Source organism: Ammospiza nelsoni, chromosome 31 (assembly GCF_027579445.1).
Source record: "Ammospiza nelsoni isolate bAmmNel1 chromosome 31, bAmmNel1.pri, whole genome shotgun sequence".
NCBI lineage: Eukaryota > Metazoa > Chordata > Aves > Passeriformes > Passerellidae > Ammospiza > Ammospiza nelsoni.
This window is the reverse complement of record NC_080663.1, coordinates 377,864-446,793: the sequence shown is the minus strand read 5'-3', so window position 1 is coordinate 446,793 and position 68,930 is coordinate 377,864. Positions and strand designations below refer to the sequence as shown.

Below are 68,930 nucleotides of genomic sequence, written 5' to 3'. Positions count from 1 at the left end.
TTTTGCAGTTTAGAAAGCAGTGGTTTTACCGCATTCTGTACTGCAGCAGCTACATGGGCTGCTTTCTGTCTCTCTGTAGTTTTATGCTGTGGTATTTGAATACCACAAATAAACAGGAGACATCCAAGTGCTGTCATGTCCCGGATTTCCTGACTTTTCCCCCCAAAGAACAAACAATAATTTCCTGGCACTGATCCCAAAATATCCAATTCCTGTGGTTCCTGACTTGTAGTATTTAAACCCTGAGCGATTGTAAATGCCTGAGCTCCTAAAGGATTTCTAGGGATTTTTTATTTTTCATACCAATTTCTGTGATCACCTCATCTTAATCAGTACACCAATTTGACCAGGCCTTGCTTAAGTTGCCATAAATTTCAGCTCTGGTCCGATTTCCAAATTCTTCCATTGTGTCTGAGGGAATTCCAATCAAACAAGTGTGAAATGCATCCGAAGGGGTAGATGGTGATAAGCAGAAAGGTTCTTGCCCTGTTCTGTTAGCCCATGTAACCCACGTGTTAGCTCGCTGCTCTATATTGTATACTCCCTGCATTTCCCTAATCCCTGCACTGAGCAACCTTGTCAATGTTTGCCAGACTGCTGCCATTGCTGCCCTTGTTGTCCATCACGCCTGCGCTTTGCCCAAATTGCTTTAGCCCGTTCCCACTCAGAATCTCTAAAGTGATGTATTTGTGGCATTACTATTCCTACTCCACATTCAGTAGCTGTTATCTTGCTCTCTAGTACAATTTGGTTTACCAGAGCAATTAAAGCAAGGTTAAACTGCACCCACAGTAGCAATGTTTGCTCATCTACTTCTATCTAAGATACATCCTGGTGCGAACTCTGATATCCTCCTGAGTCACGCCCTAAAAATTTAGCTAATGGTACTCTCGGGGTAATAGTGTTTAGTATGTGAAAGCAGTTATTGCATAACGTATCATCCATGTAGTGATAGACGATATGCTCAGGGAATTGCTGCCAAAGAGGTTCTAATGCCCAAGTGACATAAATTTGGCTCATTATAGGGGAGTTTTCAATTTTTTGGGTTAAACAAACTCATTCTTACTTTTTTTAGGGTTCTGCCTTATTGACAGATGGAACAGAAAAGGCAAAATGACTCGTGTCATGTGGATGCAAGGGAACGGTGCAAAAGCAATCTTTGAGATCAATGATCAATAGATTCCATGACTCAGGTATCATAGCAGGAGATGGAAATCCAGGTTGCAAGGCACCCACACTTAGCATCACTGCATTAACAGCACCTAAACCATGTAGCAACCTCCATTCCCACTCTTTATGGAGATGGCAAAAACTGGGGTGTTCCAATGGCTTGTGGATGGCTTTGTGTGCCCTTCCTCAAGCTGTTCCTGCACTAATTGTTGGGTTATGGGCAGCTTTTCCTCTGACAGCGGCCCCTGATCAACCCACCCAGGTTTATCCGTGGCCCAGCTGATTTTGAGGATTGGCTGCCCTCCTTTGGCCGCTGCTAAAAAGGCTGTGGAACGATGGGAGCTTTTAACTGGCTTAGCCGATCTTTACTAAACAAACCTAGTGAAGTACCAGGAGTTTGCATTACATAAGGCCTTGTAGATACACTCACTCCATCTGGGAAAGTAAAAGTAATTATTTCCCTGCTCATCTGAGTTTCCCGAGTCCCTCCAATCCCTGCAATGCCTAAAGCAGGATCAACCAATGCCCAATTTTTTGGCCATATTGTGTTTGAAACGATGGTTACATCTGCTCCAGTGTCAGTTTTGACTTTCTTATTTAGGATGTGCCAGCGTTACCTGTTTGCCTGGTTTACCTCTTGTGATGTCCATGGCCCAATATAGTTCTGGTTTACCTGTGGAACCAAAGCTTCCTGTTCCCCGTTCCTTGTGGCCTGTACAGGGGACACAAGACTTAAAAGGAACAAGCTGAGCAATTCATGAACCTTGTGGAATAGATACAGGGGGGAAAAACATTCTAATCATAATTTTAACAACCCCTTGATAGTCTGCATCAATAACCCCAGGAATTAGATCCAATCTCTTTTTACTGGCAGATGATCTCCCTAACAGACAAGCACCCAGCCCATTCCCCAAGAGTCCTTTTACATTGGTATCTATCAGGTGCACAGCAGAGTCCATGATGGTCACGTCTACTGCGGTTTCAACGTCCACCCCGGCGCTTCCAGAGTTGATGATGTGAGTGAGCAAAGCCCTCCTCCTCCATGGGAGGCTGAGCTATCCAGGCAGCTCTCCGTACTTGTTTTGTGATGCCTGGAGAGAAGGCGCTCCCAGACCCGTTTCCCTGGAACCGACATTCTTTAGTATTGTGGTTATCATTTTTGCAGCTAGAACAATTTTTTTTCATAGTTGCAGAGTTACGCTGACTCCCAACATGTCTGATTTTACCACATTCAAAGCACTTAATGTTCTTTCCTTCGGCTCTTTTGCAGTTTAGAAAGCAATGGTTTTACCACATCCTGTACTGCAGCAGCTGCCTGGGCTGCTTTTTGTGTCTCTGTAGTTCTAGCCATAAGTTCCAGCTTTTCTGTAACATCAGCTCCCTTCCTTAATGTTCCCAAAATCCGCTGAGTTTTATCATTAGCATTGTCAAAAACAAACAGATTGAACAATTTTACCTTTCTGTCTGAATCCAAATCAGGATGAGCATAGGTAGCTTCATGCAATCTGTCTAGAAATTTATCAAAGCTCTCATTCATTCCTGGGTGAATCTGTGTAAAAGATTTAGTGCGTAACCCATCTGGAAGTGCAAGGATGGCACTATGTGCTGGCTGTTGGCTCATCTGCAAGACTTGATCAATGCTCCCGGCCTGGGCAGTGGCAGCAGCCCAGGGCCCTTGGCCAAGGAACTGTTGTGCTGTTAAACCACACAGAGGATCACCCTGCACTCTAGGTCTTGCTGCTTCCTGAGCACACTTTTCCTCCCGGCTTTTATGGAACATCACCCGCTGATGGGGTGGCATTAGAAGTATTTCTAGGGTATACACATCAGCTGGAATTAATGTGTTTTAGATGTAAAAATATACTGCAGAAGTGACTGTGCAAGCTGGGATTTTAAACCAAATTGTGAAATTGCAGCTCTTAACCTTTCTAAAATCTTCCAGTCAAAAAGTTCCCAAATTCTACCAGCAGCATTAGTCACTACAGGAAAAGCCTCTGCATCATTTGAGAGAAAAGTCCCTTCTACAACAGCTTCTGTAATAACTCCCTTGCACTTTCGTTTCTGAGCTGCTTCTCTATCAGGGTCACATTCCAACTCTAATTAAACTTTTTTTACACCATGAGAGGGAGGATTTCCTTTAACCAGCTCGAATGCTGGCTCAGAAACAAACTGAGAGAGTGGTGACCGTTTTCTTGGTTGTCTGTCTCTCTATCATTGGCAAGTCAATTTTCTCAAAAGAATAGTGTCTTTTGGGGACAACTGAATCCTTTTGTTGAATTACCAATATTTGCAAATTGTCCACTGAAGATTTTAAATCCTCTTCTATAGAAGCATTATTTATAATAAAATCTCCTTTTCACTTCCAGTTTCTAAGTTACTGTTATCTACAATTTTTCCACTCTGAGTACAACTGACCTTTGTCTGACAGCCCAACCCCCCCGAAGAGGCAGCAGCTTCCTCTTTCTCGTTCTGAGCTGGAGGAGCAGTCGGGGCAATGCTCGATTCTGAGCTGAGGGGCTGTGGGCTGCGTGAGAGAATATCTAAGGTGGTAGAAAACAGCTGCTGGACTGAAGTTGCTGGAAATGCCTGAGGCTGTTCTGACTCAGAGGCGAGGGCTGAAGCAGCTTTCCTCTCTGCCTTTGTGGCTTGCAATGATGATTTTCCACAAAGTAGAATATTTAGACGCCTGTTTTGCCTCACTCCCGCCAGATGCAATGCTGTCCCACAACATCCACCCCACAGCTTCCCATGTCAAAATCTCAAAAGCAACCTGTGCTCCTGCTATGAGATTATGGTCCCAAGCCCAGTGCAATAGTCCCTTCAAATTGGAGGCATCGTACTTTTGTTCTCTCTTAGAGAGGATGTGTTGGAGGAGTTTCTGAACACCTTCCCTTTCATGCTCAGACCCCATCTCCTCCCCGGCCGCTCACCTTGATCAGGGTGAGATTCAAGTCATCTACGATTGGAGCTCCAGTAACCTTTCCCTCTCACCGGTGCAGTGAGGATTCTTTCCACCGGCTGCTCCGCTCCTCGAGGGTTGGCTCCGATCCCTGCACAGCAGCCAAATTGCCAACCTCGAGTCCCTTTAGTGCTGCGACATTGGGCCTGCCCGCGTTCTGCACCAGAAATGGGGGGTGTGGAGGTTCATGGACATCACACCATGACCAACATGATCCAGTGAAGCCAAATTTATTATCCCTAAAAAGACTATATTTATAATAAATTTCTACTGTCCATGTTTCTTTATCTAATACACGATTGGTTAATCCTAGCTGTTCACACGTCTAAATTAGAATGCTGATGGGATCACCTAAGTTTTCACACATCTTGCTGTGATCGTCTGGCCCACCCATGGCTCACTTTTTTCTGACTTTCCCAAGCTCGCTGACAAAACTGCTGAGTCCTGGTGACTCTTCTTCTTGTATCTCTTTCAAGGATATACCAGCCCCATTTCTGAACGTGTCCATTATTCATTGTTTGTGATCGTGTCCATTGCCCATCAGTACAAGCAGGCTGGATTGTGCATGGGCTGCATGTGGCCATTGTCCTGCAAGAACTCCTCAACCTGCAAAAAACTCTGGACATGTATCAATGAAAACTCCCAGAAAATTCCCCAGATTTGTCTCAAATCCCATGTGGGGAGGGGAGAGGGCACTGGTGACAGCAGCGATGTATCCAATGATGTCATTGCCCTCAATGACGTCACAGCGGTGACATCACTGTCCCCACAGCAGCCTCGGGATGTCCTCGATGGCTTTTTGGCACCGCTCGGCCACCATGCGTCCATCGGAGCCTTTAGAGCCACCAGAGCCACCTGGGCCACCAGGGCCACCAGAGCCACAAGAGTTCCCAGGGCGCTTTGTGAGGAGCCTGCAGATGTCCCCAAGTGTCCTCAGCAGGTGACACGCGTGGCCAGGTGGGCCCTGTGGCCACCAAGGCCCTGGGGGCATCGGGGGACGCCTCATTTGTCCCCTTCAGGATGGCCTCGATGGCCTCGAGCCAGCGGTGCATCTCAAAGACGAAATGCCTGGCTCTTTCAGAAACAACCACCAAGTGCTCCAGCAGCCCCTGGGTCACCTCCGAGCGCTGTTCCCTCCTGGTGGCCGCCTCCTCCTCCTCACTGGCTGCCTCCTCCTCCTCCTCCTCACTGGCCACTGTCACCCGGGCCTTGGGCACGGCCCCTGCCGCTGTACGCATCCACAGTCACTGCGAGCCAAACTCGGGGTTTTAGCAGCTGACATAATATAAAGTCTGTTTGCCAGATTTCTCCATATCTCTGTGGCTTTGAGGCCTCTGGGGTTGACTCCCCTGGACCACAATGGTGATTTTTGGCAGTGAGGATGAAGCAAAGTGAAAATCTTCCAGGATAGAAATCCATTTTAATTTAGGTGAAATGTACATTTTTGAGTTGAGCCTGTGCTTAGAAACCATAGTTATTTAGCCAGGCTGCAAGGCCTAAGCTCAGTGAAGTTACTTCCGGGAAGGACGGAGATAAAGGGGGGGAGACAGAAGATGATAGAGAGAGACAGGGACTGCTGTAAGGGCAAGTCAGCCTGACCTCGGAATTCTTTCTGATAAAAAAGTACTGGTGGTAAAAGTCACACAAAACCCATAAAAATGAATATGTATGAACCTATCGTGAAACTGTGTGCGTGTGTATTTGGGAGGGGGATAAAAGGAGACCTGAAGTTCTCAGAGGTGCGCGTGCCTTTTGAGGAGAGTTTTCTCCTCACGTGTCCGGCGCCGTAATAAAACACACCGAGCTTTACAACTTTGATAAAGTTGTGAGGTTTCTTCTTTTCTCTGCAAAACAAGGACACGAGGCGACGACGTGCTTTGCATCAGCGGCTGAAATCCCGCATTTCTCGGCGAGTGCTTTAGCTCCGATATGAAGGGATTCATGTAGCTGACGGGCTTCTCTCAGCGTCTTGTGGCGGCGTCTGCCTCGTCGTTGCCGATTTGAAAGAATCCTTTAATCAGATTGTGGCTGTTGACGTGGATGACAGGTACGGCGCCTTTTCGGGAACAAAGTGCCTCTTCAAGCATCATCGCCACCGCGGACACTGACACGCCGGGTCCAGACATGGCTGGGCAGAGCTTGGCCACAAACACAGAGTTGGTTACGATGTTGAGGTGCTCTTCTGGGAACAGCCCACATGCTAGGACCACGGCTGTCACAGACGTTTTTTCATAGAAATCGTTTCTTTGGGATTTGTTCATCTTCTGGGAAGCTGAGGCCCCAGAAAGAGAATGTAAACAATGATTATCAGCTGCTGTGGAATGCAATAGGGTGCACCTGTCTTTGGCTCATGTTCCACGTGTACAATTAAGGGCCAATCACAGGGCAAGCTCTCTGGAACACAGTGACAGAGAACTCTTGGTTTTAGATTCTATTCTATTCTTAGCTTAGCAAGCCTCTGCAGCTTCTCTCTTTATTCCTATTAGTAGAGTAATAATGTATTATATACCATATATCAATAAATCCAGCCTTCTGATCATGAACCAAGGTTCCGTCTCTCACCCTGAAGGCCTCATCAGGACGCTGTACTACGCGGCGGCTGCTTCGAGTTGCTGCACCGAAAGCGTTGGGTCGGTTGTTTTGATGCAACGCCGCCGCTCTCCTGACTGCCACGCCACCGCTGCGGTGGAGGTTAACGAAGCTGTGTTGCGGCGTGTTGCAATTTCCTGTTTCCAACTTCCCAGTCCCTTCCCCAGGTGTGGCAATGCCCCTCTCCCTTCCCCCTCGCCCCCTTGCTGAGTGAGTTCTGTCCATCAGGGTGAACGTTCCGGCAAGGCCATCGTGTGGTTGGTCATGTTCAAAGGGTGCCCTTCAGGCCTGGGGGTCATTGGCCTGTCTGGGTGTCCCTCGTCCCCAGGGACCCTCCTCCTCCCACCTGGTTGGTGCTCACCTGTCCCCTCTCCCTGTCCCGGAGCTTAAAAGGTCCCTCAGGCCACGTGCTCGGGATTCTGTTGGAGCTGTTACCTGACATTCACACCTCTGTGACCATGCCATAAACTCTGGATATCAACCCTCCGGCAGAATCCGCTCTCTTTTCCTCTCCACCATCGCCTGAAGCCTTCCCACCTGAGGTAAACTGGGTTTCTACAAGCCTGGCTTTGTTTCCGTGCCCAGCTGCAGCATCCAGCCACCCAAAGGTGTCTCTGGGGTGAAACACCTCAGCTGCCGCCTTTGGCCCAGCAGCAGGGGTCAGACCAGCCCAGGCACAATCTGCTGGGTGATATTGGGATTCTTGTTCCAATAAAGATGCGTCCGTGAAGACCGTGGGTCCTGCTTGTGATCAGTGGATTATCTTTGGTGGGAGGTCGATGTCGACGATCGCCAGCAGCTGAGTCCAAGGGGGTTTTGCCGCACAGCGAATCTCTCCTCCAAATCCAGCAAGGCCTATGGCGAGCTGCTCTGATATTGTTGATAACTGCACGGAAAGCTGCTTGCCGAAGGGCATTGTAATCTTGTTGTTGTATTTCTAAAGTCCCATACTGTTGTATTCGTATTTCTAACGTCTCGTGCCTTCTCGGGGATACTTCTTGGGGGTGGTTCTTCACAGCTCTGACTTCTGCTGGTTATCAGCTCAACTCGGCTGGCCAGGCCCAGCCCCTTCCATCCCAGTTATCTTCACGAGCTACAGCTGCAGCCCAGTTAAGGACAAAAAACAACCAGGGCTTATCAGGGCAAGGCCTATACACAGATATTTAATATGCAATATAGATATTTTCCTCAGACTCCTACTATAGAAGGGCAGAAATATCCTGGCGGGTTCAACGCCCAAACGCCTCAGGGCGAGTTTCCTGCCTTTCATGGCAAGGCTGCTCAGGCACTCAACTCCCGGGGAAAAAGCGCGTGATGGTTTTCCCAAGGCCACCCACTGGCTGGGCTTTGTCGGGGGGTCCCTGGGCTGCTTCTCCTACTCCCCCTTTCTTTGTAAAGTGGACACACAAATCAACCAGCGGGCCTGAGTCCCATCTGGTGAACGTGCTCACCGACACCCGATGTTTGATAAAACGGAGCGAGCTTATCGCTTCTGGTGTCAGAGTCTTTCGCTCCCGTGAGTTTTTCCCTCCCAGGAGGTCGTTTAGGGGGTCCATGACCTCGGGAGGGATCAGGACGATGTTGCAGAGCCATTGCAGGGATCCTACCAGCTGCTGGGTGTCATGGAGCGTCTTGATGTCTCGGTGGAATTTTATCTGGGGAGGGGCTATACAGGAGTTCGAAATTCCCGCTCCCAAAAGGGTGATGCACGGTGCCCTTTTAATTTTGCACTTGCAATTTCAAACCCATTTGTTCTCAAGGTCTGTGCCCATTAACCGTGGTACACTGGAACCGTGTAGTGGGTGGTCTGCCCCAGTCACCAAGGCCAGCTGCTTTGCACAGTTATCCTCCCATTTCGTTTAAAAACAATCATCCCTGCCCCATCAAAAATTAATGTGCATGTTTGATAAAGTCAAATGGGAGCATGTCATCCCCCCCAAAAATGCTATCGATAAGGGTGGAAACCAGAGCGGAATTAATTGCTCTGTCTGCAATTGCTTTAACAATTGCTTGCACATCCTTGGGGTTCACCGTCGAGTAGGTTCTCTGATTTTCACCTTGCCCTCCCACTCGGACTGGGAACGCCAGCGTGGCTGATGGGGCCCCATCGGCGCATGTTATTGTTATTTTCCTCCAGTCTATAAACAGGGTTTGTTTGTTCCTTTTTAACTTCCCCCTAACGCCAGCAGGAGCCTTGTGATTGCTAATCTCGCCCACTCTCACTTCCTCTTTGTCAGAGTCATCAAACCACTCATCCCAGCTGGAGTTTGACTCAGGTTCAGAAGTTCCTGACTGGATATCTCCTGACTCTGGAACCTTTTTGTTGGGCTCCTACCCCGTCCCTTTCTCCTAGGATTGGGCCGCTCCTTCCCTCTAGACTTGCCCCGGCTCCTGCTGGGGGAGGCTCCTGTCTTATGAGGATATGTTTTCAGACAAAACTATTATAACTAGAACTATTTAGCATTATAACTAAGCTCTGATTGGCCCTGGTTCCCCCTCTAGGTCTGCGTGGTCTCTCCAACCCCCGGCCTGTTGTTTTCTGATGCAAGGCAAGGCGACCTGGTTCTGAGGAAATGGCACGGCGACTCAAACTCTCCAGGGTCACTCGGGCCAAAGACGCACGCAGGCACCACTATGGTGGACGGTCCAAAGGCCTTTATTGTCTCGTCTCGTTTTATACTGAGAAAGTTTTTTCTCTACGTCAGAAAGTCTTACTTTACTGTAATTAGTTAGTAAAGAGTAGAAAGTTACTAATGTTAAGAGAAACTACATTCCTAAGTGATCCCTTATTACTAAGCGTTAAGAAAAGAAAAATCTTGCTGCTTTCTGTGACATCGCGAAATTTTCCAAACGCCTAACCCTATCTACTACAGCCAGGGCACGGCCAGCAAACATTCTCACACGGCTTTCCAGGCCTCTTGCTCTTGCTGAGCCTTTTACAGAGCCTGCACGACTTTTCCCCATGATTTAAGACACCTCCCAGAACCTGAGGACATTGTTTCCTCAGCCAGAACCGTGGTACACTTATCCCATATTTCTGGGTGGATATGTCCAACAGCCGGTCAATGACCCCAGTTGCAATAGCCTCGACACCGCGATGGAAAAATCCTTTGGTTTACAGTCAGCACCACATTGGTTTACAGTCAACGGCCCATTGCTTACGGATCTGAAATATGACCTTCACGAGGGCTTCCATCCTCCTCGCTAGTCCTGGAGCATCCTCCCTACCAAAGCTGGTCCAGCCTCTTTGGCCACCGTTCACCTGTCCAGGCAATTCCCGTTTTCCGGATGGTTTCCTGGATTTCGGCACCCTCCGCTGAGGTGTGGTGACCTGGATTGGGAACGGCACGGCGGCCAAACCCCGGCCGCTCGGGCCATGAGCTCACAGACACCAGCATGGTGCACGGTACTGTTGGGAATTTAGCTGACTAGAGACTGGAAAAGTACAAAACCATGGCTAATTCCAAATCCTACACCTGCTAGATAGCGTGTCCTTGGGCCTAGCTGCAGTATGATAACTAATAGTGAAAGAGACATGAGAAGAGATATAACCCCTAAGGAATGAGGAAGAGTCGATGGTATAGTTTAACCAATAGATCGCTTGGCTTACAGAATATTCATAAGCTTATTATTCGCTGTATAAGTGTCTGATGCTTTCTTCAATAAACTGGACCTGTGATGAACCATCCTAGTCCTAGTCTCTTTTTCTCTACACTTTATTAAGATTTTACTGGGGTTACACAAACTCAGCTCTACCCATGACACAGACAGAGCGTTGCTGGAGGCCAACCAGCTTTAACAGCTGAGTGATTCTGTCTGCCCGTACAACGCGAAACCTTCCAATCGCCTGTCCCTAACTTACCACAAGGGAGGGGACACCAGGGTGGCCCAGGGATGTGACATTACCAGGGTGGGCCAGGGATGTGACATCACCAGGTTCAGGGTCGCATGGAGGCTCCGGGTGAATCTCCTCAGGTCCTCGTGCGAGTTTGGGGACTTGTCCCAGTGCAGCGCCATCACGGCGGCCGCCACCATGCCCAGGGTGGCCACCACGGCCACCAGTGCCTGCAGCTGCTGAGGGGACACCTGGGGAGAGGACAGGGGAGGTGTCAGGGACCTGGTGGCACTTAGAGCCTGCTGCAATGGCCCCTGTGCCCCCAAGGGGTCCCCTTTGTCCCTCCATCCCTTTGTCAGCCTCTTGTCCCTGCTGCCCCCGCCCCATTGGCCCCTGTGTCCCCCCAATGTAGACTCTGTCCTCCCCCACCCCCCCCGTTGCACCTCTCGGGGCTCCACACTCACTGGGGAGATCTTGGGGACGCTCCGGGGACACTCCGGGGGTTGAAGGAGCCTTGGGATGTCCTCGATGGCTCTTTGGCACCGCTCGGCCACCCCGCAGGCACTGGGGCCCGTGGGACCACCCGTGCTATAGTAGTCGATGATGTCGTCAATGGCTCCCAGCACGTGATCCTTGGCCAGGCGGGCATTGGCCACCCACAGCTGCTCTGCTGCGGCCACCTTGGCCACCAAGCTCTCAGGGACATCGGCAGACACCCAATTTGTCACCTCCAGGGCCGCCTCGATGTCCCTGAGCCGCCACTGAAGCTCCCGGGGGAACGCGGTGGCTTCGTCACACGCGGCCACCAAGCGCTCCAGCAGCCCCAGGGCCGCCTCCAGCTGCTGTCTCTCCATGGTGGCCCTTCTTCTCTGGCTGACAACCACCACAGCCACTCTCCTCACCTGGTCTTCATGCCCGGCCACCACCTCGGCCCCCTCCTCCCTGCCCAGGGCCTGACCCAGCCCCACCATGTTTTCCTGAGCTGTCCCATCACGGGCAGCCTCGTCCTGCAGCTCCCTGGCCCAGGTGACCACCCCCCTGCAGGTGCTGTGCAGCTCGGTGGCCTTCCTGGCCAGCTCGGCCCAGCTCTCCACAAGCACAGACACCGACCTCTGCCACTTCCCGGCTGCCATTTTCACATCGTCCCAGGTGGTCCATGGGGTGCTCCTGTAGGCGGCCAGGGCCCGGCTCACGGAGGCGGCAGGGCCATCATCATCGGAGGTGACATTGTGGCGCCACGAGGTGTCATCAATGCGGTGCAGGGTGACCCGGAGCTCCTTGGTGAATTCCTCCAGGCCCCAGTGCAGGCACACTGGGGACATGAGCATCGTGTCCTCGTCCCGCCTGGGCAGGGTGTCCCACAGCTCATCCAGGGTGGACACCACCCTGACCTGTGGCTGCAGCAGGGCCGGGGACAGCTGGGGAGGGGACAGGGGAGGTGTCAGGGACCTGGTGGCACTTTTGGTGTCCTGAGGTGGCCTCCTGCACCTGAGAGTTCCCCTTTGTGCCCCTCCCTGGAGGGCTCTGCTGCTCATCTGTCCCTCCTTTGTTCCTGCTGCCACCCCTGCCACTTCCTCGTAGCATCTGCCACCCCCTGCCCCCTCTGCTGTCCCCTCTGCCACCCCCCTGTCCCCTCTGCTGTCCCCTCTGCTCTCGAGGGTCCAGGTCGCTCTGACCCCGAGATTGTTAATAGGGTCTTTCCAGCCTGCGTGCTTGAAGAATGAGTCAGAGCTCTTCATTTCCTGGTCTGAAGGTTGTTTATTGCGTCTTATCTATAAACATTTTCTTCCTGCCTTGCCACAGTCCATGCAGCAGGACGTTTCCAGGAACACTGCCTGGCCCTGGGGTGGTATTAACTCTTTATAGTAAAAACTATGCAGACAATGTTTAAAATTTCTTTCTAATACCAATCACCTATGTTAGACAGTGAGCTCCTACTCTAAACCAATCTAAAAGTGCCCACATCACAGCAGAAGATGGAGGCAGAGAAGAAGGAGAAAGGCTGGACACCCTCAAATCCCTCCACCTTATCCCCGAAACCCCCATTCTAGAAACCCCAAAAATCTATTTTTTTTTCCCCTGTGATAATTTCACTATTATGCTACTTAAACTGCTGTGGCTTGCTGGTCTTCGTACAAGGCTGGTAATTTTCTCCACGGGTAATAATCAACCCCACAGGTGTTCTGGGCTCTGTGCCAGGGTTTCTGAACCCCCTGGCTGGGCTCTTGGCCGTTCTGGGCAGCCAGAGAGATGTCCTGAGTTGCGACACTCTGCCACCCCCCTGCTGTCCCCTCTGTCACCCTCTCATAGCTCCTGTCACTCCCTGGTCCCCTCCGCTGTCCCCTGTGCCACCCTCCTGTCCCCTGTGCCAACCTCCTGTCCCCTCTGCTGTCCCCTCTGCCACCCCGCGCCAGTCCCCGGGCCCCCTCCCCCGCCGTCTCCCCCCATATTCCCCTCCAGTCGCACCTCTTTGGGCTCCATGGTCACTGGGGACACCTCAGGGACACCCTGGGGACACTTTGGGGACGCTCTGGTGGCGAAGGAGCCCCGGGACCAGCGGCGGTTCCAGCACAGAAACAGGTCCGGGAAGGGCGCCGAGAAAAGGCGGAGCCGCCTCAGAAACGGCCGGGAAGGGGCCGGGCGCCCGCTCTTTCCGCTACCGCCCTTATACATAAAAGCTGCGGGATTTGGGCGCTTTGACTCCATCCCAGGGGATTTAGGGTCCATCCCCAGGGGGTTTAGGCTCAGTTCCAACATTTCCTGGCGGATTTTGCCGTTCCCGGCCCAGAACCGGTCCCCGTGGCGGTGCCAAGCAAATTGCGGAGCCGCCTCAGGAAGGGCCGGAAAGGGGCTGGGCGTCCGCTCTTTCCAGTACCGCCCTTATGCATAAAAGCTCCAGAATCGGGGCGCTTTGGCTCAATCGCAGAGGAATTAGGATCCATCCCCAGTGGATTTAGGCTCAGTCCCGGCATTTCCAGGCGGATTCCGCCGTTCCCCGCTGGATTTATGAGGAAATGCGGAGCGCTCTGAGGAGCGGACAGAGCTGCCCTCACGCAAGATGGCGGCGCAGCCTCACGCCAGAGACGGGCAGTTTGCGCTGGTTGAGCTTGGGGAGCGCTCCTGGGAGACCTTACTGGATGGATTCGGGCGCTTTGGTTGCATGCCAGGGAATTAAGGCTCAGCCCCAGGGGATTTAGGCTCCATCCCGCCATTTCCAGGCGGATTCCGCCGTTCCCGCTGGATTTATGAGGGAACGCGGAGCGCTCTGAGGACCGAGCGGAGCTGCCCTCACGCAAGACGGCGGCGCAGCCTCACGCCAGAGACGGACAGCTTGCGCTGGTTGAGGCTAAGGAGCACTCCTGGGGGACGCTGCTGGGTAGATTGGGGGACTTTGGTTGAATCCCAGAGGATTTAGGCTCCATCCCGCAATTTCCAGGCGGATTTCGCCGTTTCTGGCCGGATTTATGAGGGAACGCGGAGCGCTCCGAGGGGCGGGCGGAACTGCCCTCCCCCAAGAGGGCGGCGCTGCTTCCGGGAAAGAGCGGGAGCTGTCCTGGCTCTCTTTAGAGGGCCCAGGTGTCCTGCAGGGTTTTAGGCCGAGTTTGGGGCGGCTTAAGCGGAATTATGGGGGGATTTAGACTGAGATTCGGGGATTTAAGTGGAGTTTGGAATCCCCGTTGCTCTGCCCAGCTGTGGGACCACATCCAGGACCGAGCGGAACTGCCCTCACCCAAGATGGCGGCGCGGCTTCACCCCAGAGACGGGCAGTTTGCGCTGGATGAGCCTGAGGAGCGCTCCTGGGGGACTTTACTGGATGGATTTGGCCACTTTGCTTGAATGCCAGGGAATTTAGGCTCAGCCCCAGGGGATTTAGGCTCCATTCCTCCATTTCCAGGCGGATTCCGCCCTTCCCCGCTGGATTTTGGAGGGAAGGCGGAGCGCTCTGAGGAGTGGAACTACAAAGATGGGGGCGCTGCTGCTCTCGCGAGACTTGTGTCGAGAAGCCCCAAACGTGGCGAGGGCCAATCAGAAGCCGCGCTTGGCAGAAGTACTGGCGGAAGTTGTCCTGCAGCGGCGTCAGCAGCCGCTTCCGGCGGAATTTTGACTCTGTCAGCGCTCTTTCGTACTATTGCATTTATTTTGATTTTTTTCTTTTTTCCTAATTAATTTCCGTATTTCTGACTTGGAGTCTCTCACTGGTTTGGCTTTCAAACCAGAACAATAACTATTATGAATATTTGGTATTATAGCTGTAATATAATTAAAACATAATTATTATAAATTGAACTATTTAGTGTTATAGCTGTAATACAACTATTTTAACTATATGTAGTATTATAGCTTCGGGAGGGGCCGGGAAGGCACGAACGGCTTCGGGAAGCGCCGGAAAGACCCGAGCGGGATCGGGAAGCTCCATCCCAAGCTCCAGCCCCACTCAGGACACATCACTATGGGGGAGATGTCACCCCCCGTTTATTCTGGAGACATTTGGGGACATACGGGGACATTGGGGAGGTTTGGGGACATTGGGGACATACGGGGACATTTGGGGACATTGGAGAGGTTTGGGGATTTGGGACATTTGGGGGACATTTAGGCCATTGGGAATATTTGGGGACATTGGGGGACACTTGGGGACGTTGGGGATTTTGGTGACATTGGGGACATTTAGGATATTTGGGGGATGGCGGACATTTTGGGGACACTGGGAACATTTGAGGACATTTGGGAATTGGGGATATTTGGGGACATTTTAGACTTTGGTGGCATTGGGGACATTTGGGGGATTTGGGACATTGGAGAAGTTTGGGGACATTTTGGACTTTGGTGACATTGGGGGAGGTTTGGGGACATTTGGGGACATTTTGGACATTGGGGACATTTAAGACATTGGGGACACAGGGACACGGAGATGAAGGGGACATTTGGGTACATTTGATGACATTTGGGGACACTTGGTGACATCGGTGCCATGGGTGTCACCTCCCCGCCGAGGGCCACAGGCGCTGGCAGAGCCCCCCGATGACAAAGGCCACCAGGGCCATCCCCGCCATGTCCTCCACGCTGGGCCCGCTGTCACCTGCGGGGGGACAGTGGGGACACGTCAGCGACACCCCCGGGTGGCACCGGGCCCGTCCTGGTGGCACCAACCCTGTCCTGGTGTCACCAACCTGTCCTGGTGTCACCAACCCCGTTCCTGATGTCCCCAACCCTGTCCTTGATGTCCCCAACCCCGTCCCTGATGTCCCTAGCCTTGTCCCCAATGTCCCCAATTCCATCCCACATGTCCCCAACCCCATTCCTGATGTCCCCAACCCCACTCCAGATGTCCCCAACCCTGTCCTTGATGTCCCCAACTCCAATCCTGGTGTCCCAAGACCCTCCAAACCCTGCTCCTGGTGTCCCCAATGTCCCCAGCTTTGCTCCTGATGTCCCCAGCTCCATCCCAGGTGTCCCCAGCTCCATCCTCAATGTCCCCAGGTGTCCCAAACCCTGTCCATGATGTCCCCAGTCCCATCCCAGCTGTCCCCAATCCCATCCCAGGTGTCCCCAACCCCGTCCCTGACGTCCCCAGCTGTCCCCAGCCCTGCTCCGGATGTCCCCAATGTCCCCAACTCCAATCCTGGTGTCCCAAGGCCCTCCAAACCCTGTCCCTGGTGTCCTTAACTTTGTCCCTGATGTCCCCAGGTGTCCCCTCACCTGCCACCCGCACGGTGACCCTCAGTGGTGTGTCCCAGGCCACGTGTGTCACCAGGCAGCTGGAGCTGTCCCCAGTGTCCCAAACCCCATCCCAGGTGTGTCCCCAGTGACTCAAATCCCATCCTTGATGTCCCCAGGTGTCCCCAAACTCTGTCCCCAATGTCCCCAACTCCAATCCTGGTATCTCAAGATCCTCCAAACGCTGTCCCTGATGTGCCCAGGTGTCCCCAGTGACCCAAACACTGTCCCTGATGTCCCCAGGTGTCCCCAGTGACCCAAACACTGTCCCTGATGTCCCCAAACCCTGTCCCTGATGTCCCCAGCCTTGCTCCTGATGTCCCCAAGCCCATCCCAGGTGTCCCCAAACCCCATCCCCAATGACCCAAACCCTGTCCCCAGGTGTCCCCTCACCTGCCACCTCCACAGTGACTCTGTCCCTGATGTCCCCAATGCCCCCAACTCCAATCCTGGTGTCCCAAGATCCTCCAAACCCTGTCCCTGGTGTCCCCAATGTCCCCAGACCCCATCCCCAATGTCCCCAATGTCCCCAATGTCCCCAATGTCCCCAGCCTTGCTCCTGATGTCCTCAAGCCCACCCTCAGTGTCCCCAGGTGTCCTCAACCCTGTTCCTGGTGTCCCCAACCTTGCTCCTGTGTCCCCAACAACATCCCAAGTGTCCCCAACGCTCTGCCCAGTGTCCCCAGGTGTCCCCAGATCCCATTCCCAATGTCCCCAGATGTCCTCAAACCCTGTCCTTGGTGTCCCCAGGTGTGTCCCCAGGTGTCCCCTCACCTGCCACCTGCACGGTGACCCTGAGTGGCACGTCCTATGCCATGTGTGTGTCACCAGGCAGCTGGAGCCGTCCCTGAGTGTCCCCAAGTCCTGTCCCCAGTGACCCAAACCCCATCCCAGGTGTGTCCCCAGGTGTCCCCATCTCCAGTCCTGGTGTCCCTGGTGTCCCCAAACCCTGTCCCTGATGTCCCCAACTCCATCGCAAATGACCCAAACCCCGTCCCCAATGTCCCTAAGTGTCCCCAGCCTTGCTCCTGATGTCCCAAAGCCCATCCCAGGTGTCCCCAAGCCCATCCTCAATGTCCCCAGGTGTCCCCAGCTCCAATCCTGGTGTCCTCAGGTGCCCCCAAACCCTGTCCCTGATGTCCCCAGGTGTGTCCCCAGGTGTCCCCTCACCTGCCACGTGCACGGTGACCCTCAGTGGCGTGTCCCACGCCACGTGTGTCACCAGGCAGCTGTAACTGTCCCCAGTGTCCCCAAACCCCATTCCAGGTGTGTCCCAAACCCTGTCCCCTCACCTGCCACCCGCACGGTGACCCTGAGTGGCACATCCCACGCCGCGTGTGTCACCAGGCAGCTGTAGCTGTCCCCTGCTGTCCCCGCGGCCACGCTCAGCCCCGCGCTCCGGCTGAAGGTGCCGTCGGCCGCGCGCCGGTGCCCCGAGCTCCAGCTCAGCCCCGCGCCGCTGTCCCCAGGGCTGCTGGCACCGTCCCCAAGGGTGGCGGCGGTGGTGGCACCCTCGGGTGTCACCGGGCGTGGCCGCGGGTCCCCCCGGGCCTGGCGCTCCCAGCGGATCCCAACGTCCAGCGGGAAAAACCCGACGGCGTCGCAGCGGAGCCGGGCTGGGACACCCGGGGACAGCACGGAGGGGACCAGGGACACCTGGGGAGGGGCTGGGGACAGACGGACGGACAGTTAGGGACACTGGGAGGGGCTGGGGACACGGGGACAGACAGTTAGCGACACTGGGAGGGGCTGGGAGGGACTGGGATGGACTGGGAGCTACTGGGAGGGACTGAGAGCTGGGCTGGGACACCCGGGGACAGCATGGAGGGGACCAGGGACACCTGGGGAGGGGCTGGGGACATGGGGACAGACAGTCAGGGACACTGGGAGGGACTGGGGACACCCAGTTAGGGATACTGGGAGGGGATTAGGAGGGACTGGGACAGACTGGGAATGGACTGGGACACCCGGGGACAGCACGGAGGGGACCAGGGACACCTGGGGAGGGGCTGGGGACAGACGGACGGACAGTTAGGGACACTGGGAGGGGCTGGGGACACCCAGTTAGGGACACTGGGAGGGACAGGGAATGGACTGGGAGGGAACTGGGAGGGACTGGGAAGGGATGGGGACATGGAAACACCCAGTTAGGGACACTGGGAGGGACTGGGATGGACTGGGAGGGAACTGGGAGCACTGGGAGCTGACTCTACTTCAAGCTCAAGGCCCAGTTCAACCAGCAGCTTGAGGTACTGGGAGCACTGGGATATACTGGGAGGGACTGGGAGGAACTGGACACAGAGAGGGGCACTGGGACATACTGGGACATACTGGGAGCCCCGCCCAAGCCCCGCCCACCCCTCCCAGCACTGACCAATCACGTTCACGCGCAGCACCTGCTGCAGCTGCCCGAGGGGCGTGGCCACGGAGCAGACAAAGGAGCCGTCATCGGACACCGAGAGCGGCGGCAGCTGCAGAGAGACCTGCACAGCGCCCCCTGGCGGCTGGGAGGAACAGAGAGGGACTGGGATGGACTGGGATGGAACTGGGAGGGACTGGGATGGACTGGGAATGGACTGGGAGGGGACTGGGATGGACTGGGAGGGGACTGGGATGGACTGGGAATGGACTGGGATGGACTGGCATGGACTGGGAATGGACTGGGATGGACTGGGATGGACTGGCATGGACTGGGAATGGACTGGGAGGGACTGGCATGGACTGGGAATGGACTGGGAATGGACTGGGAGGGGACTGGGATGGACTGGGAATGGACTGGGATGGACTGGCATGGACTGGGAATGGACTGGGATGGACTGGGATGGACTGGCATGGACTGGGAATGGACTGGGAGGGACTGGCATGGACTGGGAATGGACTGGGAGGGCCTGGGAACCGGCTGTTCCATACCCACAGCACCCCCTGGAGGCCGGAAGGACCCAACCCCCCTCCTTCAGCGGCGCCTCCCGGTGTCCCCACGTGGAACCGCAGCCGGGTTCCGGGGACTGGGAATGGACTGGGAGGGACTGGGAAGGACTGGGAATGAACTGGAATGGACTGGGAGGGACTGGGAACCAGGGGTTCCATACCCACAGAGCCCCCTAGCGGCCAGGAGGACTAACGGCGCCTCCCGGTGTCCCCACACAGAACTGCAGCCGGGTTCTGTGGACTGGAATGGACTGGGAAGGGATTGGGAATGGACTGGAATGGACTGGGAGGGCCTGGGAACCGGCTGTTCCATACCCACAGCGCCCCCTAGCGGCCAGGAGGACCCAACCCCCCTTCCCTCAGTGGCGCCTCCCGGTGTCCCCACGTGGAACCGCAGCCGGGTTCTGTGGACTGGAATGGATGGAGAGGGACTGGGAGGGACTGGGAATGGACTGGAATAGACTGGGAGGGACTGGAAATGGACTGGAATGGACTGGGAGGGACCGGGAATGAACTGGAATGGACTGGAAGGGACTGGAAATGGACTGGAATGGACTGGGAGGGGAATGGGAGGGACCGGGAATGGACTGGGAGCCGGCTGTTCCATGCCCACAGCGCCCCCTAGCGGCCGGGAGGACCAACGGCACCTCCGCGTGTCCCCACTTGGAACCGCCGTCCCTCCCCTCACCTGTGTCCCCTCACCTGTGTCCCCGGGGGTGTCCCGGCGGCGTCCCCGTGTCCCCCCAGCAGCAGCAGCACCCCCGGCGCGGCCTCGGTGACGCGGTTGGCGGCCGAGTCGAAGGCCAGCAGGCGCCGGGTGGCGCCGTCGCGGTGCCGCAGCCACTCGAGGGTGAAGGGCACGCCCGGGGCGGGGGGCGTGAAGGAGCAGTGCAGGGTCTGGGGGGTCCCCAGGAGCCCCCGCAGCGTCGGCGTCAGCGTGGAGATGGCCAGGGAGGCTGCGGGGACAGGGACACGCGGGTGACACCGGTGACAGTGGCACGCTGGTGACAATGACACAGGTGACACACAGGTGACAATGGCACAGGTGACAATGGCACAGGTAACAGCGACACACACAGGTGACAGTGACACACAGGCTACAATGACACAGGTGACAAGGACACTCAAGTGACAATGACACACACCGGTGACAGTGACGCACACAGGTGACAATGACACACAGAAGTGACACACAAGTGACAATAACACACAGGTGACAGTGACACACAAGTGACGAAGACACAGGTACAGGTGACACACAGGTGACAATGACAATGACACACCGGCGACAATGACACACACAAGTGACAATGACACAGGTGACATCGACACAGGTGACAATGACACAGGTGTCCCCCTCTCACCGTTGACCCTGGCCGTGTCCCCCTCCGCTGTCACCTCCTGCAGCAGCACCGTCCCCTCCCTGCCCCGTGTCCCCAGGTGACAATGACACACACAGGTGACAATGACACACAGGTGACATACACAGGTGACAATGACACACACAGGTGACAATGACACAATGACGACACACACAGGTGACAATGACACGCATGTGACACACGCAGGTGACAATGACACAGGTGTCCCCCTCTCACCATTGACCCTGGCCGTGTCCCCCTCCGCTGTCACCTGGTGCAGCAGCACCGTCCCCTCGCTGCCCGGTGTCCCCAGGTGACAATGACACACACAGGTGACAATGACACACAGGTGACATACACAGGTGACAATGACACACACAGGTGACAATGACACAATGACGACACACACAGGTGACAATGACACGCATGTGACACACACAGGTGACAATGACACACACAGGTGACAATGACACAATGACACACACAGGTGACAATGACACACAGGTGACACACGCAGGTGACAATGACATGCACAGGTGACCATGACACAATGACACAATGACACACACAGGTGACAATGACACACAGGTGACATACACAGGTGACAATGACACACACAGGTGACAATGACACAATGACGACACACACAGGTGACAATGACACGCATGTGACACACGCAGGTGACAATGACACAGGTGTCCCCCTCTCACCGTTGACCCTGGCCGTGTCCCCCTCCGCTGTCACCTGGTGCAGCAGCACCGTCCCCTCCCTGCCCCGTGTCCCCAGGTGACAATGACACACACAGGTGACAATGACACACAGGTGACACACACAGGTGACAATGACATGCACAGGTGACCATGACACAATGACACAATGACACACACAGGTGACAATGACACACAGGTGACATACACAGGTGACAATGACACACACAGGTGACAATGACACAATGACACACACAGGTGACAATGACACACAGGTGACACACGCAGGTGACAATGACACAGGTGTCCCCCTCTCACCGTTGACCCTGGCCGTGTCCCCCTCCGCTGTCACCTGGTGCAGCAGCACCGTCCCCTCGCTGCGCGGTGTCCCCAGGTGACAATGACACACACAGGCGACAATGACACACAGGTGACACACACAGGTGACAATGACACGCACAGGTGACCATGACACAATGACACAATGACACACACAGGTGACAATGACACACAGGTGACACACGCAGGTGACAATGACACAGGTGTCCCCTCCCCTCTCACCGTTGACCCTGGCCGTGTCCCCCGCCGCTGTCACCTGGTGCAGCAGCACCGTCCCCTCGCTGCGCGGTGTCCCCAGGGCCAGCAGCCACCAGCGCGTCCCCAGCCCCGGGTGGCAGCGCGGGGACGGCCCCGGGGGCGGCGGCAGCAGCGGCTCCGTGGGGCTCAGCTCGCACCGGGGCGGCGCCAAAGAGGGACCCCAGAAACCCTGCAGCACCCCCAGGGCGTCTAGGGGGGAAAAAGAGGGGGTGAGATACAGGGACTGCCCCAAAAATACCCCAAAATTCCCCCAAAAATACCCAAAAACTGCCCCAAAATCCCCCCAAAACTGCCCCAAACACCCCCCCAAAAATCCCCCCAAAATCGCCCAAAACCGCCCCAAATACCCCCCAGAAATCCGGCAGCACCCCCAGAGCATCTGGGGGGGAAAAAGAGGGGGTGAGATACAGGAACTCCCCCAAAAATACCCCAAAATCCCCCCAAAACTGCCCCAAACACCCCCCAGAAACCCTGCAGCACCCCCAGAGCGTCTGGGGGGGGAAAGGGAGAGGGTGAGATACAGGAAATTCCCAAAAATCCCCCAAAACCTCCCCAAATACCCCCCAGAAATCCGGCAGCACCCCCAGAGCATCTGGGGGAGGGAAACAGAGGGGGTGAGATATAGGGATGCCCCCAAAAATACCCCAAAATCCCCCCCCAAAATCCCCCCAAAAATACCCTAAAACTGCCCCAAAATCCCCCCCAAAATACCCCAAAACTGCCCCAAACAGCTGCCAAAAATCCCCCAAAACTGCCCCAAACACCCCCCAAAAATACCCCAAAATCCCCCCAAAAAATATCCCAGAAATACCCCAAAACTGCCCCCAACATCCCCCGGGAAATCCCCCAAAACCGCCCCAAACACCCCCCAAAATTCCCCCAAAACTGCCCCAAACACCCCCCAGGAATTCCCCCAAAAATCCCCCAAAACTCCTCCAAACATACCCCAATAATCCCCCAAAACTGCCCCAAATATCCCCCAAACCCTCCCCCAAAAAGCCCCAAAACTGCCCCAAACACCCCCCAAAAATACCCCAAAGCCGCCCCAAAACTGCCCCCAACACCCCCCGAAAAATGCCCCCAAAAATCCCCCAAAACTGCTCCAAACACCCCCCAGGAACTCCCCCAAAACAGCCCAATAATACCCCAAACACCCCCCCAAAATACCCCAAAATGCCCCCTGAAAACATCCCAAAAATACCTCAAACTGCCCCAAATACCCACCAGGAAATCCCCCAAAAATACCCCAAAACCACCCCAGAACACCCCCAAAAATCGCCCCCAAGAACCCCCCAAAAATTGCCCTCAAAACCGCCCCAAAATCCCCCCAGAACGCCCCAAAAAACCCGAAAAATTGCCCCCCAAAAATCACCTCCAAACCCCCTCAAAAACCGCACCCAACCGCCCCCAAAATCCCCCCAAATTCCCCCCAAAAACCCCCCACAAATCACCCCCCAAAATCCCCAACAACTGCCCCCAAAACCCCTCAAAAGTCACGCTGAAACTCCCCCAAAAGCCCCAAAAATCGTCCCCAAACCCCCAAAAATCGCCCCCAAAACCCACCCAGATCCCCCCAAAAAATTGCCCCAAAATCGCCCCCAAACTCCCAAGAAATAACCCCCAAAACCCTCCCAAAAATCGCCCCTAACACCCCTCAGAAGGCCCCAAAACCCCCCAAAATCGCCCCCCAAAAATCGCCCCCCAAACCCTCCCAGAAACCCCCCAAAATCCCCAAAAACCACCCCCAAAACCCCCTCAGACCCTCCAAAAAACCCCCAAAATTTCCCCCAAAATCCCAAAGAAATCACCCCAAAATCCCCCCCAAAACCGCCCACAACCCCCCCAGAAACGCCCAAAAATTCCCAAAAACCACCCCAAACCCCCTCAGATCCCTCCAAAAAACCCCCAAAATTTCCCCCCAAACCCCCAAGAAATCACCCCAAAACCCCCAAAAATCGCCCCCAATCCCCCCAAAATGCCCCAAAACCCCCAAAATCGCCCCCTAGAAACCCCCAAAGAATCCCCAAAAACCACCCCCAAAACCCCCTCAGACCCTTCCAAAGAAACCCCAAAATTTCCCCCAAAACGCCCCCAAATCCCCCCCAGAACCCCCCCCAAAAATCGCCCCAAAATCCCCCCCAGCACCCCCCCCAAAAATCGCCCCAAAATCCCCCCAAAACCCCCCCCAAATTGGGTCGGGGGTCTCTCACTGATGACGTCGAAGGTGTTCTGGGGGTCCCGGGGGGTCTCGGGGTGCGGGGGGACCCCAGGACCCCCAAAATTGCCCCCAAAAATGCCCCCAAATCCCTCCCAGGTCTCCCCAAAAATCGCCCCCAAAACCTCCAAAAATCGCTCCCCAAAACCCTCCCAGGACCCCCCCAAAAAACTCCCCAAAACCCCCCAAAATCGTCCCCAAAACCCCCCCAAAATCCCCCCCAATTGGGTCGGGGGTCTCTCACCGATGACGTCGAAGGTGTTCTGGGGGTCCCGGGGGGTCTCGGGGTTCGGGAGGGCCCCAGGACCCCCCAAAACCCCCAAAAAACTCCCCAAAATTCCCCTCAAATCCCCCCAAAAATCGCCGCCAAAACTCCCCCAGAAACCCCCAGAAATGGCCCCAAAACCCCCCCAAAACCCCCCAAATTGGGTCGGGGGTCTCTCACCGATGACATTGAAGGTGTTCTGGGGGTCCCGGGGGGTCTCGGGGCTCGGGAGGGCCCCGGGACCCCCCAAAATTGCCCCCAAAAATGCCCCAAATCCCCCCCAAGACTCCCCCAGAAACCCCCAGAAATCGCCCCAAAATCCCGCCCGAATTGGGTCGGGGGTCTCTCACCGATGACGTCGAAGGTGTTCTGGGGGTCCCGGGGGGTCTCGGGGTGCGGGGGGGCCCCGGGACCCCCCAAAAGGCGGAGCAGGGCCCCGCGGGGGGAGGGGGCGCCGCGCCGGTCCAGCAGGGGGCAGCGCAGGGCGGGGGGCGGCTCCCCAAAAACCGCGACCCCTCCCCAAATATGGAACACACCTGGGGGGGGGGGGGGGCAGAAAAAAGGGGATTTGGGGAGATTTAGGGGGGATTTGGGGGGTCCTGGAGGAATTTTGGGGGGATTTAGGGGGGATTTGGGGGGTCCTGGAGGAATTTTGGGGGGTCTTGGGGGGGGTTTTGGGGAGATTTAGGGGGGATTTGGGGGGTCCTGGAGGGATGTGGGGGGGTCTTGGGCGAGACTTGGGCAGATTTTGGGGGTCCCGGGGGGATTTTGGGGAGATCAAGAGAGGATCTGGGGATTTTTGGGGGAAGTTTGGGGGGTCCTGGGGGGTTTGGGGGGATTTAGGGGGGATTTCGAGGGTCCTGGAGGAATTTTGGGGGGGTCTTGGGGGGAAATTTGGGGAGATTTAGGGGGGATTTGGGGGGTCCTGAAGGGATTTTGGGGGGGTCCTGGAGGGGTTTGGGGGAGACTTGGGGAGATTTTGGGGGTCCCGGAGGGATTTTGGGGGAAAGTTCGGGGGGTCCTGAGGGGTTTGGGAAGATTTTGGGGGGATTTGGGGGATCCTGGGGGGGGTTTGGGGGGATTTGGGGTGATTTTGGGGGGCCCTGGGGGGTTTAGGAACATTTTAAGGGGGGGATTTAGGGGATCCTGACGGGATTTTGGGAGATTTGGGGTGATTTTGGGGGGATTTGGGGGGGTCCTGGGTGGTTTTGGGGAGGTTTTGGGGGGATTTGAGGGGTCCTGGGGGGGTTTTGGGGGGATTTGAGGGGTCCTGGGGGGTTTTGGGGGGATTTGGGGATGTTTTGGGGGGGTGGGTGGTCTAGGGAGGATTTGGGGGGTGTTTGGGGAGATTTGGGGGTTATCTGGGGGGGATTTTGGGGGGCCCTGAGGAGTTTAGGGACATTTTAAGGGGGGGATTTGGGGGGTCCTGGGGGTTTTGGGGAGATTTCGGGGGGTTTGGGTGGTCCTGGGGAGGTTTTGGGTGGATTTGGGGTGATTTTGGGTGGTCCTGGGGAGGTTTGGGGGGTCCTGAGGGGATTTTGGGGGATTTTGGGAGATTTGGGGGGGGATTTGGGGGAATTTGGGGGATTTGGGGTTATTTGGGATGATCTTGGGGGGCCCTGGGGGGTGTAGGGACATTTTTAAGGGGGGCATTTGGGGGGTCCTGGGGGTTTTGGGGAGATTTTGGGGGGATTTCGGGAGGATTTTGGGGAGTGTTTGGGGGCATTTGGGGGGGTTTGGGTGCTCCTGGGGAGGTTTTGGGGGGATTTGGGGTGTCCTGAGGGGATTTTGGGAGATTTGGGGTGATGTGGGGGGGATCTGGGGAGTCCTGGGGGGGTTTGGGGGATTTTGGGGAGGTTTGGGGGGTCCTGGGGAGGTTTGGGGGGGTTTTGGGGGGTCGCAGAGGGGTCCTGGACAGGGTTAGGGTTAGGGTTGAAAAGATTTGGGGGTGCCGGAGGGGGAATTTGGGGCTCCCGGGGGAATTTGGGGCGGTTTTAGGGAGGAAACCGAAATTTGGGGTAATTTTGGGTCGGGAATCTGGGGTCATGTCCCAGTTTTTGGGGTTTCCGCGATTTGGGGTGTCCCGATTTTTGGGGTTTCCGCGTTTTAGGGCGTCCCCATTTTTGGGGTTTCTGGGATTTTTTGGGGGCATTTCCCAGGATTTGGGGGTCAGGGAGTGTTCCGGGGTTGGGATCCGCCGGGATTTGGGGTTTGGGGGGAAATTTTGGGGTCCCGATTTTGGGGTTTTTGGGCCCCTCCTCACCCGCCAGCAGCAGCCACGCTCCCGCCATCGCTTTCGCTTTCGCTTCGGGCCACGCCCACTGCCCCAAAAACCCGCCCCAAAACCCCAAAATCCCCCAAAACCGCCCCAAAATGCCCCTCAGCGGCTTCGGCCACGCTCCAGACCCCAAAATTCCCCTCAAGAACCCCAAAAATTCGGGCTCAAACCTTCAAAAATCCCCCCCAAATTTCCCCCTCAGGGACGCTGACCACGCCCACAGGGTTCTGGTTACGCCCCCACCTCAAATCGACCCAAAATGACCCAAAACCGCCCCAAAATTCCTCTCAGGGGCTTCGGCCGCGCCCCAAACCCCAAAATTCCCCTCAGACACCCCAAAACTTCGGGGTCAAACCCTCAAAAATCCCCCCCAAATTTCCCCCTCAGGTGCACTGACCACGCCCACAGAGCTCTGGCCACGCCCCCACCCCAAATCGACCCAAAATTCCCCCAAATCGCCCCAGAATTCCCCTCAGCTGCTCTGGCCGCGCCCCAAACCCCAAAATTCCCCTCAGACACCCCAAAATTTTGGGGTCAAACCCTCAAATTTCCCCCCAAATTTCCCCCTCAGGGGCGCTGACCACGCCCACAGAGCTCTGGCCACGCCCCTACCCCAAATCGACCCAAAATGCCCCAAAACCGCCCCAAATCCCCCGCAGGGGCTTCGGCCGCGCCCCAAACCCCAAAACTCCCCTCAGACACCCCAAAAATTTGGGTTCAAACCTTCAAAAATCCCCCCAAATTTCCCCCTCAGGGGCGCTGACCACGCCCACGAAATTCTGGGCACGCCCCCATCCCAAACCCACTCCAAAACCCCCAAAATCGCCCCAAAATTCTCCTCAAGAACCCCAAAAATTTTGGGCCAATCCCTCAAAGAAACCTCAAATTTCCCCCTCGGAGGCTCTGGCCACGCCCATAGGGTTCTGACCACGCCCCCACACTACAAATTTCCATGCAGGTGATTTGGCCACGCCCCAAAATTCCATTTAAGGCGCTTGGCCCCGCCCCCATGACCTTGGCCACGCCCCCAGCCCGCGAAATTCCCCATTTTGGGGGTTTCGGACCCAAATCCAGGGGGGTTTTTGGGGTCTGGGGGTGCCAGGAGGGGTCCCAGAATCCCGGGGGGGGGTCCCCAAAATTTTTGTGGTGCTCAGGACCCCTCAAAATTCCCCCAAAAAATTGAGAGTTGAACCTCAATATAAAACAAAAACCTGAATTTTGGGGTTTTTTTTTTGGAATTTAATGGGATTTTTAGGACTGGGGGGGTTCAGGATTTTTGGGGTGGTCCCAAAATATTTTTGGGGGGGGTCCCCAAAATTTTGGGGGTGTCAGGGCTTGGCCTGGAGCTCCTGCTGGAGGCGGCCCAGGAGCTCGCGCTGCTGCTCCGAGCGCCGCTCCAGCTCCTGCATCTGCTGCTCGTAGCGCTTCCTAAATGGGGCGAAAAACGGGGTGAAAAACGGGGATTTTGGGCAAAAAATGGGAATTTGGGGGGGAGAAATGGGGATTTTGGGGGGAGAAATGGGGATTTTGTGAAGGAAATATGGATTTTGGGGAGGAATAACGGTGATTTTAGGAAAGAAAATAGGGATTTTTGGGGAAAAATTGGAATTTTCCCCATTTTCCGTTTTTTTTTTTCCCCATTTCACCCCCCTATTTTTCTCAATTTTCCCCACATTTTTACCCAAAATCCCCGTTTTTCACCCCAAACCAGGCTCACATCCCTCCACTGATTTACTCCAGCCTTTTTTCCCATTTTTCCCTCATTTTCCCCATTTTTCCCTCATTTTCCCCCATTTTTCCTCCCATTTTTCTCCATTTTCCCCCATTTTTCTCAATTTCCTCCCATTTCCCAATTTTTCCCCATTTTTGCCCCAAATCCCCATTTTTCACCCCAAACCAGATCCACATCTCCCCACTGATTTACTCTAGCCTTTTTCCCCATTTTCCCCCCATTTTTTCCCATCTTCTCCATTTTTCCCAATTTTTTCCCATTTTTCCCATTTTTTCCCTTTTTCCCCCTTTTTGCCCAAAATCCCCATTTTTCACCCCAAACCAAACTCACATTTCCCCACTGATGTGCTCCAGCCATTTTCCCCATTTTTCTCTTGATTTTTCCTCCCATTTTTCTGCATTTTTCTCCATTTCCTCCCAAATTTTTCCCATTTTTTCCCATTTTTTCCCCATTTTTGCCCCAAATCTCCATTTTTCACCCCAAACCAAACTCACATCTCCCCACTAATGCACTCCAGCCATTTTCCTCATTTTTCCCTTGATTTTTCCTCCCATTTATCTCAATTTTCTCCCACTTTTTCCCATTTTTTTTCCCATTTTCTCCCCATTTTTTCCCATTTTTCCCTTTTTTCCCCATTTTTGCCCAAAATCCCCGTTTTTCCCCCCAAACCAGACCCACATTTCCCCACTGATGTGCTCCAGCCATTTTCCCCATTTTTCCCTTGACTTTTCCTCCCATTTTTCTCAATTTTCTCCCACTTTTTCCCATTTTTTTTCCCATTTTTTTCCTATTTTTCCCATTTTTGCCCAAAATCCCCGTTTTTCCCCCCAAACCGAACCCACATTTCCCCGCTGATGTACTCCAGCCTTTTTTCCCATTTTTCCCTTGATTTTTTCTCCTATTTTTCTCAATTTTCTCCCACTTTTTCCCTTCTTTTTTTCATTTTTCCCATTTTTCCCAATTTTTTTCCCATTTTTCCCCCTTTTTGCCCAAAATCCCCGTTTTTCCCCCCAAACCGCACCCACATTTCCCCGCTGATGTACTCCAGCCGTTTCCCCACGGTGTTTTTGGCCTCCTCCAGGTCCTGCTTGACCAAAACGGGGCCCAAAAGTTTAAAAATGGTGGTGGAGTCGTCCAGCAAATTCAGCTCCTGGAAATTGGGGAGAAAAATCCAAAGTTTGGGAAAAAGGGAGAAAAAAATTGGGGGTTTTGGGTGGGAAAAAATGGGAAATTCAGGCAAAAAAATTGGGATTTTTGGGGGGGAAAATGGGATTTTTTTTGGAGAAAAATCCAAATTTTGGGAAAAGGGGAGAAAAAAATTGGGGGTTTTTGGGCGGGAAAAAAAATGGGGAATTCGGGCAAAAAAATGGGATTTTTTTTCAGGGGAAAAATGGGATTTTTGGGCAGGTAAAAGTGAGAATTTTGGGGAAAAAATGGGGATTTTGGGGGGGCAAAATGAGGTGGAAATGGGGATTTTTTGGGAGAAAAAAATGGGGATTTTGGGGTTATTTTCAGGGCAGATTTTGGGTTATTTTCAAGGCAGTTTTGGGTTATTTTTGGGGCATTTTGGGGGTAGTTTTGGGTTATTTTTAGGTTATTTTTGGGGCAGTTTTTGGGTTATTTTTGGGGCAGTTTTGGGGTATTTTAGGGCAGTTTTTGGCACAGTCCTGGGGAATTTTTGGGGAAGTTTTGCCTCAATTTTGGGTTATTTTCAGGGCAGTTTGGGATCGTTTTCAAGGAAGTTGTGGGCTTATTTTTGGGGCATTTTTGGGGCATTTTCTGGGGCAGTCTTAGATTATTTTTAGGTAATTTTTGAGGCATTTTCAGGGCAGTTTTGAGTTATTTTTGGCTTATTTTTGGGGAATTATCTGGGGCAGTTTTAGGTTAATATTGGGGCATTTTCTGGGGCAGTTTTGGGGTTATTTTGGGGGCAGTTTTGGATTATTTACAGGGCAGTTTGGGCTTATTTTCAGGTTATTTCTGGGAGATTTCTGACTCAATTTTTTGGGGCAGTTTTGGGTTATTTTTGGGGCAGTTTTTGGTTATTTTTAGGGCAGTTTTGGGCTTATTTGTGGGGCAGTTTCTGGGGCAGTTTTAGAACATTTTTAGGTTATTTTTGGGGCATTTTTGCATTATTTTCAGGGCAGTTTTGGGTTTATTTTTGGGGCATTTTTGGGGCATTTTCTGGGGCAGTTTTTGGTTATTTTAGGTTATTTTTGAGGTTATTTTTGGGGCAGTTTTAGAGCATTTTCAGGGCAGTATTGGGGCATTTTCTGGGGCATTTTTGGGTTATTTTTGGGGCAGTTTTGGATTATTTTCAGGGCAGTTTTGGGTTTATTTTTGGGACATTTTCTGGGGCAGTTTTAGATTATTTTTGGGTTATTTTTGGGGCATTTTCAGGGGCATTTTTGGGGCATTTTCTGCGGCAGTTTTAGGTCATTTTCAGGTGATTTTTGGGGTTATTTTTGGGTTATTTTGGGGGCAGTTTTAGATCATTTTCAGGTTATTTTTGGGGTTATTTTTGGGTTATTTCTGGGGCAGTTATAGGTCATTTTAGGGTGATTTTTGGGGCATTTTCTGGGTCAGTTTTGGGTCATTTTCAGGTGATTTTTGGGGCATTTTCTGGGTCAGTTTTGGGTCATTTTCAGGTGATTTTTGGGGTTATTTTTGGGTTATTTCTGGGTCAGTTTTGGGTCATTTCCAGGTGATTTTTGGGGTGATTGGCGCCCCCCACGCACCTCCTGCACGATGTTGTTCTCCGTCAGCTGCGTCTCCAGTTTCTGCCGCGCCGCCACCGCCCGGCCCAGCTCTGGGGACGGGGGGGGACCCCAAAACCGCGTCTCAGGGGGACCCCAAAACCCCAACACAGCCCTGGGACCCCCCCCAAAAAATAACGGGGGGACCCAGAGGGGTTTGGAGGGTCTGGAGGGGTTTCTGGGGAGGGTCTGGGGGTCCCTGGTTTGGAGGATTTTTGGGGGTTCCTGGAGATTTCTGGGGGTCCCTGGAGATTTTGAGGGGGGATTTTGGGGGACTTGGAGGATTTTTGGGGGGTCTTGCAGGGATTTTGGGGGTCCAAAGGGGATTTGAGGGGAGATTTTGGGGGTTTTGGAGGATTTTTGGGGGTCACAGAAGATTTTGGGGGATCTGGAGGATTTTGGGGGGTCTGGAGGATTTTTGGGGGGCCCAGGAGATTTTGAGGGGGGATTTTGGGGGGGTTTGGAGGATTTTTGGGGGTTCCTGGAGATTTTTGGGGGTCCCAGGAGATTTCTGGGGGTCCCTGGACATTTTGAGGGGGGATTTTGGGGGCATTTGGAGGATTTTTGGGGGGTCTTGCGGGGATTTTGGGGGTCCCAGGAGGTTTTTGTGGAGGTTTTGGGGGTTCCAGGGATTTTTGAGAAGATTCTGGGGAGATTTGGGGGTCCCAGGAAGATTTTGAGGGGGAATTTTGGGAGGTCTCGAGGATTGTTGGGGGTCCCAGGAGATTTTTGGGGAGGGTTTGGGGGTCCCAGGGGGTTTTGGGGGTTCCAAAGGGTTTTTGGGGGATCCCAGGAGATTTTGGGGGGAACTTTGGGGGGTCTGGAGGATTTTTGGGGGTCCCAGGAGATTTTTGGGGAGGCTTTGGGGGTCCCAGGAGATTTTGGGGGGGATCTTAGGGGGTTTGGAGGATTTTTGGGGGTCCTAGGAGAGGTTTAGGGGAGATTTTGGGGGTCCCAGGGGGATTTGGGGCATCTGAAGGATTTTTGGGGGGTCCCAGGAGATTTTTGGGGGAATTTTGGGGGGTCTGGAGGATTTTTGGGGGATCTTGAGGGGATTTTGGGGGTCCAAAGGGGATTTGAGGGGGGATTTAGGGGGGTCTGGAGGATTTTTGAGGGTCCCAGGAGGTTTTTGGGGAGAGTTTGGGGGTCCCAGGAGATTTTTGGGGGGATTTTAGGGGGTTTGGAGGATTTTTGGGGGTCCTAGGAGAGGTTTTGGGGGTCCCAGGGGGATTTGGGGGGATTTGAAGGATTTTTGGGGGGTCCCAGGTGGTTTTTGGGGAGGTTCAGGGGGTCCCAGGGGGTTTTGGGGTGAGCTTGAGAATTTTTGGGGCTCCCAGGAGGTTTTTTAGGAGATTTTGGGGGTCCCACAGAGATTTTGGGGACATTTGAGAAGCTCCAGAAGAGTTTTGGGGAGTTCTGAGAGGATTTGGGGGGTCCCAGGGACTGTTTTGAGGAATTTTGGGGAGATTTTGGGGGTCCCAGGGGTTTTTGGGGGTCCCAGAGGGGATTTTGGGGGGTTCCAGGGGGGATTTTTGGGGAGATTTTTGGGATTTTTTGGGGTCTCACCTTTCTGTAACTGCTGATATTTCTCCAGCTCCCCCTGGAGCTTCTTCTGCAGCGGCTCCGCCATGGGGGGGGGGGGGGGGGGGGCGCTTTTTTTTGGGGAGAATTTTGGGAATTTTGGGGTCACTCCCCCCGAAACCCCCAAATTCCCCCCTGAGCCCTCAGGGATCGCCCCAAAAACATCCAAAAATCCTCCCCCCCAAAACCCAACCCACGTCCCTCCAAACCCCCCCAGAACCCCCCAAAATCCTCTTGGGACCCCAAAAATGCCCTCGGGACCCCCAAATTCCCCCCAGGACCCCCAAATTACCCTCAGGACTCTCAAATTCCCTCCAGAACCCCCAAATCTCCTCCTGCCCGCTCCAAACCTTTCCAGGACCCTCCCGAATTTCCCTGCCAGACCCCGAACCTTCGAATCGCCCCAAAATGCCTCAAAATGTCCCCAAATCCCCCAAATTTCCCCTCCCCCCCGCCCCCAATTTTCACCCTCCGCTCCGCGCGGCTCCAACGCTTCAGGCCACGCCTACCTCCGCTCTGCGCATGCGCCACACACCCGGAAACCACGCCCCTGCCGCTAAGCCACGCCCATTTCCCCGTATATGGACATCACCCCTCAGCGCTGGCCACGCCCCCTCGCGGGGCCCCGGCCGCGGCCCGCGCTGCTCCCCTCTTCCCCCGGGGGGGATTTTGGGGTTTTTGGGGCCGCCGGAGGTGAGAGAGAGGCGGGGAGGGCTCCGGGATGGGCCCGAGGCGGCGGCGATGGCGGCGGAGGGCGGCGAAGGCGGCGCTGGCGGCGCTGGGGGTGGCGGTGCTGGCGCTGCTGGGCAGCGGCCGGGCCGAGGAGCTGCTGGCGGCGGCCATGGCGGCCTGGGGGGAGGGGCGGGGGGGCTGGGGGGAGGGGGGGGACGGGGACGAGTGGGGGATGGGCGTGGGGGGCGAGGGGGATGGGAATTGGGGCGGTGGGTTCGTGAATGGGGGGCGTGGGAAATGGGCGGGGTTTGTGAATGGGGAGCGTGGGAACTGGGCGGGGTTTGTGATTGGGGGGCGTGGGAACGGGGCGGGGCTTGCGAACGGGGGCGCGGGGTTTGTGAATGGGGAGGGCGCGGGCGTCCCCAATGAGGGCGCGGGCGGCGGGAAATGGGGCTCGGGGCTCCTCAATGGGAGCTCGAAGATCGCGAGTGGGGGTCCCTGGGGGGGAACTGGGGGTCCCGGTGGTGCCAGTGGGGGTCCTGGGGGTGTCATTGGGGATCCCGGGGTTGGAATTGGGGGTCCCGGTGGTGCCATTGGGGGTCCCGGTGCCGTAACCGGGGTTCCCCCGCCGCCGCCCGCCTGCCTGGCGCTGCTCTCGGGGGGCTCCGCCGATCTCCCCCCTCCCCTTTTGGGGTCCCCGCGCCCCCCCCAGGTGCTGCTGTCGCCGCCCCCGTGCGCGCCCCCGGCCCCGTTCCTGCTGATCCTCGTGCCCAGCGCGCCCCCGCACCTGCAGCGCCGCCTCGCCGTGCGCGACACCTGGGGCGGGCCCTGGGCGGGCTCGGCGGCGCCGCCCGCCCGCACCGTGTTCGTGCTGGGGACCCCCCGAGACCCCCGCGAGCAGCGGGAGCTGCTGGCCGAGTCGCGACAGCACGGCGACATCCTGCAGGGCGACTTCGCCGACAGCTACGCCAACCTGACCCGCAAGACGCTGCTGCTGCTGCGCTGGGCCCGCGCCTGCTGCGCGGCCGCGCCCTTCCTGCTCAAAGCCGACGACGACGTCTTCGTCAACGTGCCCGCTGTCGCGACATTCCTGGCGTCGTGGCGCGACGCGCCCGCGCGGCTCTACCTGGGCCGCGTGCACTGGCGGGTGGCGCCGAACCGCGACCCGCGCAGCCGGCACTATGTCGCGGAGGCGCTGTACCCGCTGTCGCGATACCCGCCCTACTGCAGCGGCACGGCCTACGTGCTGTCGCGGCGGGCGGCGGGCGCGGTGCTGCGGGCGGGTTTCGGGGCGGTGCCGGTGGGGTTGCCGGAGGATGTGTGGGTGGGGGTGGCGGCGCGGCGGGCGGGGGTGTGGGCGCGGCACTCGGCGCGGTTCGGGGGCTCGCTGCGGTTCCCGCCCGAGCGCTGCTGCCTGGCCCGGGCGCTGCTGAGCGCGCACCGCGTGCGGCCCCGGGAGCTGCGCGGGGTCTGGGGGCGCCTCCCCGGGGAGTGCGGGGGGCTCTGGGCCCTGCTGGGGGTGCTGCGGTGCCGCCTGATGGCCCTGGGGGAGGCGCTGTGGGGAGGGGGCGGCGGGGATCCCGAGTGACGTCGCGGGACGGGGGAATCCCGCTCCTTCTGCCTTCGCGGGAAGGCGTGTTGGAGGTGACGTCATGGGAAGGGGGAATCCCCCCATTCAGCGTTGGAGGTGGTGGTGGCGTCATAGTAAGTGACGTCATAACGGGGGAAAACCCTCCCCTTCTCCCCTGTGGGGGCGTTGTAGTTGGGCGGTGACGTCATGGGGAGTGACGTCATGATAGGGGAAACCCCACACACACACCTGTGGAGGCAGAATGGTTGGGAGTGACGTCATGGGAGGACGGGAATCCCCGTCCCTCTCCTTTCCCTGGAGGGTGTGTTGGGGGTGACGTCATGGGGAGTGACGTCATGGGACGGGGGAATCCCTGTCCTCCTCCCCTCTCCCCCCATGGAGACTGGGGTTGGGGGTGACGTCATGGGAAGTGATGTCATGAGAGGGGAACACACCCCTCCCCCCTCCTGCGGGGGGGCAGAGCTGTTGAGGGTGACGTCATGGGGGTGTGACGTCAGAGGTTTTGGGGACCTCCCCCCAAATGGAGACAGTGGCTGGGGGTGACGTCACGGGGGTGTGATGTCACAAGGGAGTGACGTCACAGGTGTGAGAACCCTCCCCCCAATGGGGACAGGGGGCTGCAGGTGACGTCACAGAGTGGTGACATCACAGAGCGGTGACATCACAGCTTCGGGGAATTCCCCCAATGGGGACAGTGATGTGGGGTGATGTCATGGAACGGGAGTGACATCATATCGTGACATCATGGGGAGTGATGTCATGGCTTTGGGGAACCTCCCCCCCCAATGGGGACAGTGTCTGGGGGTGACGTCACGGATTGGGAGTGATGTCATGGGTTGGTGACGTCATGGGCTGTCACCGGACCTGGCACAGTGACACCGGTGTCACCTGGGTGTGACACAGAGCTGGCACGGTGACAGGCATGTCACCCGGATGTCACCTGGAAGCGTCACCCAGACACGGAGCTGGGACGGTGACACGGCCGGATGTCACCTGGATGTGACACAGGGACACGGAGCCGGCTCGGGGACTCCGATGTCACCTGGGTGTGACAAAGTGACACGGGTCTGGCTCGAGGACACAGCTGTCACCTGGATGTGACACAGAGCTGGCACGGTGACACAGCTGTCACCTGGGTGTCACCCGGGTGTGACACACGGACACGGCTGTCACACAGACACGGAGCTGGGACGGTGACACAGCCGGATGTCACCTGGATGTGACACGGACACGGAGCTGGCACAGTGACCTGGCTGTCACCTGGGTGTGACATGGAGCTGGCTCGACACAGGTGTGACACAAGGAGCAGAGGTGTGACACCAGTGTCACCTGGGTGTCACCCGGGTGTGACACACGGACACGGAGCTGGGACGGTGACACAGCCGGGTGTCACCTGGATGTGACACAGGGACATGGAACTGGCTCGGGGACACCGATGTCACCGGGATGTCACCTGGAGCTGGCACAGTGACACCAACGTCACCTGGATGTCACCTGGATGTGACACAAGGACACGGGTGTGACACAGGTGTGATACCGATGTCACCTGGGTGTGACACAAGGACACAAATGTGACAGGGATGTCACCTGGACCTGGCACAGTGACACAGGTGTGACAGGGATGTCACCTGGATGTGACACAAGGACACAAATGTGACAGGGATGTCACCTGGGTGTGACACAAGGACACAGGTGTGACAGGGATGTCACCTGGATGTGACACAAGGACACAGGTGTGACAGGGATGTCACCTGCACCTGGCGCGGTGACACTGATGTCACCTGGATGTCACCCAGATGTGACAAAAGGACACGGGTGTGACACGGGTGTGATCACCGATGTCACCTGCACCTGGCACAGCGACACTGATGTCACCTGGGTGTGACGCAAGGACATTGATGTGACAGGGATGTCACCCGGACCTGGCACAGTGACACTGGGTGTGACACCGCTGTCACCTGGGTGTGACACAAGCACACAAGTGTCACAGGGATGTCACCTGGGTGTGACACGGGTGTGACACCGATGTCACCTGGATGTGACACGGGTGTGACACCGCTGTCACCTGGGTGTGACACAAGCACACAAGTGTCACAGGGATGTCACCTGGGTGTGACACGGGTGTGACACCGATGTCACCTGGGTGTGACACAAGCACACAAGTGTCACAGGGATGTCACCTGGATGTGACACGGGTGTGACACCGATGTCACCTGGATGTGACACGGGTGTGACACCGCTGTCCCCCCCAATAAAGTCCCAGCGCCGGTGACACCGAGGGGACCTCGTCTGGGGGAGGGGACACTGGGGACACCCCAAAATCGGGATGGGGACACTTTGGGGACCCCAAAATCGGGATGGGGACATTCTGGGGACCCCAAAATTTGGGACACTTTAGGGACCCCAAAATTGGGATGGGGACATTTTGGGGACACCCCAAAATTGGGATGGGGACCCCAAAAATGGAATGGGGACACTTTGGGGACCTCAAAATTGTGATGGGGACATTTTGGGGACCCAAAAATGGGGGGAGGGGACATTGGGGACCCCCAAAATTGGGGAGAGGACCCCAAAACTGGGATGGGAACATTTGGGGACCCCCAAAATCGGGATGGGGACATTTTGGTACCCCAAAATGGGGATGGGGACCCCCAAAATTGGGATTGCACCCCAAAATCGGGATGGGGACACTTTGGGACCCCAAAATTGGGATGGGGACCCCAAAACTGGGGATGGGACACCTTGGGGACCCCCAAAAATTGGGATGAGACCCCAAAATGGAGGCGGGGGACATCTGGGGACCCCAAAAATTGAGATGGGACCCCAAAACTGGGGAAGGGACCCCAAAATTTGAGATGGGGACACTTTGGGGGACCCCCAAAAATGGGGATGGGACCCCAAAACTGGGGGAGAGGGGACACTGGGGACCCCAAACTTGGGGACAAATCCGAGTGCAGCCACCCCAAAGTCGCCGCCCCCCAAATTTATTTCCGGAAGCGCTCCAGGGCCCCCCTGTTTGGGGGGGATCCCCCCAATTTTGGGGCTTTTCCCCCCAATTTTGATCCAGGACCTCCCTTCTGCCTCTTCCTCTTGATTTTGGTTTTTTCCCCATTTTTTTGCCCAATTTTTGGGGTTTTTTTCCCCAATTTTTTCTCAATTTTTTGGGCGTTTCCTTCCCTTTTTTCCTGATTTTTTGGGATTTTTTCTCCCACTTTTTGGAGCTTTTCTCCCAATTTTTTCCCCTTTTTTGGGGGGTTTTCTCCCTTTTTGTTTGCAGATTTTTGGAGGTTTTCTCCCAGTTTGTTCCCAGATTTTTGGGGGGTTTTCCCCTCTTTTTTCCTCTTTTTTTTGGGGGGTTCTTCCTGGTTTTTCTCCTTCTGCTCCAAACTCTGCCGGATCCGGGCCTGGGGAGGGAAAAATGCAAAATTTGGGACTCCTCCCAAAAATCCCCGGAATTTCCCAAAAACCACACCCCAAAATTCCCCAAAAAATCTCAAAAAAAATCCCCAAAAAGTAAAGAAAAAAAAAACTCCCAAAAATGTCCCCAATAAATTTCTGAAAGTAAAAAAAAAAATCTCCCCAAACTTCCCATAAAATTCCCAACAAAATTCCCCCAAAATCCCTGTAAGAAACTTCCCAAAAACTTCCCAAGAAATACTACAAAAAATCCCCCAAAATTAAAAAAAAACCCATAAAAATTCCCCAAAAATTCTGAAAAAATTCTGAAAAACATCTTAGAAATTTCCCAAAAAATTCTGAATAATGTTCCTAAATGAACCCCAAAAATTCCCAAAACTCCCCAAAAAATTCCCAAAACTCCCCAAAATTCTCAGAAGAATACTCAAAAAATCCCCAAAAAATCCTCAAATATTCTAATAAAAATCTCTCAAAATATTCCCATAAAAATCCCAAAATTCCCCCCAAAAATGTTTTCAAAAAATTCCCCCAAAATCTTGAAAATTCCTCCCAAAAATCCCCCAAAAATTCCAATAAAAATCCAAAAAATATCCACTGAAAATCCCAAAAAAATCCACTGAAAATCCCAAAAAATAAAAAAATTCTAATAAAAATCCCAAAAAATTCTTGAAAATAAAACCCAAAAAATATCCCCCAAGAAATTCCAATAAAAATCCAAAAAATTCTTTTAAAAAATCCCCAAAAAATCCCAAAACATTCTTTAAAAAAATCCCAAAAATCCCAATTAAAATACCCCTAAAAATCCAGTAAAAATCCCCAAAATTCTTTTAAAAAATCCCCAAAATTCCAATAAAAACCCCCAAAAAATTCCAATAAAAATCCAAAAATTGTTTAAAAAAATCCCAAAAATCCCAATAAAAATCCCAAAAAATCCCAATAAAAATCCCAAATAAATCCAATAAAAATCCCAAAAAAATCTCAAAAAAAAAAAAATCCAATGAAAATCCAGAACAATCTCCAAAAATTCCAATAAAAATCCCCCAAAATTCCAATAAAAATCCAAAAAAAATCTCCAAAAACATCCCCAAAAATCCAACAAAAATCCCATTAAATCTCAAAAAAAATCCAATGAAAATCCCCAAAAATCCCAATAAAAATCCCAAAAAACCCCCCAAAAATTCCAAAAAAATCCCAAACAATCCCCAAAAAATCCAAAAAAAACACAAAAAAATTCCAAGACAAATCCCCAAAAATCCCCCAAAAATTCAAATAAAAATCCCCAAAAATCTCCAAAAAATCAAAAAAAATTCCAATACAAATCACAAAAAACCCCAGAAAAATCCAATAAAAATCCCCCAAAAATCCAATGAAAATCCCAAAAAATCCCAAATAAATCCAATGAAAATCTCAAAAAATGCCAAAAAGTCCAATAAAAGTCCCAAAAAAATCCCCCCAAAATTCCAATGAAAATTCCCAAAAAATCCAATAAAAATCCCAAAAAAATCTCAAAAAAATCCAATGAAAATCCCCAAAAATCCCAAAGAAATCCTATAAAAATCTAAAAAAAAAAATCCAACAAAAATCCCCAAAAATCTCCAAAAAATCCAATGAAAATCCCAAAAAATCCCCCAAAAATCCCAAAAGATTCCAACAAAAATCCCAAAAAATCCAATTAAAATCCCAAAAAATCCCAAATAAATCCAATAAAAACATCAAAAAATCCAATAAAAACACCAAAAAATCTCCAAAAATATCCAATGACAAAAAATCACCAAAAAATCAATGAAAAATCCCCCCAAAAAATCAATGAAAAATCCCCAAAAAAATCCAACAAAATCCCATTAAATCCCAAAAAAATTCCAATAAAAATTCCCAAAAAATTCCGAAAAAATCCCCAAAGCTCCCAATGAAAATCCCAACCAAACCCCACTAAAATTCCCCCAAATTTTGCCCAAAATCCGCGGATTTCAGCCCAGACCCACCCTGGTCTCCTCGTGCTGCCGCTGCCGCCGCCGCAGCTCCGGGGCCCGACCCCGGTGGCGCCTCCGGGGACGGAACTTGGGCTTGGAAGTGGGGTCAAAACCCTGGGAAACGGGAAAATGGGGAAAATAATGGGGAAAAATGGGGAAAATGAGGAAAATTGGGGATTTTAGGAAGAAAAATGGGGAAAATTGGGGGGAAAAATGGGGAAATAATGGGGGAATAATGGGGCAATAATGGGGGAAATTGGGTTTGGAATTGGGGTCAAAACCCTGGGAAACGGGAAAAAATGGGAAAAACTGGGGAAAATTGGGGATTTTAGGGAGAAAAATGGGGAAAATTGGGGGGAAAATGGGGGAAAAATGGGGAAATAATGGGGGAAATGGGGAAATAATGGGGAAAAATGGGAGGAAACGGGAAAATAATGGGGAAAATAATGGGGAAAAATGGGATTTTGGGGAGAAAATGGGGAAAAAAAGGGGAAATTATGGGGGGAAAAATGGGGAAAAAAGGGGAAATAATGGGGGAAAATGGGGGCGAATTTGGTTTGGAATTGGGGTCAAAACCCTGGGAAATGGGAAAATAATGGGGAAAATTGGGGAAAATGGGGAAATAATGGGGAAAAATGGGGGGAAATTGGGTTTGGAACTGGGGTCAAAGCCCTGGGAAATGGGAAAAAAAAAGGGAAAAAATGGGGAAAAATGGGGAAATAATGGGGAAATAATGGGGGAAATTGGGGGAAAATGGGTTTGGAATTGGGGTCAAAACCCTGGGAAACGGGAAAATAATGGGGAAATTGGGGAAAATTGGGATTTTGGGGGGAAATAATGGGGAAAAATTGGGAAAAATTGGGGATTTTGGGGGGAAAAATGGGAAAAATGGGGAAAATTTGGGGATTTTGGGGAGAAAAATGGGGAAAATTGGGAAAATAATGGGGAAATAATGGGGCAAATTGGGGAGAAATTTGGTTTGGAATTGGGGTCAAAACCCTGGGAAAGGGGAAAAATAATGGGGAAAAATGGAAAAATTTGGGGAAAAATAGGGAAATAATGGGGAAATAATGGGGAAGTAATGGGGAAAATTTGGTTTGGAATTGGGGTCAAAACCCTGGGAAATGGGAAAAAATGGGGAAATTGGGAAAAATGGGGAAAAATGGGGGAAATTGGGAAAAAATGGGGATTTTGGGGGCAAAAATGGGGAAATAATGGGGGAAATTGGGGAAATAATGGGGGAATAATGGGGAAAAATGGGGGAAATAATGGGGGAAATGGGAAAAATTTGGGGGAAATGGGGAAATAATGGGGAAAAGTGGGAGGAAACGGGGAAAATAATGAGGAAAAATGGGATTTTGGGGAGCAAATGGGGAAAAAAGGGGAAATAATGGGGGGAAAACGGGGAAATAATGGGGGAATAATGGGGGGGAATTTGGTTTGGAATTGGGGTCAAAACCCTGGGAAATGGGAAAATGGGGAAAATTGGGGAAAATGAGGAAAATTGGGGATTTTGGGGAGAAAAATGGGGAAAATTGGGGAAAATTTGGGGATTTGGGGGGAAAATGGGGAAAATTTGGGGATTTTGGGGAGAAAAATTGGGAAAATTGGGGAAATAATGGGGGAAATTGGCTTTGGAATTGGGGTCAAAGCCCTGGGAAAGGGGAAAATAATGGAGAAAATAATGGGGGAAAATTTGGGGAAAATTTGGAGAAAAATGGGGGAAAAATGGGGAAATAATGGGCGAAATTGGGTTTGGAATTGGAGTCAAAGCCCTGGGAAACGGGAAAAATGGGGAAAATTGGGAAAAATTGGGGAAAAATGGGGGAAATTTGGGAAATAATGGGGAAAAATGGGGGGGAATTGGGTTTGGAATTGGGGTCAAAACTCTGGGAAATGGGGAAAAAATGGGGAAATAATGGGGGAAAATGGGGAAATTTGGGGCAAATTGGGGATTTTGGGGGTAAAAATGGGGAAAATTGGGGAAAATGGGGAAAAATGGGGGAATAATGGTGGAAATTGGAGGGAAATTGGGTTTGGAATTGGGGTCAAAACCCTGGGAAACGGGAAAATAATGGGAAAATTGGGAAATAAGGGGGGAAATTGGGTTTGGAATTGGGGTCAAAGCCCTGGGAAACGGGAAAATAATGGGGAAAATTGGGAAAAATTGGGGATTTTGGGGAGAAAAATGGGGAAAATTCGGGAAATAATGGGGAAAAATGGGGGGAAGTAGGGAAATAATGGGGAAAAATGGGGAAATAATGGGGAAAAATGGGGGGAAATGGAGAAAAAAGGAGAATTTGGGGGTGGAATATGGGGGGAAAATGGGGAAAAATGGGGATTTTGGGGGGAAAATGGAGATTTTAGGGAAATAAATGGGGATTTTGGGGGTGGGAAATGGGGAAGAATTGGGGAAAAATTGGGAAAAGGGGGAAAATGGGATTTTTGGGGGGGCAATTTGGGGGGAAATGGGGGAAATGTTGATTTTGGGGGTGGGAAACGGGGAAAATGGGGATTTTGAGGGAGATTTTGGGAAAAATAGAGGAGAAATGGGGAAAAATGGGGATTTTGGGGGTGGGAAATTTGGGGGAAAATAGAGCGAAAATGGGGGAATTTGGGGAGAGAAATGGGGAAAACTGGGAGGAAATTTTGGGAGGAAATTTTGGGGTAAAATTTGGGCTAACTTTGGGCTGATTTTAGGGTGGATTTGGGGTGGATTTTGGGGTGAAATTTGGGCTGATTTTGGGGTGGATTTGGGGGTGATTTTGGGGTGGATTTGGGGGTGATTTTGGGCTGATTTTAGGGTGGATTTGGGGGTGATTTTGGGGTGGATTTTGGGGTGCAATGTGTGGATTTTGGGGTGAAATTTGGGCTGATTTTGAGCTGATTTTAGGGTGGATATGGGGGTGATTTGGGGCTGGTTTTGGGATGATTTTGGGGTGGATTTTGGGGTGCAAAGTGGGATTTTGGGGTGAATTTGGGACTGATTTTGGGGTAATTTTGGGGTACATTTTGGGGTGCAAGGTGTGGATTTTGGGGTGAAATTTGGGCTGATTTTAGGGTGGATTTGGGGGTGATTTGGGGCTGGTTTTGGGGTGATTTTGGGGTGGATTTTGGGGTGAAATTTGGGCTGATTTTAGGGTGGATTTGGGGGTGATTTTGGGCTGATTTTGGGGTAATTTTGGGCTGATTTTAGGGTGGATTTGGGGGTGATTTTGGGCTGATTTTGGGGTAATTTTGGGGGTGATTTTAGGGTGGATTTGGGGGTGATTTGGGGCTGTTTTTGGGGTGGATTTTGGGGTGAAATTTGGGCTGATTTTAGGGTGGATTTGGGGCTGATTTTGGGCTGATTTTAGGGTGGATTTCGGGGTGATTTGGGGCTGTTTTTGGGGTGATTTGGGGGTGGATTTGGGGGTGATTTTGGGCTGATTTTGGGGTAATTTTGGGGGTGATTTTAGGGTGGCTTTGGGGCTGATTTTGGGCTGATTTTAGGGTAATTTTGGGGTGGCTTTGGGGCTCACCAGGCGCTGCACCCTCTCCTGGTGCTTCTGCTCCAGCCCGGCCGTGTCCACGCGCGACAGCAGCGCCGGCTCCGGGGTCAGCAGCTCCGCCGGGATCTGGGGGGAAAAAACCAAACTTTGGGCAAAAATGGAAATTTGGGGGGAAAAATGGGAATTAGGGGGGAAAATCCAAGGATTTGGGGAAGAAAAATGGGAATTGTGGGGGAAAGAAATGGGGATTTTGGGAAAGAATGGGAATTTAGGGGGAAAATGGGAATTGTGGGGGAAAGGAGCAGGGATTTGGGGGGAAAAAGGGGTTTGGGGAAATAAATGGGGATTTGGGAAAAGCAATGGGGATTTGGGGGATTTTGGGGATTTTTTACCTTTTCCAGCAGCGCCTTCACCTCCCCCTCCCCAAACTCGCAGATTTTGGGGTGAATTTGGGGAATTTTGGGGATTTTTTTATCTCCCACCCCCCAAACTCGCAGTTTTTGGGGTGAATTTGGGAATTTTGGGGTAAATTTGGGAATTTTGCGGTGAATTTGGGGAATTCTGGAGTGAATTTTTGTGGAATTTGGGTTTTTTACCTTTTCCAGCAGCGCCTTCACCTCCCCCTCCCCAAACTCGCAGATTTTGGGGTGAATTTGGGGAATTTTGGGGTTTTTTACCTCCCACTCCCCAGCTCTCCGATTTTGGGTTGAATTTGGGAATTTTGGGGTGAATTTTGTGGAATTTGGGATTTTTTACCTTTTCCAGCAGCGCCTTCACCTCCCACCCCCCAGCTCTCAGATTTTGGGATGAATTTGGGGCATTTTGGGGTGAATTTGGGGAATTTTGGGGATTTTTTACCTTTTCCAGCAGAGCCTTCACCTCCCACTCCCTAGCTCTGGGAATTTGGGATGAATTTGGGGAATTTTGGGGATTTTTTACCTCCCACCCCCCAAACTCAGATTTTGGGGTGAATTTGGGGAATTTTGGGGTGAATTTTGGGGATTTTTACCTTTTCCAGCAGCGCCTTCACCTCCCACTCCCCAAACTCTCAGATTTTGGGCTGAATTTGGGGAATTTTGGGGGGAATTTTGGGGTGGATTTTTGGGGTGAATTTTGGGGTGAATTTGGGGAATTTTGGGGTGAATTTTGGGGTGAATTTTGGGGATTTTACCTTTTCCAGCAGCGCCTTCACCTCCCACTCCTGGCGCTGGCGGCGGCTGCGGAACGGGTTCTGCTCCAGCGCGTCCAAATTCGGCTCCCCAGAGCCTGAAATTTTCCCAAATTCCCAGAGTTTCACCCAAATTTGCCCAAAATCCCCGAATTTCACCCCAAACCCCACCTGGCACCAGGACACTGGTGAACCCCGACCCGTGCCTGGCCCCCAAATCCCACCCGAAACCCCCAAAAATCCATTAAAAAACCCCAAAAATCCACCCAAAATGCCCCAAATTTTCTCCAAATTGTGCCAAAATTCCCAATTTTTTCCCAAATTTTCCCGAATTTCCCTGAATTTCACCCCAAACCTGGCACCAGAATGGTGCTGAACCCCAGCCCCTGCCTGACCCCAAAAATCCATTTAAACCCCCAAAAATCCATAAAAAACCACCCACAACGCCCCAAAATTCCCAGAATTTTTCCCCAAAATTCCCAATTTTCCCAAAATCCCTGAATTTCACCCCAAACCTGGCATGAGCACGCTGCTGAACCCCGATCCGTGCCCAGCCCCCAGATCCCACCCGAAACCCCCAAAAATCCATTAAAAAACCACAAAAAACCACCAAAAATTCCACAAAAACCACCCAAAATGCCCCAAAATTCCCAGAATTTTTCCCCAAAATTCCCAATTTTCCCAAAATCCCCAAATTTTGCCCCAAACCCCACCTGGCACGAGCACACTGGTGAATCCTGATCCGTGCCCAGCCCCCAAATCCCACCCCAAAGCCCCCAAAAATCCATTAAAAATCCATAGAAAATCCATTAAAAACACCCCAAAAATCCATGAAAAACCACCCAAAACGCCCCAAAATTCCCAGAATTTTTCCCGAAATTCCCAAATTTTCCCAAAATCCCCAGATTTTCTCCCAAACCTGGCACAAGCACGCTGGTAAATCCTGACCCGTGCCCAGCCCCAATATCCCACCCGAAACCCCCAAAAATCCATTTTAAAAAACCCAAAAAATTCCACAAAAACCACCCAAAACGCCCCAAAATTCCCAGAATTTTTCCCCAAATTCCCAAAATTCCCAAATTTCCCAAAATCCCCGAATTTCCCCCAAACCTGGCACGAGGAGGCTGCTGAACCCCATCCCGTGCCCGGCCCCCAGCACGTCCTGGAAGGGGCAGAAGCGCAGCCCCCGCGCCGGGCTGGGCACTCGGTGCTGCAGGAACGGAGCCACTGGGGGGCAACCCGAGTCCACTTTGGGGTAAATCTGGGCAGAAATGGGAAAATTAGGAAAAAAAAGAGAATTTTGGGGTGAAAAATGGGGATTTTGGGAAAAAACCCGGGGGTTTTAGGAGGGAAAATGGGGATTTTAGGAGGAAAAATTGGAATTTTTTGAAGGGGAAACTGGAATAGTTTGGGGGGAAAATGGGGATTTTGGGGAAAAAAATGGGATTTTTGGGAAATAAAAATTCAAATTTTGGGAAAAAAAGGGGTTTGGGGGCAAAAATGGGAATTTGGGGTGGGAATGGGATTTAGGGTTGTTTGGGGGTTTGGGGTTCGGTGCTGCAGGAACGGAGCCACTGGGGGGGAACCCGAGTCCACTTTGGGGTAAATCTGGGCAGAAATGGGAAAATTAGGAAAAAAAAGAGAATTTTGGGGTGAAAAATGGGGATTTGGGGAAAAAACCCGGGGGTTTTAGGAGGAGAAATGGGGATTTTAGGTGGAGAAATGGGGATTTGGGGGGGAAAATTGGAATTTTTTGGGAGGGCAAATGGGGATTTTGGGGGAAAAAATGGGATTTTGAGGACATAAAAATTCAAATTTTGGGAAAAAATGGGGTTTGGGGAGGAAAAATGGGAATTTAGGGTGGGAAAATGGGGATTTTGGGGTGGAAAATGGAGATTTGGGGGTTTGGGGTTCGGTGCTGCAGGAACGGAACCAAAGGGGGGACCCCAAATCCAACTTGGGGTAAATCTGGGGAGAAAAATGGAGATTTTGGGAAAAATGGGAAATCTGCGGGAGAAAATGGGGATTTGGGGAAAAAACTCCATGGTTTTAGGAGGGAAAATGGGGATTTTGGGGGTAAAAAAGGGGATTTTTAGGGAAGAAAAGAAGATTTTTTGGAGGGGGAAAAAGGGAATTTTTTTGGGGGAAAAAAGAGGAATTGCTGGGGAAAAAACCTGGATTTTTTGGGAGGAAAAAAGGAGTGAAAATGGGGATTTTTAATGGGTAAAATGGGATAAAATGGGGGTTTTTGGGGGTAAAAAAGGGGATTTTTGGGGAAAAAAGGGGGATTTTTTGGGGGTAAAAAAGGGGAGTTTTGGGGATAAAAAGGGGGATTTTTGGGGGGAAAAAAGGGGATTTTTTTGGGGGAAAAAGGTTTTTTTTTTGGGGGGTAAAAAAAGGGGACTTTTTTGGGGAAAAAGGGGAATTTGGGGGGGGTAAAAGGGGGGAGTTTTGGGGGGTAAAAAAGGGGATTTTTGGGGGGGAAAAGAGGGGATTTTTTTGTGGTAAAAAAGGGGATTTTTTGAGGTAAAAAAGGGGATTTTTGGGGTAAAAAAGGTGAATTTTTCGGGGTTAAAAAGGGGATTTTTGGGAGTAAAAGGGATTTTTTGGGGGTAAAAACGAGGATTTTTTGGGGTAAAAAAGGGGATTTTTTGGGGTAAAACTGAGGATTTTTGGGGGTAAAAAGGGGATTTTTTGGGGGTTAAAAAGAGGATTTTTGGGGGTAAAAAAGGTGAATTTTTGGGGTTAAAAAGGGGATTTTTGGGGGTAAAAAAGGGGATTTTTTGGGGGTAAAAAAGGTGAATTTTTTTGGGGTTAAAAAGGGGATTTTTGGGGATTTCTTCACCTGCAGCAGGTCCCCGCAGGCCGCAGCCAGGAGCCTCCTCTGGCTGAAGTCGAGCTGGGAGGCCCCAATGGGGACCCCCCATTCCTGCAGCACCCCGAAAGTTCTCAGGTCAAAAATGCGAATTTTCCTGTCCAGCCCCGCCGTGGCCATCAGCCTGCAGGGAGAGAGAACGGCAGCCAAATTCACCCAAAATCCAGCAAAAATTCACCCAAAATCCGACAAAAAATCACCCAAAAATGCCTCCAAAATCTGACAAAAATCCAGCCAAAAACACCCCCAAAATGCAGCAAAATTCACCCCAAATCTGACAAAAATCCAGCCCAAAAGGCCCCCAAAATCTGACAAAAATTTACCCAAAATCCCAACAAAATCCAGTCCAAATCCCAACAAAATCCAGCCCAAAATCCCCACAAAATCCACTCCAAAATCCCAACGAAATCCACTCCAAAGTCCAGCCCAAAATCCCATTAAAATCCACTCCAAAATCCCAACAAAATCCCATTAAAATCCACTCCAAAATCCCAACAAAATCCCATTAAAATCCACTCCAAAATCCCAACAAAATCCAGCCCAAATTCCCACTCAAGGGGGAGCCTGCAAGGGGAGAGCAAATTACAGAAAAATTCACCCAAAATCCAGCAAAACCCCGCCAAAATCTGCCCCAAAATCCACCCAAAACTTGGCCAAAATCCCACCAAATGTGCCCCAAAATCCCAAAATCTGCCCCAAAACCCACCCAAAACCCCACCAAATGTGCCCCAAAATCCCAAAATCTGCCCCAAAACCCACCCAAAACTTGGCCAAAACCCCACCAAATGTGCCCCAAAATCCCAAAAACCTGCCCCAAACCCACCTAAATCTGCCCCAAACCCACCAAATGTGCCTCAAAATCCCAAAAATCTGCCCCAAACCCACCTAAATCTGCCCCAAATCCCACCAAATGTGCCCCAAAATCCCAAAATCTGCCCCAAAACCCACCCAAAACCCCACCAAATGTGCCCCAAAATCCCAAAATCTGCCCCAAACCCACCTAAACCTGCCCCAAACCCACCTAAACCTGGCCAAAACCCCACCAAATGTGCCCCAAAACCTGCCCCAAACCCACCTAAATCTGCCCCAAACCCCACCAAATGTGCCCCAAAATCCCAAACCTGCCCCAATTCCAACAAATGTGCCCCAAAATCCCAAAAACCTGCCCCAAACCCACCTAAACCTGCCCAAACCCACCTAAATCTGCCCAAAAACCTGCCCCAAACCCACCTAAACCTGCCCAAACCCACCTAAATCTGCCCAAAATCCCAAAAACCTGCCCCAAACCCACCTAAATCTGCCCCAAATCCCACTAAATGTGCCCCAAAATCCCAAAATCTGCCCCAAAACCCACCCAAATCTGCCCCAAACCCACCTAAATCTGCTCAAAAACCTGCCCCAAACCCACCTAAATCTGCCCAAAACCCCACCAAATGTGCCCCAAAATCCCAAAAACCTGCCCCAAACCCACCTAAATCTGCCCAAAAACCTGCCCCAAACCCACCTAAACCTGCCCCAAATCCCACCAAATGTGCCCCAAAATCTGGCCAAAATCCCACCAAATCTGCCCAAGACATGCCCCAAATCCCACCAAAATCCCACCAAATCCACCCCAAACTGACCCAAGCCATGGAAACCGCCCAAAATTTCCCAAATTTCCGGAAGGTTCCGCGGTTTCTCACCGGCCGCTGCCGTGGACGGCGATGGCGCGCACGGCGCCCCGATGCGCCAGCAGCCGCACCGCCGGCTCCGCCACGTTGGGCGTCCACAGGGAAACCGTTCCTGGGGGCAAACACGGAGAGTTTGGGAAAGGGGAACCACAAAAAAACCCAAAATGTCAATGAGGACTCCCAGAGTTCCCAAAATTCCCAGGAATTCCTGGAAAATTCCACATTTTCCCTCACCGAGGTGGATGAGGGCCGTGGCCAGGTGCTGGGCCATGGGAACCCCAAAACTCCAATAAAAACCCCCAAATCCCAATAAAATCCCACAAAATCTCAATAAACTTCCCCAAACCCCTCTGGAAATTCCCAAAATTGCCAGAAAATTCCCCAAATTCCCACAGAATTCCCAATTTCCCCTCACCTTTGGGGTGCCCGAGGTGCACGAGGGCTGTGGCCGAGTCCTAGGCCATGGGAACCCCCAAAACCCCAAAAAAACCCCCCAAAATCTCAATAAAATGCCCCAAAATCTCAATAAACCTCCTCAAACCCCTCTGTAATTCCTGAAATTCCCGAATTCCCAAATAATTCCCACAGAATTCCCGATTTTCCCCTCACCGTTGGCGTGCCCAAGGTGGATGAGGGCCGTGGCCAGGTGCTGGGCCATGGGAACCCCAAACATCCCAATAAAAATGCCAAAACCCCAATAAAATGCCCCAAAATCCCAATAAACCTCCACAAACCCCTCTGGAAATCCCCGAAATTCCCACAAAATTCCCGAAATTCCCACAGAATTCCTGAAATTCCCACAGAATTCCCAATTTCCCCTCACCATTGGCGTGCCCCAGGTGCACGAGGGCCATGGCTGGCTCCTGGGCCATGGGAACCCCCAAAACCCCAAAAAAACACCACAAAATCACAATAAACCTCCCCAAACCCCTCTGGGGACTCCCAAAATTCCCAAATAATTCCCAAAAATCCCAGATAATCTCCACAGAATTCCCAATTTCCCCTCACCGTTGGCGTGGCCCAGGTGCACGAGGGCCGTGGCCAGGTCCTGGGCCATGGGAACTCCCAAAACCCCCCCAAAAAAACCCAAAATCTCAATAAAATGCCCCAAAATCTCAATAAACCTCCTCAAACCCCTTTGTAATTCCTGAAATTCCCAAATTCCCAAATAATTCCCACAGAATTTCCGATTTTCCCCTCACCGTTGGCGTGCCCAAGGTGGATGAGGGCCATGGCCAGGTCCTGGGCCATGGGAACCCTCAAAGCCCCAAAAAACCACCACAAAATCTCAATAAATCCCCCAAAATCCCAACGAGGACTCACAGAATTCCCAAATAATTCCCAAAATCCCAAGAAATTCCCACAGAATTCCCGATTTTCCCCTCACCGTTGGCGTGGCCCAGGTGCATGAGGGCCGTGGCCGGGTCCTGGGCCATGGGAACCCCCAAACCCCAATAAAAACCTCTCAAACCCCAATAAATCCCCCAAAACCCCAATGAGGACCCACAGAATTTCCAAATAATTCCCAAATAATCCCTAAAATCCCCGAAATTTCCACAAAATTCTCGAAATCCCCACAGAATTCCCAATTTCCCCTCACCATTGGTGTGGCCCAGGTGGATGAGGGCCATGGCCAGGTCCTGGGCCATGGGAACCCCCAAACCCCAATAACAACCCCAAAATCTCAATAAAATGCCCAAAATATCAATAAACCTCCCCAAACCCCTCTGGAAATTCCCGAAATTCCCACAGAATTCCCGATTTCCCCTCACTGTTGGCGTGCCCCAGGTGGATGAGGGCTGTGGCTGGGTCCTGGGCCATGGGAACCCCCAAACCCCAATAAAAACCCCAAAATATCAAAAACCCCCCACAAAATCTCAATAAATCCCCCAAAATCCCAACGAGGACTCCCAGAATTCCCAAATAATTCCCAAAATCTCAAGGAATTCCCACAGAATTCCCGATTTCCCCTCACCATTGGCGTGGCCCAGGTGTACAAGGGCCGTGGCCAGGTCCTGGGCCATGGGAACCCCAAAAATCCCAATAAAAACCCAAAAAATCTCAACAAAAACTCCACAAAATCTCAATAAACCTCCCCAAATCCCTCCGGAAATCCCCGAAATTCCCACAAAATTCCCAAAATTCCCAGAAAATTCCCGAATTCCCTTCACCGTTGGCGTGGCCCAGGTGCATGAGGGCCATGGCCGGGTCCTGGGCCATGGGAACCCCAAGAAACCCAAAAAAACCCCAAAAAATCCCACAAAACCCCAATAAAAACCCCCAAAATCCCAACGAGGACTCCGCTATAATTCCCACAAAATTCCAGAATTCCCGAATAATTCCCACAGAATTCCCGATTTCCCCTCACCATTGGCACGGCCTAGGTGGATGAGGGCCGTGGCCGGGTTCTGGGCCATGGCGGCGGCGCGGCCGCTCCTCGTGCTCAGCAAAACCCCTCTGGGGACTCCCGAAATCCCCAAATAATCCCCAAATAATCCCTAAAATCCCCGAAATTCCCACAAAATTCCCAGAAAATTCCTGAAATTCCCGATTTCCCCCTCACCGTTGGCGTGCCCCAGGTGCACGAGGGCTGTGGCCGGGCTCTGGGCCATGGGAACCCCCAAACCCCAATAAAAACCCTCAAACCCCAAGAAAAACCCCCATAATCCCAATAAAATGCTCCAAAATCCCAATGACAACTCCCAGAATTTCCAAACAATCCCTGAAATTCCCAGAAAATTCCCACAGAATTCCCGATTTCCCCTCACTGTTGGCGTGACCCAGGTGCATGAGGGCCGTAGCCGGGTCCTGGGCCATGGGAACCCCCAAACCCAAATAAAAACCCAAAAATCTTCACAAAATCTCCACAAAATCTCAATAAACCTCCCCAAATCCCTCCGGAAATCCCCGAAATTCCCACAAAATTCCCAATATTCCCAGAAAATTCCCGAATTCCCCTCACCGACTTCCGGTGCATGAGGGCCATGGCTGGGTCCTGGGCCATGGGAACCCCAAAAAACCCAAAAAAATCCCACAAAATCCCAATAAAAACCCCCAAAATCCCAACGAGGACTCCGGTATAATTCCCAAATAATTCTCAAAATTCCAGAATTCCCAAATAATTCCCACAGAATTCCTGATTTTCCCTCACCATTGGCACGCCCGAGGTGTATGAGGGCCGTGGCCGGGTCCTGGGCCATGGGAACCCCAAGAAACCCAAAAAAACCCCAAAAAATCCCACAAAACCCCAATAAAAACCCCCAAAATCCCAACGAGGACTCCGGTATAATTCCCAAATAATTCCCAAAATTCCAGAATTCCCACAGAATCCCCACAGAATTCCCGATTTCCCCTCACCGTTGGCGTGTCCCAGGTGGATGAGGGCCGTGGCCGGGTCCTGGGCCATGGTGGCAGCGCAGCCGCTCCTCGTACTCAACAAAACCCCTCTGGGGACTCCCGAAATCCCCAAATAATCCCTAAAATCCCCGAAATTCCCACAAAATTCCCACAAAATTCCTGAAATTCCCGATTTCCCCTCACCGTTGGCGTGCCCCAGGTGGATGAGGGCCGTGGCCGGGTCCTGGGCCATGGCAGCGGCGCGGCCGCTCCTCGTGCTCAGCAAAACCCCTCTGGGGACTCCCGAAATCCCCAAATAATCCCCAAATAATCCCTAAAATCCCTGAAATCCCCACAAAATTCCCAGAAAATTCCTGAAATTCCCGACTTCCCCCTCACCGTTGGCATGCCCGAGGTGTATGAGGGCTGTGCCTGGGTCCTGGGCCATGGGAACCCCAAAACTCCAAAAAAAAAGGCTCAAACCCCAATAAAAACCCCCAAAATCCCAATAAACCTCCAAAATCCCAATGACGACTCCCAGAATTTCCAAAATTCCCAAAATTCCCACAGAATTCCCGAATTCCCCTCACTGATGGCGTGCACAAGGTGCACAAGGGCCGTGGCCGGGCTCTGGGCCATGGGAACCCCCAAACCCCAATAACAACCCCAAAATCTCAATAAAAACCCCCAAGATCCCAACGAGGACTCCCAGAATTCCCAAATAATTCCCAAGATTCCGGAATTCCCAGAAAATTCCCGAATTTCCAACCATTGGCATGTCCCAGGTGGATGAGGGACGTGGCCGGGTCCTGGGCCATGGCGGCAGCGCGGCCGCTCCTCATGCTCACTGAAACCCCTCTGGGGACTCCCGAAATCCCCAAATAATCCCTAAAATCCCCGAAATTCCCACAAAATTCCCACAAAATTCCGAGTAATTCCCCCAGAATTCCTGATTTCCCCTCACCGTTGGCGTGGCCCAGGTGGATGAGGGCCGTGGCCGGGTCCTGGGCCATGGCAGCGGCGCGGCCGCTCCTCGTGCTCAGCAAAACCCCTCTGGGGACTCCCGAAATTCCCAAATAATCCCTAAAATCCCCCAAATTCCCACAGAATTCCCATAAAATTCCCGATTTCCCCTCACCGTTGGCGTGGCCCAGGTGGATGAGGGCCGTGGCCGGGTCCTGGGCCATGGCGGCGGCGCGGCCGCTCCTCGTGCTCAGCGTCGCCACCTCGCGGCCCACGGAGACATCGAGGAAATGCAGCAGCCCCAGCGAGCTCTGGGGAAAAACGGGGTGAAAAACGGGGAAATTGGGAAAAACGGAGAGAAATTGGGAAATTGGGGAATAAATGGGGAAAATGGGGGGGAAATGGGGTGAAAATGGGAAATAAATGGGAAATGAATGGGGAAAATGGGGGGGGGGAATGGGGAAAATGGGGAAATTGGGAAAAATTGAGAGAAATGGGGAAATTGGGATATAAATGGGGAAAATGGGGGGGAAATGGGGGGGAAATGGGAAATAAATGGGAAATAACTGGGAAATAAATGGGAAATAAATGGGGAAAATGGGGGGGAAATTGGGGGGGAGAAATGGGAAATAAATGGGGGGGGGGAAATGGGGGAAAATGGGAAATAAATGGGAAAAAAATGGGAAATAAATGGGAAATAAATGGGGAAAATGGGGGGAAATTGGGAAAATGGGGGGGAGAAATGGGAAATAAATGGGGGGAAAAATGGGGGAAAATGGGAAATAAATGGGGAAATAACAGGGGGTAATGGGGAAAATGGGGGAAAGTGGAGAAATTGGGAAAAATGGGGAAATGGAAAAAATGGGGGGGAATAAGGGAAATGGGGGCAAAGGGAAAATGGAGGGAAGAATGGGAAATAGGAAAAATGGGGGAAAAATTGGGAAATTGGGAAAAATGGGGAAATGGGAAAAGTGGGGGGGGAATGGGGGAGAAATAGGAAAATGGGAAAAATGGGGAAATTGGGGAAAATTGGGAATTGGGAAATAAATGGGGGGGAAAATGGGGGGAAATTGGGTAAAATGGGGAAATGGGAAAAATGGGGGGAAATGGGGGGAAAATTGGGGGGAAATGGAGGGTAATGGGGACAATGGGGAAATAAATGGGGAAAATGGGGGGAAAAGGGGGGGAATGGGGAAAAATGGGGAAATTGGGGGAAAATGGGGAAAATGGGAGGGAAATTGGGAAAAAGGGGGAAAACTGGGAAATAAATGGGGAAAATGGGGGGAAACTTGGGGAAAAATGGGGGGGGGATAGGAAAATTGGCAAAAAATGGCCAAAAAAAGGCAAATTTTGCCCAAAATCGCCGGAATTTGCCCCAAATGTTGGGTGTCCCCCCAGCACTGACCGTGGCCGCCAGCAGGAAGTGGTAGGGCAGGAACTGCAGGTGCAGAAGGTTCTGGAAGCTCCTGAGCACCCAAAAATGACCCAAAAATCGGCCGAAAATAGTAAAAAATTAGTCAAAAATAGTGGGTTTTGCCCAAAATCGGCATTTTTTCCCCCAAATTTTGGGGTTTTGAGCAAGAGGTGGCATGGCAGAAAATCCAGGTGCTGAATCCCAAAAAAATTCCTCCCAAAATCATGGAAAAATGGGCAAAATCCATGGAAAAATCAGCCAAAAATGGGAAAAGAAATGGCCGAAAATGGCGAATAAATGGGTAAAAAAAGTTGATTTTTGCCCAAAATCATCGGAATTTGCCCCAGATTTTGGGTGTCCCCCCAGCACTGACCGTGGCCGCCAGCAGGAAGTGGTAGGGCAGGAACTGCAGGTGCAGAAGGTTCTGGAAGCTCCTGACCACGTGGATCTCCAGCCCTTGGCTGTCGTAGACGTGCAGCCAGCGGCGCTGCGCCACCGCCAGCAGCGACTCGCAGTGCAGCCAGCTGGGGAAAATGGGGGAAAAAACGGGGATTTTGGTAAAAATGGGGATTTGGAGGGGAAAATGGGGGATTTTGGGGGCTTGGGGAAAAAATGGGGGGGGGTTGGGGGAAAAAAATTGGGGGGTTTTAGGAGGAAAAATGGGGATTTTAGGGGGGAAATTGGGATTTAGGGGGAAACTGGAGCCAAGCCCTCCCAGTCCCTCCCAGTCTATTCCCAGTCTCCCCCAGTCCCTCCCAGTATATCCCAGTCCCTCCCAGTCCCACCTGACATCCCACACTGGTTCCATCCCAGTCCCATTCCCAGTATATCCCAGTATATCCCAGTCCCACTTGAGGTCCCTCACTGGTTCCATCCCAGTCCCTCCCAGTATATCCCAGTCTGTCCCAGTCTGTCCCAGTCCCTCCCAGTTCCCTCCAGTCCCTCCCAGTATGTCCCAATCCATTCCCAGTCCCTCCCAGTCCCATTCCCAGTTCCATCCCAGTATATCCCAGTCCATCCCAGTATATCCCAGTCCATCCCACACTGTTTCCATCCCAGTCCCTCCCAATCCATTCCCAGTATAACCCAGTCCATCCCAGTATATCCCAGGCTATCCCACCTGACATCCCGCACTGCTTCCATCCCAATCCATTCCCAGTCCATCCCAATTCCCCCCAGTTTGATCCCAGTCCCTCCCAGTATATCCCAGTCCTTCCCAGTATATCCCAGTCCTTCCCAGTCCCCCCCAGTCCCATTCCCAGTATATCACAATCCATTCCCAGTCCCTCCCAGTATATCCCAGTCCCTCCCAGTCCATCCCAGTCCATCCCAATCCATTCCCAGTCCCTCCCAGTCCATCCCAGTATATCCCACCTGACATCCCTCGCTGGTTCCATCCCAGTAGTTCCATCCCAGTATATCCCAATCCATTCCCAGTCCCTCCCAGTATATCCCAATCCATTCCCAGTATACCCCAGTCCATCCCAGTCCATCCCAGTCCCTCCCAGTATATCCCACCTGATGTCTCTCACTGGTTCCATCCCAGCCCTTCCCAGTCCATCCCAGTTTGATCCCAGTCCATCCCAGCCCCAATCCATCCCAAATCCATTCCCAGTCCCTCCCAGTATATCCCAGTCCCTCCCAGTCCCTCCCAGTATATCCCAGCCCCTCCCAGTTTGATCCCAATCCATTCCCAGTCCCTCCCAGTATATCCCAGTCCCTCCCAGTCCCATTCCCAGTATATCCCAATCCATTCCCAGTCCCTCCCAGTATATCCCAGTCCCTCCCAGTCACTCCCAGTATACCCCAGTCCCTCCCAGTATATCCCAATCCATTCCCAGTCCCTCCCAGTATATCCCAGCCCCTCCCAGTTTGATCCTAATCCCTCCCAATCCATCCCCAATCCATTCCCAGTCCCTCCCAGTCCCATTCCCAGTATATCCCAGTCCCTCTCAATCCATTCCCAGTCCCTCCCAGTCCCATTCCCAGTATATCCCAATCCATTCCCAGTCCCTCCCAGTATATCCCAGTCCCTCCCAGTATATCCCAGTCTATCCCAGTTGCCCACCTGACGTCCCTGACCGTCTCCATGACGTTGAACTCGCTCAGGAGGCGCCGCTGGGCCCAGTCCAGGGCGGCCACGTGACCGCGGAGCCCTCCCAGTAACAGGAACCTGCCAAACTGGGAGTGACTGGGACGGACTGGGGGGGACTGGGGTGGACTGGGAGGGGACTGGGATGGACTGGAGTGGACTGGGAGGGACTGGGACGGACTGGGGTGGACTGGGATGGACTGGGATGGACTGGGACGGACTGGGAGGGGACTGGGAGTGACTGGGACGGACTGGGAGGGACTGGGAGGGGACTGGGATGGACTGGGATGGACTGGGAGGGACTGGGGTGAACTGGGATGGACTGGGAGGGACTGGGATGGACTGGGAGGGACTGGGAGGGGACTGGGAGGGACTGGGAGGGACTGGGACAGACTGAGAGGGGATTGGGAAGGGCTGGGAGTAACTGGGAATGGACTGGGATCAAACTGGGATGAACCGGGAGGGACTGGGATAAACTGGGAGCGACTGGGAGGGGACTGGGATAGACTGGGACAAACTGGGAGTGACTGGGATGCACTGGGAGGGGCTGGGAGCACTGGGAATGGACTGGGAGGGGCTGGGATGAACTGGGATGAACTGGGAGCCCCAGTCCAGCGCAGCCACATGATCCCAGAGCCCTCCCAGTAACAGGAACCTGCCAAACTGGGAGTGACTGGGACGGACTGGGAGGGATTGGGATTGACTGGGATGGACTGGGATCAAACTGGGACAAACTGGGAGGGGCTGGGAGGCACTGGGAGGGGATTGGGATGGACTGGGACAACCTGGGAGGGACTGGGATCAAACTGGGATGAACTGGGATGAACTGGGAGCCTCAGTCCAGGGCAGCCATGTGACCCCAGAGCCCTCCCAGTAACAGGAACTTGCCAAACTGGGAGTGACTGGGAAGGGCTGGGGGGGATTGGGATCAAACTGGGATGGAACGGGAGGGACTGGGAGGGACTGGGAACAAACTGGGACAAACTGGGAGGGACTGGGATGGACTGGAAATGGGACTACGGGGGACAGGGACAGACTGGGATCAAACTGGGAGGGACTGGGAGTGAACTGGGATCAAACTGGGAGGGACTGGGATAGACTGGAAAGCAACTGGTCCATACTGGTTTATATTGATCTCTATCAGTCCATGCCAGTCCATACTGGTTTATACTGGTCCGTACTGGTTTATACTGGTCCGAACTGGTTTATACTGGTCCGTACTGGTTTCTCACCTGCCATTGTGGGTGTAGTCCACACTGGTTTATACTGGTCTGTACTGGTCTATATCAGTCTGTACTGGTCTATATCAGTCCATACTGGTCCGTACTGGTTTATACTGGTCCGTACTGGTTTCTCACCTGCCGTTCCAGGTGTAGTCCATACTGGTCTATACTGGTCTGTACTGCTCTGTATCAGTCCGTACTGGTCCATACTGGTTTATACTGGTCTGCACTGGTCCATACTGGTCCGTACTGGTCTATATCAGTCCGTACTGGTCCATACTGGTCCGTACTGGTTTATACCAGTCCATATCTATCTATATCAGCCTGTACCAGTCCATACTGGTTTATACTGGTCTGCACTGGTTTATATCAGTCCATACTGGTCCGTACTGGTCCATACTGGTCGGCACTGGTTTCTCACCTGCCGTTCCGGGTGTAGTCCATACTGGTTTATACTGGGGTGTACTGGTCCATACTGATCTATACTGGTCTATATTGGTCTGTATCTATCTATATCAGTCCACACTGGTCCATACTGGTCTATACTGGTTTATACTGGTCCATACTGGTCCGTACTGGTCGGCACTGGTTTCTCACCTGCCGTTGCGGGTGTAGTCCAGCCGGTAGGGCCCGAACTGCTCCAGGCGCAGCTCAAAGTGCTGGGAACCCAAAATCCCCAAAATTCACCCCGAACTCACCCCAAATTCACCCCAAATTCACCCCAAAATTCACCCCAAATTAATCCCAAAATTCACCCAAAACTCATCCCAAACTCACCCCAAAATTCACCCCAAACTCACCCCAAAATTCACCCCAAATTCACAACGTCCCCAAAACCCCCAAAATTCACCCCAAATTCACAAAGCTCCCAACACTCCCAACATTCCTAAAATGCCCCCAAATTCCCAACACTCCCCCATTTTCCAACATTCCCAAAGTTCCCTAATTCCTAAAATTCCCCCAAATTCCCAACATTCTCAAAATTCCCAACGTTCTCCACATTCCCCAAATCCCCATTTTTTCCCCAAATCCCCATTTTCCCTCCCCAAATCCCAATTTTTTCACCCCAAAATCCCCATTTTCCTTCCCAAAATCCCCAATTTTTCACCCCTAAATCCCCATTTTCCCTCTCAAAATCCCCATTTCTGCCCCACTTTCCCTCCCCAAACCCCCATTTTTCCCCCCCAACCCCAATTTTTCCCAATTTCCCCCCATTTTCCCCAATTTCTCCATTTTTCCCATTTTCCCCCCATTTTCCCCAATTTCCCCATTTTCCCCAATTTCTCCATTTTCTCCCCATTTTTCCCAATTTCCCCATTTTCCCCCCCATTTTTCCCAATTTCCCCATTTTCCCCCATTTCCCCACCTTTTTCCCCAAACCCCATTTTCCCCCCAATTTCCCCATTTTCCCCCCATTTTTTCCAATTTCCCCGTTTTCCCCCCATTTTTCCCAATTCCTCATTTTTCCCCCCATGTTCCCCCTATTTTCCCCCCATTTCCCCCCAATTGCCCCATTTTCCCCCCTTTTTCCCCATTCCCCCCCCTTTTTCCCAATTTCCCCATTTCCCCCCCATTTTCCCCAAATTCCCAATTTCCCCCCCCATTTTTCCCAATTTCCCCATTTTCCCCCATTACCCCCAAATTTCCCCAATCTCCCCATGCCCCCAATTTTCCCCCTTTTCCCCATTCCCCCCCATTTCCCCATTTTTCCCCAATTTCCCCATCTTCCCCCCATTTTCCCCCAACCCCATTTCCCCCATTTTTCCCCATTTTCCCCCCATTTCCCCATTTTTCCCCTTTCCCCCCCATTTTCCCCCATTTTCCCCATTTTTCCCAATTTCCCCATTTTTGCCCCCCCCATTTTTCCCCCAGTTTCCCCATTTTTGCCCCCCCATTTTCCCCCCCAATTTCCCCATTTTCCACCCATTTTTTCCAATTTCCCCAAATTCCCCATTTCCCCCCCATTTTTTTCCAATTTCCCAATTTTTCCCAATTTCCCCAAATTCCCCATTTCTCCCCCATTTTCCCCATTATTCCCACATTTTTGCCCCCATTTCGCCATTTTTCCCCATTTTTCCCATTTTTGCCCCCATTTTTTCCCATTTTCCCCCCGTTTTCCCCCGTTCCCCACCTTGGCGGCGCTGCCGATGTCGACGGCGTCGGCGATTTCCCTCTGGGAGATTCGCGCCGAGTCCTCGCCCGGCTCCACCTCCAGGAACCTGCAGGGACCCCAAAATTCACCATTGCAACCCAAAAATTCCCTCTTTTCCCTCCTCAGAAATCCCCTTTTTTCCTCTAAAAATCCTTTCCCCAAAATTACCATTTTTCCCCTAAAAAAATCCACATTTTTCTCCAAAATATTCTCTTTTTCGGCAAAAAGTTCTAATTTTTTTTTCCCCAAAAAATCCTTTTTTTAACCCCCAAAAATTCCCTTTGTTCCTCTAAAATTTCCCCTTTTTTCCCCCTAAAAATTCCATTTTTCCCCCCTAAAAATCCCATTTTTCCCTGTAAAAATTCCATTTTTTCACCCAAAAAACTTCCCCTGATTTGGGATCAGCCTGGGATTTCAGGATCATCCCGGGGATTTGGGCTCCTTTGGCCCATTCCCGACGGATTTGGGGCCATTCCCGCAATCTGGGTGGATTTTGGGGTGATTTTGGGGTGATTTTTGGGTGGATTTTGGGGTGATTTTTGGGGTGATTTTGGGTGATTTTTGGGTGGATTTTGGGGTGATTTTGGCGTTCCTCACCCCGGCTCCTCGGGCAGCAGGGGTTCCCATCTCGCTGCTTTTTCCGCCGCTGAATTTTCCCGAATTCCCAAATTCTTCAGGTGCCAGCGGAGCCGGGGGGCGACGGCGCGGGGCTGGGGAGGGAAAACGAGGGGTCACCCCCAAATCCCACACAAACACCCCCAAAATTCCACACAAACAAACCCCCCCAAAATTCCACACAAACACCCCCAAAATTCCACACAAACAAACCCCCCCAAAATTCCACCCAGACACCCCCAAAATTCCACCCAGACACCCCCAAAATTCCACCCAGACACCCCCAAAATTCCACTCAAACAGCACCAAAATTCCACACAAATCCCACACAAATCCCCCAAAAATTCCACCCAAACACCCCCAAAATTCCACACAAATTCCCCAAAAATTCCACATAAACGCCCCCAAAATTCCTCACAAATCCCCCCAAAATTCCACCCAAACACCCCCAAAATTCCACTCAAACACCCCCAAAATTGCACCCAAACACTCCCAAAATTCCACACAAATCCCCCAAAAATTCCACCCAGATTCCCCAAAAATTCCACCCAAACCCCCCCAAAATTCCACACAAACACCCCCAAAATTCTTCAAACACCCCCAAAATTGCACCCAAACACCTCCAAAATTCCTCACAAATCCCCCAAAATCCCACCCAAACACCCGCAAAAGTCCACACCAATTCCCTCCAAAATTCCACCCAAACACCCCCAAACTTCCACCCAAACCCCCCCACAATTCCACACAAACACCCCCACAATTCCACACAAACACCCCCAAAATTCCACACAAACACCCCCAAAATTCCACACAAACACCCCCAATATTCCTCACCAATACCCCCAAAATTCCACAGAAACAGCCCCAAAATTCCACCCAAATTCCCCAAAAATTCCACATAAACGCCCCCAAAATTCCTCACAAATCCCCCCAAAAGTCCACACAAACACCCCCAAAATTCCACACAAATCCCCCCAAAATCCCACCCAGATCCCCCTAAAATCCCACCTAAACACCCCCAAAATTTCAACAATTCCACCCCAAATCCCCCCAAAATTCCAACAATTCCAACCAAATTCACCCAAATCCCCCCATATTCCACCCAAATCCAGCCAAACTTCTTCCAGGAACCCCCAAATTCCCTCAAATTCTCCCAAATTCGTTCCAGGAACCCCCAAATTCCACCCAAACGCCCTCAAATTCTCTCAAGTTCCCCCCAGGACCTCAAAAACGCCCTCAGGGGCCCTCCCAAAATTCCCAAAATCTCCTCGGGTACCCCTAAATCCCCTTTTTTTCCACTAATTCCCCCCAGGGACCTCCAAATCCACTCATTTCCCCCCAAAACTCCCTCAGAGCCCCCCAGATCCCCTCAAATCCCCCCAATTTTCCATAAAACTCCCTCGGAAACCCCCAATTTCCCTCAGGGACCCCCCCAAATCCCCTCATTTCCCCCCAAATCCCCAAAATCCCCTCAGAACCCCCAAAAATCCCCTCTGGATTCCACAAATCCCCTCAGGATTGCCAAAATCTCCTCAGGAGCGCTCAAATCCCCCAAGATTTCCCACAAAAATCCCCTCATTTCCCCCCAAAACCCCATCAGAAACCCCCAGACTCCCTCAGGATCCCCTCGAGATCCCCAAAATCTCCTCAGGGACCCCCCAAACCCCCTCATTTCACCTCAAATCTCCTCATTTCCCCCAAAAATCCCCTCAGAGCCCCTCAAAATCCCTCATTTATCCATAAACCCCCTCAGGATCCCCCAAATCCCCTCAGGATCTCTAGATTCCCTCAGGAATCCCCCAAATCCCACCTATTTCCCACAAAACTCCTTCAGAAACCCCCGAACCCCCTCAGGACCTCGTAAATCCCCTCAGGATTTCCCCCAGATTCCCTCATTTCCCTCCAAAATCCCATTAGGACCCCTCAAACCCCTCATTTCACCTCAAATCTCCTCATTTCCCTCCAAAATCCCCTCAGAACCCCCAAAATCCCCTCAGAACCCCCCAAATTTCCTATATTTCCCATAAAATTCCCTCAGGAACCTCCAAATCCCCTTGGGACCTCATAAATTCCCTCAGGATCCCCCGAATCTCCTCAGGGAGCCCCCAAATCCCCTCAGGATCCCCCAAACCCCTCATTTCACCTCAAATCTCCTCATTTCCCCCAGAAATCCCCTCAAGACCTTCCAAATCTCCTCACTTCCCCTCAAAATCCCTTCAGAGCCCCCCCAAATCCCCTCATTTTACCCCTAAACCCCCTCCAGATCTCTCAAATCCCCTCAGGATACCCCAAAATCCCCTCAGGATCCCCAGATTCCCTCAGGAACCCCCAAAATTCCCCCTATTTCCCACAAAATCCCCTCAGGATCCCCCAAATCCCCTCAGGATCCCCAGATCCCCTCAGGAATCCCACAGTTCCCCCTATTTCCCACAAAATCCCCTCAGAAACTCCTGAATTCTCTCAGGACCTCACAAATCCCCTCAGGATTTCCCATAAAATCTGCTCATTTCCCCCAAAAATCTCCTCATTTCCCCCAAGTCCCCTCAGGATCCCCAAAATCCCCTCCGAACCCCTCAAACCACCTCAGGATCCCTAAAGTCCCCCACGACCCCCCAAATCCTCTCAGGACTCCCTAAAATTCCCCAGATCCCCTCCTTTACCCCCAAACCCTCTCATTTCACCTCAAATCTCCTCATTTCTCCCCCAAATCCCCTCAGGATCCCCAGACTCCCTCATTTGACCTCAAATCCCCTCATTTCTCCCCAGACCCCCTCACGACCCCCCCTTTTCCCCCTTTTACCGTTTTCTCCTCCGAGCCCCGCAGGAACCGCTTCACTCTGGCCCGCGGCACCGGCGCCGGCCCGGGGAACGGGTCCGTTCTCTGCGGGAGAAGCAGCCATGAGGCCGGGACACCCCAAAACCTCCCCGGGAGCCCCAAAATCCGCCCCGGGACCCCCAAATTTGTAGGATTTCCCCCCCTTTCCCCTCACTCACCCCGGACACGCCGCCCGCCATCGCTACCATGTGGAGAAACCACGCCCACTTCCCGGTGAGAAACCAATCAGATTGAAGCGCAGGAAACCTGGCCAATCAGAGCGAAGCACTGCGGGAACGGGGTTGAGGGCCTAGCCGCCATCTTGGTGTAGGGCAAGGCGCCTTTTGACTACAATGGGGCCGCCATTTTTGTTGTGGGCGGCGCCATCTTTGCTATGGGCGGCGCCATTTTGTGTGAGGGCGGACAGCGCTGACGTGGCCGCCGCCATCTTTGTTAAGGGCAAAATTCCTCACGGCACTTCCGGGTCCGTTTTGCCAAATTTTGGGGCCAAAATTCCCAAATTCCACCGAAATTCCCCCAAATTCCAACAATTCCACCCAAATTCCACCCAAATTCCTTCCAGTAACCCCAAATCTTCCCCTTTTTTCCACCAAGACGTCATCCCTCTTTCCAAAATCCCCATTTTTACTCTGAAATGAACTTTTAGTCCCAAAATATCCACATTTATTCCCTGAAAATGCAATTTTCCCCCTCAGAAAAATAAGATTTTATTCCCCAAAATTCCAGGCGGATTTCCCAAATTTTTTTCCTGAAATTTTTGTTTATTCCCCAAAATTCTTTCTTTCCCCCAAAACTGAGCTTTATTCCCTACAAATCCACTTCCACCACCAAAATCCCTTTCCATTCTCCAAAATCCCATTTTCATTCCCAAAATCCCCTGTAATTACCCAAAAATCCATTTTTAAGTCCCAAAAATACCTCTTGAATTCCCAAAAATCAATTTTTAATTCCCCAAAATCCACTCAAAATCCCCAAAAAAACTCCTTTTATTCACGGGATTTTGTGTCCCGACCCAAATTTCCTCTTTTTTTTTACCAATTTTCTCATTTCTTTCTTTATTTTTCCCCCAAAAATCCCAATCTCAAAAAAAAAAAAGGAAACACTTTAAACCCCAAAATCCTTTTCATTACCAAATTAAATTCATCATTATCCCATTTTTCCTGGTTTTTTCCTCATTTTTCCCCAGTTTTTCCCTCATTTCTTTCCCACTTTTCTCCTCATTTTTTACCAATTTTTATCACATTTTCCCCCCAGTTTTTCCCTCATTTTTCTCTTTTATTTCCTCATTTTTCCTTCCCATTTTTCCTTTGTTCCTCAGGTTTTTTTTCTCACATTTTTTCCTGGTTTTTCCCTTTTATTTTTCCTTCATTTTCCCAATTTTTTCCCAGTTTCCCCTTAATTTTTTCTCTTTATTTTTCCCTCTTTTTTCCCCAGTTTTTCCCTCCTTTTTTTATTTTTTTTTTCCCTCCCCCAATTTCCCCCTTATTTTTGCCTGATTTTTTTTCCCTTCATTTTCCCCCAAGTTTTCTCTCATTTTTCCTTCTTTTTCCCACATATTTCCCAGTTTTCCCCTCATTTTTTTCCCGGTTTTCCTCTCATTTTATTCCTATTTTTTCCCCTTTTTCCCCACTTTTTCCTTTATTCTTTCCCCCTTTTCTCCCAGTTTTTCCCTCATTTTTTCCCAATTTTCTCCTCTTTTCTCCATCACTTTTCCTCTCATTTTTTCCTGGTTTTTCTCTTCTCCCCCCTCTTTTTATTTCTATTTTTTTTTTCCTTTTTTTCCCACTTTTTCCACAATTCCCCCCCGGATTTTCCCTCTTTTTTATCCACATTTTCTCTCGGTTTTTCTCCTCTTTCCCCCCAGGTTTCCCCCTCATTTTTTGCTGATTTTTCCTTCATTTTTTCCCAATTTTTCCCTCAGTTTTTCCCCGTTTTCCCCCTCATTTTCTCCCTCTTTCCCCACTTTTTTCCTGTTTTCCCCTAATTTTCCCCAGTTTTTTCCTGGTTTTTTTCCCTTCATTTTCCCCCACGTTTTCTCTCATTTTTTCATGGTTTTTCCCTCTTTTTTCCCCCACTTTTCCCCATTTCCCCCTCATTTTTCCCCAGTTTTTCCCCCATTTTTCCCTTTTCCCCCCATAATTTTTTTCCTCTTTTCTTTCCCCTATTTTCCCCCCATTTTTTCTTAATTTTCCCCCCTTTTTTTTTCCCCATTTCCCCCCTTATTTTCCCCCCATTTCCCCCCAAAAAATTCCACTCACTGACTCCAAAAATCCTCATTTTTATTGCAGGAATTCCCTCAACTCCCAGAATTCCCCAAATTTCCCTTTTCCCCCTCAATTTTCCTCTTTTTCCCCCATTTTTTCCTCTTTTTCTCCCACTTTTCCCCTTATTTCCCCCCACTTTCCCCCATATTTTTTTCCCCTTTTCTTCCCCCCTTTTTTTCTCTATTTTCCCCCAATTTTTTCTCGATTTTCCCTCATTTCCCCCCCAAAAAAATTCCACTCACTGACTCCAAAACTCATCATTTTTATTGCAGGAACTCCCAGAATTCCCAAAATTCCCCAAATTTCTCTTTTTTCCCCCCATTTTCCCCTCTTTTTCTCCCACTTTTCCCCCATAATTTTTCCTCTTTTCTTTCCCCTATTTTCCCCCCATTTTTTCTTAATTTTCCCCCTTTTTTCCCCCATTTTCCCCCAAAAAATCCCACTCACTGACTCCAAAACTCATCATTTTTATTGCAGGAATTCCCACAACTCCCAGAATTCCCCAAATTTCCCTTTTCCCCCTCATTTTTCCTTTTTTTTCCCCCATTTTTTCCTCTTTTTCTTCCACTTTTCCCCACATTTTCCCCATATTTTTTCCTCTTTTCTTCCCCCCATTTTTTCTGTGTTTTTCCCAAATTTTTTCTCGATTTTCCCCCCATTTTTTCTCTATTTTCCCCCAATTTTTTCTCGATTTTCCCTCATTTCCCCCCTAAAAAAATTCCACTCACTGACTCCAAAACTCATTTTTATTGCAGGAACTCCCAGAACTCCCGAAATTCCCCAAATTTCTCTTTTTTCCCCTCATTTTCCCCTCTTTTTCTCCCACTTTCCCCCCATATTTTTTCCTCTTTTCTTTCCCCTATTTCCCCCCCATTTTTTCTTAATTTTCCCCCCTTTTTTTCCCCATTTCCCCCCCTTTTCCCCCCAAAAAATCCCACTCATTGTCTCCAAAACTCATCATTTTTATTGCAGGAATTCCCGCAACTCCCAGAATTCCCGGAATTTCCCCAAATTTCTTTTCCCCCTCATTTTTTTCCTCTTTTTTCTCCCAATTTTTCCTCTTTTTCTCCCACTTTTCCCCTCATTTTCCCTTTTCCCCCCATAATTTTTCCCCTTTTCTTTCCCCTATTTCCCCCCATTTTTTTTCTCTATTTTCCCCACCATTTTTTCCCAAGTTTTCCCTCATTTTCCCCCCTCATTCCCCCATTTTCCAAAAAAAAAAAAAAATCCACTCATTGACTCCAAAAATCCTTTTTTTATTGCAAGAATTCCGCAAATTTCTCTTTTTCCCCTCATTTCTCCCCCCACCTTTTTCCTTCAGTTTTTCCTTCTTTTTCCCCCCTTTTTTCCCCTCATTCCCCCCCATCTTTTTCCTTCACTTTTCCCCAGTTTTTCCTTTTTTCCCCTCATTACCCCCCACCTTTTTCCTTCAGTTTCTTTTTTTTTTCCCCCTTTTTTTTATCTCATTTCCCCGTTTTCCCCCCCCCTCACCTTTTTCCTTCTTTTTCCCAATTTTTCCTTTTTTCCCCCCTCTTTTTATAACATTTTCCCCTCTTTTTTTCCCCCTCATTCCCCCCCACCTTTTTCCCCCAATTTTTCCTTTTTCCCCCTTTTTTTTCCCATTTTCCCCTCTTTTTTCCCCCCAAAAAAATTCCACTCATTGACTGGAAAACTCATCATTTTTATTCCCAGAACTGCCCCAATTTCCCTTTTTCCCTCATTTTCTCCCCCATTTTTTCCTCTTTTTCTCCCACTTTTCCCCCATTTTCCCCATAATTTTTTCTTCTTTTCTTTTCCCTATTTTCCCTCAATTTTTTCCCATTTTCCCCCTTTTATCCCCTCATTTTCCCCCCAAAAAATTCCACTCATCGACTGGAAAACTCATCATTTTTATTGCCGGAACTGCCAAATTTCCCTTTTTCCCCCCATTTTTTTTTTCTTTTTCTCCCACTTTTCCCCTCAATTTTGCCCCATAATTTTTTCCTCTTTTCTTTCCCCTATTTTCCCCCCATTTTTCCTCCATTTCCCCCCCTTTTTTTTCCCATTTTCCCCCTTATTTTCCCCCCATAAAATTCCACTCATCGACTGGAAAACTCATCATTTTTATTCCCGGAACTGCCCAAATTCCCTTTTTCCCCTCACGTTTTTCCCCCCATTTTTTCCTCTTTTTCTCCCACTTTTCCCCTCATTTTCCCCCAGAATTTTTCCCTCTTCTTTCTTCTATTTTCCCCCATTTTTTTTCTCTATTTTCCCCCTTTTTTTTTCCCATTTTCCCCCATTTTCCCCAAAACCAAAAAATTCCACTCATTGACTGGAAAACTCATCATTTTTATTCCAGAATCGCCCAAATTTCCCTTTTCCCCCATTTTTTTCCTCTTTTTCTCCCACTTTTCCCCCATTTTTCCCCATAATTTTTTCCTCTTTTCCCATTTTCCCCCCTTTTTTTCCCCCCATTTTCCCCCCAAAAAACTCCACTCATTGACTCCAAAA

At 51.7% G+C, this 68,930-nt stretch overlaps 4 protein-coding genes across 5 annotated transcripts; all 4 read right to left on the bottom strand.

Moving 5' to 3' along the window:
- Nucleotides 1-10,416: 10,416 nt before the first annotated feature.
- LOC132085631 (uncharacterized) lies at nucleotides 10,417-14,434 on the bottom strand. The gene is made up of 3 exons (XM_059491081.1): nucleotides 13,020-14,434; nucleotides 11,018-11,971; nucleotides 10,417-10,804 (listed from the first exon to the last, which is right to left on the bottom strand). The coding sequence occupies exons 1-3, from the start codon at nucleotides 13,308-13,310 to the stop codon at nucleotides 10,577-10,579; spliced, it is 1,473 nt and encodes a 490-aa protein (XP_059347064.1). The 5' UTR covers nucleotides 13,311-14,434; the 3' UTR covers nucleotides 10,417-10,576.
- Nucleotides 14,435-14,998: 564 nt separating this feature from the next.
- TAPBPL (TAP binding protein like) lies at nucleotides 14,999-26,660 on the bottom strand. The gene is made up of 7 exons (XM_059491082.1): nucleotides 26,608-26,660; nucleotides 24,695-24,880; nucleotides 21,829-22,053; nucleotides 19,902-20,155; nucleotides 18,646-18,775; nucleotides 17,564-17,938; nucleotides 14,999-15,633 (listed from the first exon to the last, which is right to left on the bottom strand). The coding sequence occupies exons 1-7, from the start codon at nucleotides 26,633-26,635 to the stop codon at nucleotides 15,533-15,535; spliced, it is 1,299 nt and encodes a 432-aa protein (XP_059347065.1). The 5' UTR covers nucleotides 26,636-26,660; the 3' UTR covers nucleotides 14,999-15,532.
- A 1,178-nt stretch (nucleotides 26,661-27,838) lies between these two features.
- On the bottom strand, nucleotides 27,839-32,817 carry PFDN6 (prefoldin subunit 6). Of its 2 annotated transcripts, none has more exons than XM_059491117.1 (4): nucleotides 32,677-32,817; nucleotides 31,093-31,163; nucleotides 29,376-29,504; nucleotides 27,839-28,050 (listed from the first exon to the last, which is right to left on the bottom strand). In XM_059491117.1, exons 1-4 carry the CDS (start codon nucleotides 32,738-32,740, stop codon nucleotides 27,874-27,876), a joined length of 441 nt encoding a protein of 146 aa, XP_059347100.1. In that variant the 5' UTR covers nucleotides 32,741-32,817; the 3' UTR covers nucleotides 27,839-27,873. The 2 variants fall into 2 exon arrangements, with proteins under 2 accessions (XP_059347100.1, XP_059347101.1); XM_059491118.1 differs by having other exon boundaries at nucleotides 29,380-29,504.
- Nucleotides 32,818-37,889: 5,072 nt separating this feature from the next.
- WDR46 (WD repeat domain 46) lies at nucleotides 37,890-64,372 on the bottom strand. Its single transcript, XM_059491092.1, has 15 exons — nucleotides 64,335-64,372; nucleotides 64,141-64,221; nucleotides 61,323-61,435; nucleotides 60,705-60,792; nucleotides 59,171-59,232; nucleotides 57,327-57,431; nucleotides 55,632-55,782; nucleotides 54,020-54,155; nucleotides 49,558-49,657; nucleotides 47,846-47,999; nucleotides 46,111-46,261; nucleotides 45,004-45,098; nucleotides 43,863-43,958; nucleotides 40,354-40,455; nucleotides 37,890-38,358 (listed from the first exon to the last, which is right to left on the bottom strand). Exons 1-15 carry the CDS (start codon nucleotides 64,362-64,364, stop codon nucleotides 37,939-37,941), a joined length of 1,884 nt encoding a protein of 627 aa, XP_059347075.1. The 5' UTR covers nucleotides 64,365-64,372; the 3' UTR covers nucleotides 37,890-37,938.
- Nucleotides 64,373-68,930: the final 4,558 nt, after the last annotated feature.

Bases quoted from the DNA above. Each gene is read 5' to 3' on its own strand.
- LOC132085631 (XM_059491081.1), bottom strand. From the start codon at position 13,310: ATGTTGGAACTGAGCCTAAACCCCCTGGGGATGGACCCTAAATCCCCT. The intron at 11,972-13,019 runs GTGCGACTGGAG...TCCCCTCCCCAG, and splicing joins TGACCATGGAGCCCAAAGAG to CTGTCCCCGGCCCTGCTGCA. The intron at 10,805-11,017 runs GTGAGTGTGGAG...TCCTCTCCCCAG, and splicing joins GCGTCCCCAAGATCTCCCCA to GTGTCCCCTCAGCAGCTGCA.
- TAPBPL (XM_059491082.1), bottom strand. From the start codon at position 26,635: ATGGCGGGAGCGTGGCTGCTGCTGGCGG. The intron at 24,881-26,607 runs GTGAGGAGGGGC...CCCCCCCCCCAG, and splicing joins AGCGTGGCTGCTGCTGGCGG to GTGTGTTCCATATTTGGGGA. The intron at 20,156-21,828 runs GTGAGAGGGGAG...CTGTCCCCGCAG, and splicing joins GGACACGGCCAGGGTCAACG to CCTCCCTGGCCATCTCCACG.
- PFDN6 (XM_059491117.1), bottom strand. From the start codon at position 32,740: ATGGCGGAGCCGCTGCAGAAGAAGCTCCAGGGGGAGCTGGAGAAATAT. The intron at 31,164-32,676 runs GTGAGACCCCAA...CCCCGTCCCCAG, and splicing joins ATATCAGCAGTTACAGAAAG to AGCTGGGCCGGGCGGTGGCG. The intron at 28,051-29,375 runs GTGCGGTTTGGG...CGCCCCATTTAG, and splicing joins ACATCAGCGGGGAAATGTGG to GAAGCGCTACGAGCAGCAGA.
- WDR46 (XM_059491092.1), bottom strand. From the start codon at position 64,364: ATGGTAGCGATGGCGGGCGGCGTGTCCGGG. The intron at 46,262-47,845 runs GTGAAGAAATCC...ATTTCTGCCCAG, and splicing joins CCTGCGGGGACCTGCTGCAG to ATTTACCCCAAAGTGGACTC. The intron at 38,359-40,353 runs GTGGGTCTGGGC...TTCCCTCCCCAG, and splicing joins GGCAGCACGAGGAGACCAGG to GCCCGGATCCGGCAGAGTTT.